Source organism: Macaca fascicularis, chromosome 6 (genome assembly GCF_037993035.2).
Source record: "Macaca fascicularis isolate 582-1 chromosome 6, T2T-MFA8v1.1".
Lineage (NCBI taxonomy): Eukaryota > Metazoa > Chordata > Mammalia > Primates > Cercopithecidae > Macaca > Macaca fascicularis.
The window spans coordinates 105,137,752-105,209,840 of record NC_088380.1 but is presented as its reverse complement, the minus strand read 5'-3'; the positions used below and the strand labels follow the sequence as shown (position 1 = coordinate 105,209,840).

General features: G+C 39.7%; 1 protein-coding gene across 6 annotated transcripts; it reads right to left on the bottom strand.

The window, feature by feature from the left end:
- Positions 1 to 27,283: 27,283 nt before the first annotated feature.
- On the bottom strand, positions 27,284 to 55,112 carry RGMB (repulsive guidance molecule BMP co-receptor b). Of its 6 annotated transcripts, none has more exons than XM_065546583.1 (6): positions 54,923 to 55,112; positions 54,267 to 54,664; positions 53,880 to 53,955; positions 50,333 to 51,616; positions 44,107 to 44,615; positions 27,284 to 30,704 (listed from the first exon to the last, which is right to left on the bottom strand). In XM_065546583.1, exons 4-6 carry the CDS (start codon positions 50,466 to 50,468, stop codon positions 30,036 to 30,038), a joined length of 1,314 nt encoding a protein of 437 aa, XP_065402655.1. In that variant the 5' UTR covers positions 50,469 to 51,616; positions 53,880 to 53,955; positions 54,267 to 54,664; positions 54,923 to 55,112; the 3' UTR covers positions 27,284 to 30,035. The 6 variants fall into 6 exon arrangements, with proteins under 6 accessions (XP_065402655.1, XP_005557493.2, XP_045249974.1 ...); XM_005557436.4 differs by having other exon boundaries at positions 50,333 to 50,586; XM_045394039.2 differs by lacking the exon at positions 54,267 to 54,664 and adding an exon at positions 54,098 to 54,200 and having other exon boundaries at positions 50,333 to 50,586.
- Positions 55,113 to 72,089: the final 16,977 nt, after the last annotated feature.

Below are 72,089 nucleotides of genomic sequence, written 5' to 3'. Positions count from 1 at the left end.
TGGGAGCAACTATTTGATAACCATCAGTTTTCCATGTTTGTGTTGAAAATGAACCTAAAGTTAAAGAGTGATTGCTCACTGATAATGACTTTAGTTACTTTCTTGGACACGGTGTGGATGAGTTATCACATTAAAATAACAAGAGCCACCAAAGCAACCTATAAGGTTGGATTGGGCACAGTGGCTCATGCCTATAATCCCAGCACTTTGGGAGACCAAGACGAGAGGATTGCTTGAGCCCAAGAATTCGAGAACAGCCTGGGCACCGTGGCAAGACAGAAATACTCTTTATAAAACACTCTCTAAACAAAATTTTAAAATTAGATTGGCCTGGTGGTGCATGCCTGTAGTCCCAGCTACTCGGGACACTGAGGCAGGAGGATTGCTTGAGTCCAGGAGTTCAAGGCTGCAGAAGGTATGATTGTGCTACTGCATTCCAGCCTGGGTGACAGAGCGAGACCCCTACTAAAAACAAAAAGGAATCTATAAGGTTGATTGCTTTGACATATGAGGTTAAACTTGTAGGTTTCGTGTAGTTCTGGATAATTTCTTCATGTTCTGTTTCAGCATTTGTGGGGTTGGGTACTTAAAGTCTGTACAATAATATATCATTGATTTAATTCTCTGAAAAATGAAAAAATATTAAGTGCTTAAAAAGAGTAACACTCAGCAATGGAATAATTTGAGCCACAATTTTGTCTTCTGATGAAAATTTATATCTTATTTTCAACTTATAAACTTGTGAGATTTTGGTCTTGAAGTATTAGATTCTGGCTATTCACTAGAGTAACAAAACATAAAACTAAAAATATAATCTTTCCTGGCATTTTCAGCATCATGATGAAGTGTTTTAATTTCATCTCTCCTTTCCAAAAGTCATGTGAGCAACTTTCCTTTCAAAATCTCAGTAACTGTAGTATGAAAAAGCACAGTCATTTACTTACTCATTATTCCTTCATATAACATGAAGGAGTTATAGTAATTACCACAATTTAATTATCTTAATAATTTTTACAATTTCACCTAGTGCTGAATCATTCATGGTAAGGTGTCATATTTTTCTTCATAACTCTTTTCTGTGAATAAAGTAGTATATACATTGGCATTAATGTATAAACTATTTCATTTACAATTTACCTCTTTTCTTTCCTGCATATTCAATTGGAGCATATAAGTTGCCCATTTGTATCCTATGTCAGGGGCTGGTAAACGTTTTTGGCAAAAAGCCAGGGAGTTAATATTTGAGGCTTTGTAGGCCCTATGGCCTCAGTTGAAACTACTTGGCCATTGTACCATAAAAGCAGCCATAAACAATACATAAACAAACAAATGTGCCTGTGTTTAAAAAAATAGCATTGTATTTATGGATAATGAAATATTAATTTCACAAAATTTTCATATATAAGGGAATATTGCTTTTTACTTTTAAAACCCTTTAAAAATATAAGTCTGTTCTTAGCTGGAGGGCTAATAGGTGGTGGGCCAGATTTGATCTGTGGGCCATAGTTTGTCAACTCCTGGCCTATATCTGTTCTCATGTAGTCTGGGTTTTCAGTGATAAACAAAACAAATAAAAATAATCAAATACGTTATATGTATTACATATATGCCTAAATCTAAATCATACATTTACCATTGGTAGTAATTTAACAGTAAAGTGAATGATCTGCTAACACGAAGAAAATTATTGCTGTTACACTTTTATACCGCTTATATTATATCTAACAGTGTCATTTGAAAAATGAATTTTACCAGTAACTTAATTTTTTTTTTATTTGTTCACTGGCAGGCGGATATGATTTTTTTTTGTTGTTGTTATGGTAGCCTGAACAGACTAAGACATTGATATATTTTAATATTTCTATGTTTCTATTTATTTTTTTACAGTTCATGTAAGGCATTCAGAAAGAAAAGCCAGCATAAACATGAGAAGGAACCCACTCTTGTCAGAAAAATCCTTGGTGGGAGCAAAACTGGAATTTTGAAACTTGGGAAGATAAAATACCTAGAAGTTTTAAAAAACAAGGCCCTCAGTGACACAGGTGACCTTGTACACAACTCAGTGCAAGATTTCTAAGATGCAAAATGAGGCTGGAAAGAAGGCAAGTGACATCAGGGAGAAACTAATATGTCAGGCTATGGAGTTTAGTGCATAATATATTTTTTCTTTTTTTAATTATTTCAATAGTTTTTTGGGGGAGCAGGTGGGGTCCAGTTGCATAGATAAGTTTTTTAGTGGTGATTTTTGAGATTCTGGTGCACCCATCATCCAAGCAATGTACACCACTGTACCTAATGTTTAGTCTTATCCCTCATCCCCCTGTCCCACCCTTTCCCCTGAGTCCCCAGAGTCCATTACATCATTCTTATGCCTTTGCATCCTCATAACTTAGCTCCCACTTGTAAGTGAAAACATAACAACGTTTGGTTTTCCATTCCTGAGTTACTTCACTTAGAATGATGGTCTCCAACTCCATCCAAGTTGCTGTGAAAGCCACTATTTAATTCCTTTTTATGGCTGAGTAGTATTCCATGGTATATATGTATGTATATATACCATATTTTCTTTATCCACTCATTGGTTGATGGGTGTTTAGGTTGGTTCCATATATTTGCAATTGCAAATTGTGCTGCTATAAACATGCATGTGCTAGTTAGTGTCTTTTTCATATAATGACTTCTTTTTCTCTGGATAAATACCAAGTAGTGGGATTGCTGGATGGAATGTAGTTCTATTTTCAGTTCTTTAAGGATTCTCCATACTGTTTTCTATAGTGGTTGTACAAGTTTACATTTCCATCAGCAGTATAAAAGTGTTCCCTTTTCACTACCTCCATGCCAACATCTATTATTTTTTGAATTTTAAATTATAGTCATTCTTGCAGGAGTAAGGTGGTATCATATTGTGGTTTTGATTTGCATTTCCCTGATAATTAGTGATGTTGAGCATTTTTTATGTTTGTCGGCCATTTGTATATCCTCTTTTGAGAATTGTCTATTCATGTCCTTAGGTCACTTTTTAATGAGATTTTTTTTTCTTGCTGATTTGTTTGAGATCCTTGTAGATTCTGGATATTAGGCATTTGTTGGATGCACAGTTTGCAAATATTTTCTCCCACTCTGTGAGTTGTCTGTTTACTCTGCTGATTATTTCTTTTGCTGTGCAGAAGATTTTTAGTTTAATTAAGTCCTATCTATTTATCTTTATTTTTATTTCATTTGCTTTTGGGTTCTTGGTTGTGAACTCTCTGCCTAAGCCAATGTCTAAAAGAGTATTTCCGATGTTATCTTCCAGATTTTTTATAGTTTCAGGACTTAGATTTAAGTCTTTGATCCATCTTGAATTGATTCTTGTATAAGGTGAGACATGAGGATCCAATTTCATTCTTCTACATGTGGCTTGCCAACTATTCCAGCACCATTTGTTGAATAGGGTGTCCTTTCTTCACTTTATGTTTTTGTATGTTTTGTTGAAGATCAGTTTGCTGTAAGTATTTGACTTTATTTCTGGGTTCTCTATTCTGTTCCATTGGTCTATCTGTCTGTTTTTATACCAGTACCATGCTGTTTTGGTAACTATAACCTTGTAATATAGTTTTAAGTCAGATAATGTGATGCCTCCAGATTTGTTCTTTTTGCTTAGTATTGCTTTGGCTATACGGGCACTTTTTTGGTTCCATATGAATTTTAGGATTTTTTTTTCTAGTTCTATGAAGAATGATGATGGTATTTTAATGGGAATTGCATTGAATTTATAGATTACTTTTGGCAATATGGTCATTTTTACAATATTATTCTACCCATCCATGAGTAGGGGATGTGTTTCCATTTGTTTGTGTCAATTATGATTTCTTTCAGCAGTGTTTTGTAACTTTCCTTATAGAAATCTTTCACCTTCTTGGTTGGGTATATTCCAAATATTTTTATTTTACTTTTTACAACTGATGTAAAAGGAGTTGAGTTCTTGATTTGATTCTCAGCTTGGTCAGTGTTGGTGAATTGCAGGGCTACTGATGTGTGTACATTGATTTTACATCCTGAAACTTTACTGAATTCATTTAGTAAAGACCTAGGAGTTTTTTGGATGAGTGTTTAGGGTTTTCTAGGTATACTATCATATCACTGGTGAAGAGTGACAGTTTGACTTCATCTTTACCAATTTGGATGCTCTTTATTTCTTTCTCTTGTCTGGTTGCTTTGGTTAGGACTTCCAGTACTATGTTAAATAGAAGTGGTGTAAGTGGGAATCTTTGTCTTGTTCCAGTTCTCAGGGGGAATGCTTTCAACTTTTCCTTGTTCAGTATAATGTTGGCTGTGGGTTTGTCATAGATGGATTTTATTATCTTAAGGTATGTCCCTTCTATGCTGATTTTCCTGAGGGTTTTAATCATAAAGCAATGCTGGATTTTGTCAAATGCTTTTTCTGTGTCTATTGAGATGATCATGTGATTTTTGTTTTTAATTATCTTTATGTGGTGTATCACATTTATTGACTTGCAGATGTTAAGCCATCATTGTGTCCCTGGTATGAAACCAACTTGATCATGGTGGATTATCTTTTTGATATGCTGTTGGATTTGGTTAGCTAGAATTTTGCTGAGGATTTTTGCATATATGTTCATCAAGGATATTGTTCTGTAGTTTTGTTTTTGTTTGTTTGTTCTTGTTATGTCCTTTCCTGGTTTTGGTATTTTGGTGATCCTGGCTTTATAGAATGATTTAGGGAGGATTCCCTTTACCTTTTGGAATAGTTTCAGTAAGATTGACACTATTCTTCTTTGAATGTCTGATTGAATTCAGCTGTAAATCCATCTGGTCCTGGACTTATTTTTTGTTGGTAATTTTTAAATTACTGTTTCTATATTGCTACTTATTATTGGTCTGTTCAGGGTTTCTATTTTTTCCTTAATCTAGGAGAGTTGCATATTTCCAGGAATTTAACCATCTCCTCTAGGTTTTCTAGTTTGTGCATGTGAAGGTGTTCATAGTAGCCTTGAATGATCTTTTGTATTAATATTTCTGTGGTATTTTTTGTAATATCTCTTGTTTTGTTTCTAATTGAGCTTATTTGGATCTTTTCTTGGTTAATCTCACTAATGATCTATTGATTTTGTTTGTCTTTTCAAAGAACCAGCTTTTTGTTTAATTTATCCTTTGTATTTTGTTGTTGTTGTTGTTTCAATTTCATTTAGTTCTGCTCTGATCTTTTCTATTTATTTTCTTCTGTTGGGTTTGGGTTTGGTTTGTTCTTGTTTCTCTAGTTCCTTGAGGGGTGACCTTAGATTGTCTATTTGTGCTATTTCAGACTTTTTATGTAGGCATGTAATGCTATAAGCTTTTCTCTTAGCACCACCTTTGCTGTATCTCAGACGTGTTGATAGTTGTGTCACAACTATTCTTCAGTTCAAATAATTTTTTACAAATTTCCATCTTGATTTCATTGTTAACCCAACAATCATTTAGATGCAGATTATTTAATTTCCATGTATTTGTATAGTTTTGAGAATTCCTTTTGTAGTTAATTTCCTATTTTATTTCACTGTGGTCTGAGAGAGTACTTGATAAAATCTTGGTTTTCTTAAATTTATTGAGACTTGTTTTGTGGCCTGTCATGTGGCCTATCTTGGAGAATGTCCCATGTGCTGATGAAAAGAATGTATGCTCTGCAGCTGATGAGTAGAATGTTCTGCAAATATATGTTAAGTCCATTTTTTCTAGAATGCAGTTTAAGTCAATTTTTTATTGTTGACATTCTGTCTTGATGACCTGTCTAGTGCTGTCAGTGGAGTATTGAAGTCCCCTACTATTACTGTGTTGCTATCTATCTCATTTCTTAGGTCTAGTAGTAATTATTTTATAAATTTGGGAGCTCCAGTGTTAGGTACATATATATTTAGTATTGTAATCTTTTCCTGTTGGACTAATCCCTCTTTGTCTTTTTAAATTGCTGTTGCGTTAAAGTCTGTTTTGTCTGATATAAGAATAGCTATTCCTGCTCAATTTTGGTTTTCATTTGCATGCAATATCTTTTTCCACCCATTTACCTTAAGTTTATGTGAGTCCTTTTGTGTTAGGTCAGTAGCTTAAAGACAGTAGATTCTTGGTTGGTGGATTTTTATCAATTCTGCCACTCTGTATCTTTTAAGTGGAGCATTTAGGCCATTTACCTTCAATATAAGTATTGAGATGTGAGGTACCGTTCTGTTATTAGTCATGCTAGTTGTTGCCTGAATACCTTGTGTTTTTTAAATTGTATTATTGTTTTATAGGCCCCATGAGATTTATACTTTAAGGACGTTCTATTTTGGCGTATTTTGAGGTTTTTCAAGATTTAGAAATCTCAGCATTTCTCGTAGTGCTGGCCTGGTAGTGATGAGTTCTCTCAGCATTTGTTTGTCTGAAAAAGACTTTCTCTCTCCTTCATTTATGAAGCTTAGTTTCACTGGATACAAAATTCTTGGCTGATATTTACTTTGTTTAAGGAAGCTAAAGATGGGCTCCAGTCTCTTCTGGCTTGTAGGGTTTCTGCTTAGAAGTTTGCTGATCTGGCCGGGCGCGGTGGCTCAAGCCTGTAATCCCAGCACTTTGGGAGGCCGAGGCGGGCGGATCACAAGGTCAGGAGATCGAGACCACAGTGAAACCCCGTCTCTACTAAAAATACAAAAAATTAGCCGGGCGCGGTGGCGGGCGCCTGTAGTCCTAGCTAGTCAGGAGGCTGAGGCAGGAGAATGGCGTGAACCCAGGAGGCGGAGCTTGCAGTGAGCCGAGATCGCACCACTGCACTCCAGCCTGGGCAACAGCGTGAGACTCCGTCTCAAAAAAAAAAAAAAAAAAAAAAAAAAAAGAAGTTTGCTGATCTGACAGATTTTCCTTTATAGGTTACCTGATGCTTTTGCCTCATAGCTCTTAAGATTCTTTCCTTCATCTTGACTTTAGTTAATCTGATGACTGTGTGCCTAGGTGATGATATTTTTGTAATGAATTTCCTGGGTGTTCTTTGAGCTTCTTGTATTTAAATGTCTAGATCTCTAGCAAGGCCAGGGAAGTTTTCCTCCATTATTCCTTCAAATAAGTTTTCCAAACTTTTAGATTTCTCTTCTTCCTCAGGAATACCAATTATTTGGTCATTGAACATATATTAAACAATTATATTTTGTCACTGAACATATATTGAACAATTATATTTGGTCATCGAACATAATCCCACATTTCTTGGAGGCTTTATTTATTTTTAAAAAATTCTTTTTTTCTTTGTTTTTGTTGGATTAAGTTAATTTGAAAGCCTTGTCTTTGAGCCCTGAATTTCTTTCTTCTACTTGTTATAGTCTATAGTTGAAGCTTTCTGGTGTATTTTGTATTAGGTTGGTGCAAAAGTAATTGTGTTTTTGCCACAATACTACAGTAATATTTCTCTAAGTGTGTCTTTTATTTCCAGAAGTTATAATTGTTTTTTCTTTATGATATCTATTTATCTGGTGACTTTTTCATCTATATCCTGTATTGTTGTTTTAATTTCTTTAGGTTGGTTTTCACCTTTCTCTGGTACTTCCTTGAGTGATTAATAATAAACTTTCTGAATTCTTTATTTGGCAATTTAGAGATTTCTTCTTGGTTTGGATCCATGGCTGGAGAGCTAGTATGATCTTTTGGGGGTTCTATAGAACCTTGTTTTGTCATAATACTAGAATTACTTTTCTGCTTCCTTTTTATTTGGGTAGACTATTTCAGTGGAAAAATCTGGAACTCAAGGGCTGCTATTCAGATTCTTTTGTCTCATGGAGTGATCTCAGGTGGCTATTGATCTAGCCACCCAGCAGGGATACCAGATGTTGGGCTGGTGCTAGGGAATGTCTGCAAATGTTCTGTGATGTGGTCAATCTTCCGGTCTCCCAGCTGCGGCTACCAGCACCTACTCTGGTGAAGGTGGCAGGGCAGTGAATTGGACTCTGTGAGAGTCCGTGGTTGTAGTTTTGTTTAGTGTGGTGGTTGTCTCAAATGCTGCTTATGCTAGCAGTGAAGTCACCATGTGGAAAGACTCAGGACCTCTCGTTAGCCAGGATGTGGCAGGCACTGGAATTAGCTGTTGTTCTCTCCTTCTTTGGAGCAGAGTTGTTCTCTTATGGAGTTACTGTAATGGACTGAGTTGGTTGGCCTGCAGTCAAAAGGCAACACTTTCAAGAGAGCACCAACTGTGGTAGTAGAAGGGATACATAAGCTTGCCCTAAGTTGGTCAGAGTAATTATTCAGCTTTCTCAGGTAACAGTCTGGGCCATCTAGGTAAGAATATTTAATTGTGATATTCTAATTTTATAATAAATTTGTTCCATCCCAGTTCAGATACTTTTATACTTTTGGCACAAATTGTAGCAAAAAGATCCCAGATCGAGCACAACTGATCTTTGAGAAAAATATGTATTTATGAGAGGGTGTAAGGGGATGTGTTTTTTAAACTTGATTGATGTCTTTTGTGAATTTTGGAAAATATTCAGCCACTATCTCTTGGAATATACTAAAGTATATTAGTCCATTCTCATGCTGCTAATAAAGACATACCTGAGACTGGGTAATTTATACAGGAAAGAGGTTTAATTGACTCACAGTTCCACGTAGCTGAGGAGGCCTCACAATATTACATGGCGGCAGGAAAGAGAACATGTGCATGGGAACTCCCCTTTATAGAACAGCATGGGAGAGACCCACACCCATGATTCAATGACATCTTACCAGGTACCTCCCATGACACGTGGGAATTATGGGAGCTACAGTTCAAGATGAGATTTGGGTGGGGACACAGCCAAACCATATCACTAAGCTTCCATTTTCCCTAATATTTCCTTCTGGAGCTCTTATTACTATGTGATGGACCTGAAATTCTATTTTCCATGTCTCTTAAATATTCTTGATTTTTTTTACTACAATCTATTTCAAGCATAAAATAGATAAAGTATAGAAAACAATACAACCCACACCAGTAAGACATCTTTGTCAAACTATAGCATTTTGCCATAAATGCTTATTATACATATTTTTGAGAAATATAGATACAATTATATATAGATAAGCATATATGGATATAAAGATGTTTTTGAGAAATTATACATATAATTAAAATCTCCTGGATACTTTCTCTGGATCTATTGTTTTTCCTGCTTCTCTCAAATTAACAATGATTCATGATTTTATATTTTTAGTACATAAATATATCTTAAAATTTTATATTCAAGCTAAGCATTTTGATATAATCAGATATATCAACTGTCATGTCGTTTGCTTCTTGTGTTTTTGGTATATTGTTTAAGAAATTCTTACTCAATTTAAGGTTCATTTATAAACAAATATATCTATATTTTCTTCTAACATCTAAAAATGTTTTAATTTGGACATTTATGTCTTTAAAACATCTGGAGTTTATATTCATGTAGGGTGAGGTAAAGATACTTTTTTTTGAAAATGAATAAACAATAGTTCAAGTGCAATTTATTAAATACGTTACTCTTTTTTTTTTTTTTTGAGACGGAGTCTCGCTCTGTTGCCCAGGCTGGAGTGCAGTGGCCGGATCTCAGCTCACTGCAAGCTCCGCCTCCCGGGTTCACGCCATTCTCCTGCCTCAGCCTCCCGAGTAGCTGGGACTACAGGCGCCCGCCACCTCGCCCGGCTAGTTTTTTGTATTTCTTAATAGAGACGGGTTTCACCGTGTTAGCCAGGATGGTTTCGATCTCCTGACCTCGTGATCCGCCCGTCTCGGCCTCCCAAAGTTCTGGGATTACAGGCTTGAGCCACCGCGCCCGGCCTAAATACGTTACTCTTTTCCCATTGATTTGAATTGTCAATTCCATTATATGTCATTTCTATTTATATGCTGGGGTCAACTGCTGGTTTCTGTTTCACTAGATTGTATTTCTAATTCTGAGGCAGTATAACGTTGCTTTAATTGTTATGTGTTATGTAAGTTATTCATTCCTAGTAAGACATGTTGTTTGGACATTATTCTTCAAAAGTATTCTGCGTTCTCCCTGGTATAACAAAAGGCATTTACATTTTTATGATTTTAAAAACCTTCACAGCAATAAAGTGTAATAGGTATATAAATTTGTTTAAATATCAGTTGGTAGTTTGGTCATTTATATGTCATCAGAAAAAGAAATCATTTATTGAATACCATAATTCTGCACAGTTTCGTAAAAACTGATTGATTTTACAAGAACAGTCATTATGCCTGAAGTCCTCTAGAGCTGTATGTTGCTATAGACAAGTATTCTAACAGATAATGTACTGGGACTGGTGGCAGTGGATCAATTTTCCAATAAAGTTTGTTTATTATATATTCATCATGGGACTTAATCACCCTTTTCTTTTTTGGCTGCTTGTGCAAAATCATTACATGTTTAGATTTATTTGCTTTTGCACATACAGATCTGCATTTTACATTCACACTAGAGCACTTCTCCCTATTCATACTTCCAACTTTATTTTGGGTCACAGTATTTATATTACCATTTTTATCAGTTCTTTTAATGTTTAATGAGCTGCTTTTGATAGATGGGTATATTCTTTGAATTGGAATGACAGCAATGAAACATGCTTAATGTAACAAATTTAAGTGATAATATTTAATTAACTTGAAAACACTGAGGTCAAGAGACAATATTTCAGTTTACTTGAATGTTAAGCAAGAGTTTCTTATTAATACAGTACAAACTCTTAAAGTCTATAAATTGTTAGAACAGAATAAGATTTTAGCAAAACTTATAGTTAATCTTACATCTTAAATTTACAAAATATATATAAATAATTATTGTAAGTTCAAAAAAATATTTAATTGCTAAACAGACAGATGATCCTTCATGGACCATGAGAGACAGAGTCTGAGGCCAGCACTGTGAAAAGCCCTGTTCTCAGGTATTTGCTTCAAAAGTGCCATAGCTTTGTACTGTGTTTCAGAGAAGTAGAACCTTAGTAATCTGAAGACATGTACCTTGACAGAAGAGCTATACCAACCTCAAATGTAGTCAGATCTAGAGTCTAACATATTTTTCAATTTCACTCTGTTGCTCAAGAAATTCCCTATGATATCACATGATTCATATCCTTCCAGTGAACCACACACAGCGAGTGATCAAAGGATAGTCACTTTTATGATTGAGAAGTTTGTGTGCATGTTTTCATAATATTTTAGAAATTTCAAAGAAATCACATTATCACATTCCTGGTTTAAAAAGGATTAAAGTGTTAAAGGCTTACACACACACACACACACACACACACACACAGCAGTTCCCATGATCCTTAACACCTGAATCATATTCCCCAAAAGCAATCACTTAAACCTTTAGCTTTTGTTCCCCTAGTATTTTACCTCTATATTTCTACCTATTGCTTTTTACTAACATCGATTTTAAGCATTAAATTTTTTTTTCAATCAGCCTTTCCAGCTTGAATAAGCTTGCTTTATTTATTTATTTATTTACTTATTTATTTATTGTTTTGAGACATGGTCTCCCCCTGTTGCCCTGGCTGGAGTGCAGTGGCACAATCTCAGCACTGCTACAACTTCTGCCTCCTGGGCTCAAGCAATCTTCCCACCTAAACCTCCCAAGTAGCTGGGACTACAGGCTGCAGCCACCATGCCCGGCTAATTTTTATTTTTTTTGTAGAGATGGGATTTTGCCACATTGCCCTGGCTGGTCTCGAACTCTTGGCCTCAAGTGATCCACCTGCCTCAGCCTCCCAAAGTGCTGGGATTACAGGCATGAGGCACTGCACCCAGCCATATATTTTCTTATATTCCAAAAAGATTTTATGTAGATTTAATTATATACAACTAATCGATAAGTGCCTCCATTTTTAACTATCCATAAATGGATATGATAACATAGGGTAACTATGAGAACTAAATGAATTAATATTTGCAAAGTGCTTAGAACAGTGTCTAGCATATGGTAAATTCCATATGAGTTTTTAAAAATAAAACAAACAATATGGCAAAAAGATGTAAATTCAAAATAAGAAAAATGATGCCAATAAAAAATAAAACAAAATGCAAAACACAAAATTATTCCCATGAAATCCTTTACACTAATGAGAAATGGATCACAATCTTGGCTTTGAGCTTTCTGATACCAAGGCAGAATATGAATGACAATCACTTACATTGTTCACAGAGTTTACAATTTAAAAAGAAGAGCCAGTATGGTTCCTTACATTAAGAAGAGAAAGAAATGAATCCTCAGATCCAAATATTTTCACTAAGTTTCTCATAGTGAACATAGTGTTGTTGGGCTGCGTCTCATTATCCCATTCAGTCACATCATAAACAGTTCATTGAGCACATTCTAAGGCTGCTGAGGACCTGTGTAAGACCAGGCACCGTGTTTCAGTTCTGCACCATCTTTATGGCCTGGGTTAGCCTAGGAGTAACTTTCCGAATGTCATTAGTGGCTGGACACAGTGGCTCATGCTTATAATCCCAACACTTTGTGGGCCTGAGGCAGGTATAACACAGTGAGATCTGTTTCTTTAAAAAACATAAAAAATTAGCCAGGAGTAGTGGAGCCTGCCTGTAGTTCCCACTACTCACTACTCTGGAGGTATAGGTGGGAGGATGGCTTGAGCCCGGAAGGCCGAGGCTGCAGTGAACTGTGGTCGTACCACTGAATTCCAGCCTGGGCGACACAGTGACACCCTATCTCTAAAAAAGATTGCATAGAATTGGGTGAATAACAAGTTGATTTATTAAGCATGTAAGAATTGTATCTAAAATAGAAGTAAATAAGTCCTGAGTAATGGCCAGAGAGATTCTTCTTTGAGTAATATTCTGTAAGAGTATTACTTGGTTTTTCAGATAATTTTTTCATCTTCCTATTGATTCTTGGCTGTGTTCTGAATAATTCACTTTGCAAGATAACTAATCATGGAACAAATGCAATATTAATCTACACATGATACAATATTATGCTGAATAGGGTGTCAAAAGGAGAGCTTTCTTGCAAAATATTTCATGAGAAAGAGATTGCAAAATTGCTGCCGGGTGAGCCATCCTGTTACACATAATAGATCAGTTAAGGCAGAGCTCCAGGTAAATGCAGACCATATAATCCAAAATGTAGAACTGAGTCATCCAAGGGTAGGAGACAGAGGTGTTGCAGGTCTGGGGCTTGGAGCTTCAATGTCTTAGATATCCATCTGAAACACCATTTGCCTGCCTTGAAGCAAGAGTTTGGAGGTTAGTCACTACTTCTCTTTATCATTTTCATATTCCATGGGAGGAGTGAAGAGAAAGAACATTTTCTTCTTTCTTCTCTGAAATTTGGGCATATTGTCTCCAGTTTTCATTTTGTGATTTCATTATTACTATCGACATTTTACACCTGGAGATACTTGGGAATGGGACAACAAAAGGAATGAACAACTTAATGCAATGTGACCTTAAGAAGTTCATTTTCAACAGCATAAACAAGGATAACTGAGGTCAATTTCATTTTTCAAGTGGGTTGGCATAGTTCAGTGAACTGGAAAAGTGGAATGACATTCTCAAGAGAACAAGGAATGTATAGTTTGTAAAGTAAAAGCAAATCTTTGAGATTTTTTTTCTGGCAAAAAAAAGTTACCCAATGTCCTACTAACACAGTCAGAAAATAATACATTAAGAATATTTTTAGTGGTGGCTCACTCCTGTAATTTTAGCACTGTGGGAGGCCAAAGTGAGAGGATCACTTGAGGCGAGGAGTTCAAGACCAGCCTGGGCAACAAATGAGACAGTATCTCTTAAAAAAAAAAAAAAAAAAAAAGAAAGAAAGAAAGAAGGAAAGTACTTTTAGGCCAGGCATGGTGGCTCATGCCTGTAATCCCTACACTTTGGAAAGCTAAGGCAGGAAATTAATGGGGCATGGTGGTATATGTTTTTAATCCTGGTGACTCAGGAGGCTGAGGCAGGAGGATCACTTGAGTCCAGAAGTTTGAGGCTGCAGTGAGCTATGATTGCACCACTGCAGTCCAGCCTGGGTGACAGGGTGAGACCCCATCTAAAAAAATAATAATAATTTAATCTTAGGAATTTTAGTTCATAATCTCTACCTGTTTGGATATATTCTTCCCACTTTAATCAGATCACCATTTGCTAGCAATTGAGCTTATTGATACTGCTGCCAACTTCATGAATGAAATGCAGTATTTGAAACACTGGCCCATTAATTTCTCTAAAAAACAAACCATTTCTCTTTGCTTCTGAAATTTCTTCCCACACTTCCATCACCTTAGTCTCTATGAAATTCTTACCAAATATCTAAATGCATCTCTTTCCTGTAAAAAAAAAAAAAAAAAAGGAGCTTCAAAGTGGGTGATCATTACATTGTCTATTGGCTTGTTCAATTTACTTTAAGGTCATGCAAAAACTACTTTATCCCAACTATAAATAATTTGCTTAAATTGAGGTCAGAAGTAGCCTAAGGAAGTAGCCTTCTTCATTGAGCCACCTGAGCCTACCCCCAGAATTCATTGACCTACACACCCAACACATGTTCACAATCGATTCAAAATGCCCTCCAGTGAACCAGCCTCCTGAGACTTTCTTTGTAATCTCATCATCCGGAGATTCCCAGAGAGCTCGGGAATCAACATGCGTGTCTATACTGATAAATGGCAGCAGGGCTTACAATGAAAATGGGAGCTAGGAAATGGGACTGAATCTTTGTTTATGGAGAACAGGAGGTACAGGAAGCACTGTGCGACTACACAAAGAGTGAGGCTGGAGGAAGTTCTTATCGGAAAAAATTGCAACTGAGACCTCTTAATGTACTTTTTTCTCTTCCTTCTATGCTAGAATCTGTTATTTACTATCTGGACATTTCTCGTTTTCTCTTTGTTTTTACTCAGTTCAACTAAATTATTATTTTTTTAATTTAATTTAATTTTTTTTTTTTGGTTCATACCTGGTTCATACCTGTAATCCTAGTACTTTGGGAGGGCAAGGTGGGAGGATCACGTGAAGCCAGTTCAAGATCAGCATGGGCAACATAGCAAGATCAAATCTCTACAAAAAATTACAAATATTAGACAGGTATGGTGGCAGTGCCTGTAGTCCTAGCTACTCAGGAGGCTTGAAGCAGGGGGAATGCTTGAGCCCGGGAGTTCAAGCCTGCAGTGAGCTATGACTGCGCCACTGCACTCCAGCCTGGGTGACAGAGTCAGACTCTGTGTCTATACATACATACATACATACATACATGTATACAGACACACACACACATATATTTACTGAATAACATTAAAAAATTAACACATAGTAATTATAATTAGCATATTCATAATCTCATTTGCATTTATCATTTCTTTCTACTGGGGACATTCAGTTTTCTCTTTCTGTTTTGTTTTGTTTTGTTTTTAAACAGAGTCTCCCTCTGTCACCCAAGCTAAAGTGCAATGGTACTGTCACAACTCACTGCAGCCTGGACCTCTTGGGCTCAAGCGATCTTCCTGCCACAGCTGTCAAGTGGTAGCTGGGACTACAGATGTGGACTACCATGACCAACTAATTAATAAAAAAGATTAGTAGAGATGAGGTCTTTGTATGTTGCTCAGGCTGGTTTTGAACTCATAGGCTCAAGGAATCCTCCCACCTCAGCCTCCCAAAATGTCAGGATTATAGGTGTGAGCCACTGCACATGGCCAATATCCTCTTTCTAGCTATTTGAAACTATATAACATATTATTGTTAACTCTGGTATTCCTCCTGTCATCCTCCAGTAGTATAAAACACTAGAACTTACTCCTCCTATGTAGCTGTAATTTTGTATTGGTTAACAAATCTTTCCTTATTTCCCTCTTAGCTCTCCTCCTTTCTAGCCTCTAGTATACTCTGTTTGTTTGTTTTTTTTATTTCTGTGATACCCACTTTTTTTAGATTCCACATAAGAATGAGAACATGTGGAGTTTAACTTTCTGTTCTTGGTTCATTTCACTTAACACAATATCCTCCAGTTCTATTCATGTTGCTGTGAATGACAGCATTTCATTATTTTTTATGGCTGAATGGTATTCCACTGTGTCTGTATACCATATTTTCTTTAACCAAGCATCTGGTGTTGTACAACTAGGTTGATTTCATAGGTTGACTCCATATCTTGGCTATTATGAATAGTGCGGATAAATTCCCATAATGGTATTGCTGAATTATGTGGTAGCTCTATTTGTAGTTGTTGTTTTTTTTTTTTTTTGAACATTCACACTGTTCTCCATAGTGGCTGCACTAGTTTACTTTCTCAAAACAGTGTATAAGAGTTCCTTTTGTTCCACATCCTTGCCACCATGTTATTTTTTGTCTTTTTGATCATAGCCATGCTAACTCTGGTGAGATAATACACTATTACAGTTTGATTTGCATTCTCCTGATGATTAGTGATGTCAAGCCCTTCTTCATATGTTTAGTGACTGTATGCCTTCTTTTGAGAAATGTCTGTTCAGATCATTTGCCAAGTTTTTAATCAGATTTTTTTTTTTTTTTTTTTTGTTTTGGCTATTGAGATGTTTGAGTTCCTTGTATACTCTGGATGTTAATTCCCTTTCTCATTTGTTTATTTTTGCTTATGTTGCTTATGCTGTTGAGGTCTTATACATAAAATATTTTTCCAGACCAATGTCCTGAAGGATTTCCCCTGTTTTCTTCTAGTAGTTTTGCAGTTTTGGATCTTACATTTAGGTCTTAAATCCACTTGAGTTGATTTTTTAAACAGATGACAGGTAGTTTCATTCTTCTGCACATGGATATCTAGTTTTCCCAGTACCATTTATTGAAGAGATTGTCCTTTACCCTATGAGTATTCTGGGTGACTTTGTCAAAAATCATTTGGCTGTATATGTGCAGATTAATTTCTGAGTTCACTATTCTGTTCCATTGGTCTATGTATCTGTTTTTATGACAGCACCATGCTGGTTTTGTTACTACAGCTTTGTAGTATGTTTTGAAATCTGGTAGTGTGATGTCTGCAGCTTTGTTCTTTTTGCTTAGGATTTTTTTTTTTTTTTGTGGTACCCTACAAATTTTAAGTTTTTTCCTATTTCTGTGAAGAATATCATTGGTAGTTTTGATAATAATTGCATTGAATCTGTAGATTGCTTTTGGTAGTATGGTCATTTTTACAATAGTAATTCTTTCAATCCATGAGCATGGATGCAAATGTCTTTTCATTTTTTTTGACATTCACATTTTTATGACACTTCACATTTTTATGACACTTCACATTTTTATGAAGTGATTACTAATGATGAAGCTTACATAAGGTTTTATCAACATATGCATATGTGTTTATACAGATGTTTACACACAAAACAGGCTAAAGATTCAATTTCCTTCATCAGTGTTGTATGTTTTCCTTGTAGAGATCTTTCACCTCCTGGGTTAAACTCATTCCTTTGTGTTGTGTTTTTGTATATTGTGTTGTGTTTTTGTTTTTATTGTTGTTAAATTTATTCTTAATCATCGTATTTTCTTTGTAGCATTTGTAAATAGGATTGCCTTCTTGACTTTTTTTTTAGTTAGTTCACTATTTGTGTATAGATATGTTACTGATTTTTTTTTTTTTTTGAGATGGAGTTTCATTCTTGTTGCCCAGGCTGGAGTGCAGTGGCATGATCTTGGCTCACTACAACCTCTGCCTCCTGGGTTCAAGCGATTCTCCTGCCTCAGCCTCTTGAGTAGCTGGAATTATAGGCATGTGCCACCACACCCGGCTAATTTTGTATTTTTAGTAGGGATGGGGTTTCTCCATGTTGGTCAGGCTGGTCTTGCACTCCCAACCTCAGGGGATCCGCCTGCCTTGGCCTCCCAAAGTGCTGGGATTAGAGGTGTGAGCCACCATGCCTGGCCATTCAGGAGCATGTTGTTGAATTTTGATGTATTTGTATAGTATTTTTTGTTTAGTTTTCTTTTTGTGTTTTTATTTGAGAGACAAAGTCTTACTCTTGCCCAGGCTGAAGTGTAGTAGTGTGATCATAGCTGAAGCAATCCTCTTGCCTCAGCCTCCTGAGTAAATGGGAGTACAGGCATGTGCCACCATGCCTAGCTAATTTTTGAAATTGTTTGTAGAGATGGGATCTTGCTATATTTGCCCAGGCTGGCCTCGAACTCCTGGCCTCAACTGATCCTCTGGCCTTGGGTTCCCCAAATGCTGGGATTATAGGCATGAACCACTACATCTGGCCCATTTGTATAGTTTTAAATGTTTCTCTTGCTACTAGTTTCTAGTTTTATTCCACTGTGGTTAGGTAAGATACTTGTTATGATTTATGTTTTTTGAATTTTGTTTAGACTTGTTTTGTATCTTAACATATGGTCTATCTTGGAGAATGTTCCATGTGCTGATGAGAAAAATGTGTATTATCTCCAGCTGTTGATTGCAATGTTCTATAAATCTCTGTTAGGTACATTTGGTCCATGCTACAGTTTAAATTTGATGTTTCTTTGTTGGTTTTAGATCTAGATAAATCTGTCCAGTGCCAAGAGTGGGGTGTTGAAAGCCCCATCTATTATTGATTGGAGTCTATATTTCTCTTTAGACCTAATGTTTGCTTTATAGATCTGGGTGCTCTCATGTTGCCATCTGGAATTTTTTATTTCCTTACTTATCTTTTTGAGAATACTAAACCACATGGTGAGTTACAAATTTTTAAGTATAGGGAGAGTCTTTGGGGGTTTTCCGAGCCTACCTATTCAAATATGAAGAATTGATAACAATTTCCCAAAGTTAATTTATGTTAGTTATTGTGAAAATTATTATAGTTCTTTTTTATATGAAGCACTAGGGAAAAATTTGAGACTTTAAAAGTGATCTTCTTTCTAATGATGGGCAAATAAGATGCTTGAACCTGTTTCTAAATGAATGCAAATTACAAGTTTCAGTAGACTGAAAGTCTACTGAAACCATTTGAGTGGGCTACCTTGGATGTCCAGCCCAACTGAAACTTTAGATCACTGCTTCCCTCAGGTGACCTCTAACCACCACTTCATGAGAGATCCCAAGGAAGAACCACCCAGCTGAGCCCAGTCAGTGCACACATCATGAGAGAAATTACTATACTTTATTGAAATTATGGATAGGCATTATAGAAATAAATTATAGTTGGTATATTAAAACCATACTAGTCCATTTTAAAACATTTTATTTCAAAGTTGAGCACCGAAGGTTGAACATAATATTCCTTTTTGCTAGACCACAAGTTCTTCCAGGTAAGAAAATGAGCCTATTTAGTGTGGAATTTCCAGTTTTTAACAGAGTGGCTTGTACTTAGTAGGTGTTCAATAAACATTTGTTAAATGAATGACTCTTCCCTTCTATGCTACATTCAGTCCAATTTTTCTCCTCACTAAAATCTCTATTCTATTGCAGAGAGTTATTTTATAAACTGAATTCATCATACTATCCTCTGATTGCCAAAGAATGTGGTTCTGATGAGTGGACAAGTTTTAGCACATTTTTATGAAGTGATTAGTAATGCTGAAGCTTACATAAGGTTTTATCAACATTATACATATGCATATGTGTTTATACAGATGTTTACACACAAAACAGGCTAAAGATTCTTTAGCCTGATTTATTGACCCCACTGATTTAAACAACAATAATACAATTCATTTTTGCATTTGCTATGGACTAGGGGAAAAATTCATTTTTATAATAATTAAACAAGTGTTTGATAAGTAAGATTACAGGAGAAACATTTACATTTTAATGACAGTATTCTCAAATATTTTTGATGCCCTGTTAGCAAACAATTAAAATGGCCATTTTTAGTGTTTATTTATTCATAAAAGGGGGTTACCTTAATAGGGCTATTTGTTCAGACTTTGTTAGTATTTTCTTTCAAGTAGGTACTATATAATTCAATGTAAACCTTATAGCAACAGTAAGACATTATTGGGCAGGATCATGGCTTCATATGGGGAGCATGAGTTTTAGATCCCAAGGAGTCTAAATTCTAATGTAAGCTCCACCCCTCACTGATTGGTGATCACCGTCTAATAACTCAACCACTTTCCTCAGTTTCCTCAAATCTCATAGAGTTTGCAAGGTGCCTGCATTGTGTCTGGACATAGGAGGTGATCAACAGAAATTAGATCCCTTTGCTTCCCCTGCACTGGATACAGGATCAGTCTAGTTCTAGAACCAACTCCCTCCCTTCCATACAGCCTCCATTACTGATATCGCTAATAGGCAAGTATCAGAAAAAGGGGTTACCATAAGCTTAAAGCCTTTCTGATTATAAAATCACATCTGTCAGCTCACTTTTGACTCCTTCATTTTTTGTTTCTTCTAGTTTCAGTTTTACTTCTACTCTTGAAGCATTACCAAGTTGAATCCCTCCCTCCCTCCCTTCCTTCCTTCCTCCCTTCCTATATTTATTAATAGGGGCAAAACTGTCTTCTCTGGGCACAAAACAATAAATACGAAAAATTATCTGCCTTATGGACTTTACATCCTAACGTGGGAGACAAACAGTGAACACATAAACAAGGACTGTAGTAAGATAGTGAAGGAAAACAAAGGAGGGTGCAGGAGTAGAGAGGGAGGGGGTATCATTAGATAGAATGGTCATGATGGGCCTCTCAGAGCCTGAATAAAGAGAAGGGCTTTATGCCTGCAAATATCTAAGGCAGAGAGTGGATGAGAAGCCCTGAGGCAGAAGCATACCTGTCCTAGAAGAAGCAAAGATGGATGTGGTTAAAGTGAGAAGAAGGGGGTGGGCTGAAAATATAGACCATGTCAGCCAGCATGGGCTAAGGATTGTTTTTAACTTTTTTGGAAAAAAAAAATTGAACTTGCAGAAAACTTGTAAAAATAGTACAATTAACTTTTGTGTATGCGTCACCTAAATTAACTAATTATTAAATTTCTGCCACATTCAGACTATTTATCTAGCTATGTATATTATATACACATATACACTACCATTATCTGCTGAATTATTTGAGAGTAATTTGCAGACCTTTTACTTCAAAATATTTCAGTGTATGCCTCTAAGAACAAGGATATTCACTTTCATAATTCATAAAAATTTAACATTGTATAACACTATAATCGAAGACAGAGTTCATATTCAAATTTTATCCGTTGTCCCAATAATGTCCTTTAAGAACCATTTTTCCCCCTCATCGGGGTCCAGTCCAGAATCCTACACAGACTGCATCTAACCGCCATGTCTCTTTAGTCTCCTTTAGTCTGAAACAGATCCTCAGCTTTACTTTGTTTTTTATGACACTGCTCTTTTTGAAGAGTACAAGTCAATAGTTTGTAGAAAGTCCATCTGTTTGTGTTTGTCTATGGGTTTTGAATTTTATTCTAAATGTGATGAAATCCAGGGCGGAGTTCTGAGCAGGGAGTGATTCTACTTATGTTTTGCAGGTTCTATCTGGTTGCCACATGGCGAGTTGGAGCCCACAGAGGAGCAAGTGTGGAGGCAGGAAGGCTCGTGAAGAGTGTCTTGCTATCGTCCAGGTTAGAGTCCATGGAGGCATGGGCAGGAGAAAGAGTCAGCAGGGAGACCTTTCGAATGGTCAGATTTGGAATATGTGTAACAGAGTTTTCTGGTGAATTTAATGTATGGTGTGAGATGAAAAGACACATGGCCGATTCTCTGAGCTACTATTTAAGCCTGAGCCCTGGTGAAGGGTGGTGCCATCGCTAGAGACAGGAGGAGGCTGTGGGTTGAGCAGACAGTGTTTGTGTGTAGGTGACAGGAGTCAAGTGTTTGGCTTTAGATTTGTTACATTTGAGATCTTTATGAGACATTAGTGTGGAAGTGATATGCAGGCAGTTGGAAATACATGTCTGGAATTCAGGTGAGAGACTGGGATTAGAAAACCAAACTACCTAAATCTCAGTACTGATAACAAGAATACCTGCCTTTATTAAGCATCGTTGATGTGCTAGGTAATTTGGCAGGAGCTTTATATCTACGTAACACCCTCAAACGTAAAGAAATACAGTGATATTAGCATTAACAGCACAACTTTCCAAGATTCTTGCCACATCTGCCTCCTATAGATTCCACTCAGATACCTAGGTGTGAGTGCTGCAGGGCTGAATTGTATGGGCTTTTGGGTAAGTCTTGCTAACTGGGTGGTGCCTCTGCCCTGTACCTCTTCCTCTGAGTGTGCCTGTGTTTCTCCTGCTGTGCCCAGCTGGGCTGCTGCTTTTCCTAAGGAGCTTAGACTATTTGTCCTGGATGTTGCTGCCCAGCACTGCTGGGCGCTGGTGCTTTGCCTTCTCCTGCTGGGCCACACCACCAATGCCTTAGAGCCCCAGAGTGCCAAAAATTCACGGAGGCCTGTGGTGAAATGAGGGAGATGCCCGCTGCTCTTTTTGTATTATGCTATCTTACCTGACCTAAGCTGAGCCAAAGGGATTCTCCGCTGAGGCTGTGAACTCTCTGTAGGTGGATAAAACTATAACTCTGTGAGGTGGCCACGTTCCACCATGAGTACCTGCGAGGCAGAGAAGTCAGCTTGCTGAGAGGGAGAGGAGAAAGTGACTTTAGAGTCAGAAGATGAGATCCTAACAGCTTCCCAGGCTCCATTCCTGCCCTTGGGTTCCACAAGGTACCTCTGTGACCATAAAATAAATCCCTCCTTTCTCCTTTCATGCTGGAGATAGTCCAAATTCGATTTTGTTGACAAAACCAGTCTTGGCCAGTTATGCTCTCTAATGCTTGAGGGATCTATAATAAATTTTAAAGTGGGCGTGGTGGTTCATGCCTATAATCCCAGCACTTTGGGAGGCTGAGGGGGGCGGATTATGAGGTCAGGAGATTGAGACCATCCTGGCCAACATGATGAAACCCAGTCTGTACTAAAAATACAAAATGAGCCAGGTGTGGTGGCGGGCGCCTGTAATCCCAGCTACTCAGGAGGCTGCCACAGAAGAATCACTTGAACTTGGGAGGTGGAGAGTGCAGTGAACCGAGATGGAGCCACTGCACTCCAGCCTGGCAACAGAGACTCTTGTCTCAAAAAAAAGAAATAAAATAAATACATAATAAAATAAATTTTAAAAGTCATGATATGAAAGAATACATGGTTGCTCCCTGTCACTGCTCTTCTCCATAAACACCTCAAGCATTGCCTGTAATCAGTGTTTCTATTAACTGTATACAACTTTCTTAATCATCTCTCTTCCACCCTTCTCTGTCACTTGCTCCACGTTCTCTTTCCCATTTCTGTCATTTTTATAGTTTTTTTTTGGACATCTTTTCATTATTTTTTCCCATGTTGCCTTTTTATTGAGCACCTGTGTAAAATTTCTCACAGCTCCTCTCACCTCTCACATTTGAAAACCATTTTAAGATCAGAGAGGAGAAAGGCATTGCTCAATTGGGCCAATTTAAATCTGTCAGCCTTCATGGCAGACAGCCTATTCTCTTTCTTTTCTTCATTGTCTATTTCAAGCAATTCTGAGAAGGTAAGAATGCTATCATTGGCCTAGGCTGAACGACGAGAAGGGATCTGTGGATAAGAGTTATGGTGATGATGTGAGCCCTGGAAGCCCAGTTTCCACACCACTTATATACAACCCCATCTATCAAAACATTTCAGAGTGTCCTTTCCCAAAGTTAGGTGCTCTCTACACTGGGACTGCGATTTGCCAAGCTGTATAATACATGACCAGCAATCACTAGCAATAATTTCTCCATTAGCAGCTTTTCCTCAGAGTTCTTTCTGTCCCCAGTTTATCCCTAATTCCTGAAGTTATGTCCAGGGCAAATGGTTACTCACAAGTCAGGGTTATTTTTTTAGTAGGTGCTTTAAAGAATGTTTGCTGGATTTCCGGGGTGGCTGCAGTGAGGGATCCAGTAGGAAGCACCTGATATGCACAGGTTTTGCATTTGGTCTCATGCACTCTTCCAAGGAACCATGCGCACAGCACATCTCCCTCATAGATGTGAATAAACTATGCAGAACTGTGGCCGCGTCCTAAATTCTTGGATGTTCACAGGGGCATACATGCAAATTTCATTCTAGGAATAGCTCATAGGTTTGCCAGTTCCCAAAGGTGAAAATACAACTAACTATCCATCTTAGGTCCATTTCTGAGTAAGGTAGGTTGAGCACTAGGTTTGTATCAGGTCCTATGCTAAAAACTTTAAAATGCAACAAATTGAACCTCATAATGAATGTTGGAGGTATGAATTTCTTTTAGAATTCTTATTGTAAACATGAGGAAACTGAAGCTTAAGTAGAGCTTGGCACATCTAAGGCCACATAACTAGTAAAGTAGGTGGATTTAAACTCAAAACTGTCTACTCTACAGCCCATAATATTGACCACTATGGTATGCTGCCTCAAGGCAGAATATATAAAATAAATGACCATGCACAAATGAACCCTTCATAATGGCCTGCGGCTCAAAATGTAACCAGAATGCATTCCACATTTGTCATTTTGCTTTGTGAACGCTTCCTGTCCTATTGCCACCCTTCCTCCCAGCTCCCCAGGTATACTTTCCTAACCTCCAGATGTCATCCAGGTTTCCAATGTGACGGGATGCTAAGGATCGTGTATTGCAGGCTGCCCCAAATTGTTTCACTCCTTTTTCCTTTTCCTTTCCAAGAAGGAAGATGGACATTCATGAGCTGACTCAGGCCGAGAATCTTTCCCTTGCACTTAGGGTGAGCCAATCAATAGCTCTACTCACAGTCCTCACTGTGCTGATGACCAACCCTGCATTAATGGCATCGCTATTTAGCAGCACAAAAGAAGGGCTCACTAGAAAATAAATTTATTGTCCCTCTCCATCTCCCCCTTCAGTGAATCCCACCTTACTGCTTCCTGTTAGAAGGCTTTGGAAACCCTCTGGGTTATCAAATAGCACCATTTCCCTTGGTAGTGTTACATTATTGATTGAGATAATGTTCTGAAAATGTCATCTATGGCAGGTGCAATTCCTACTTGGTTAATTCATCTGTGGCTAGGTCTCGTATACTCAATCTGGTAGCAGAATGCTTTTTTTTTTTTTTTTTCTTTCTGGAGTTGGAGTTTTCATTACTGAAATAAAAAATGGGTCAGAGAAATATTACCCATGAAGAACTCAGTTAGAAAATATTGCCCTGTTGCTTTCTTCCTGCTGAAGTTTGATAGACCTACTTTATTACATTGCAGTTGGCAGGACCAGTTTACTCAGTTGCTTTAACATCATTCCAAGGAGGCTGAGGGCAGCCATTCTGGCTTTGTAGAATGTTAGCGTATCCTGCTGGGTGCTGGACGCCCCAGTCTTCTTGTAAATCTGTAGCATGATCTTAAGGGAGGTGAGACACAAACACATCACCACCCCAAGCACATATTTCACTGGCAGGGAGCCATGACATAACCTTTTGGGTACAAAGGACAGCATATTATATTATTTAGTTGATAGTATCAAATGGCATGCTTATTAGAGGTACTTGGGGGAAGAAGAGCAGAATTTTTTTTTTTTTTTTTTAAGTCTCGCTCTGTCACCCAGGCTAGAGTGCAGTAGCATGATCTCAGCTCACCGCAACCTCTGCCTCCTGGGTTCAAGCGATTCTACCTCAGCCTCCCGTGTAGCTGGGATTACACGTGTGCGCCGCCACACCTAGCTAATTTTTGTATTTTTAGTAGAGATGGTAGTTTCACCATGTTGGCCAGGCTGGTCTCAAACTCCTGACCTCAAGGGATCTACCCGCCTCAACCTTCCAAAGTGCTGGGTTTATAGGCGTGAGCCACTGTGCCCAGCCAAAGAGCAGTAAATTTAAAGGAAAATACCATCTAAATAATTGTTTGCATGTAACTTGTCCATTTGGAAGACATACAGAAAAGGGATAGAAGCAGAAAGAAACAATATGATGAGTTAGGTAGTGAAATAATAAAGAACTTTGAACTGCTCCTTGAACATCCCGATTACTTTCTCTGTGGAGGAAACATTGGTTCACATACAAATAGAACAGGGAGAAAATCTGCAGCAAGGTATCTTTGCTCAGAAAGGACAGCAGCAATCCAATACTGTGTTATTCCGGCTAACCCCAGACAATAGAATGCTGCCAATGCTACAAAATTAAAAATAAGACAAAAAATAAATCAGATAACAGGACTCTTAGGGTTGTGTCACTGTTGGGATTTTGGAGTTGAAGTTTCATTCCCAAAGAGCTGGAGTTCTGGGAATGAAGAGAGAATGATAAAGAATTATTTTTGACTTTTAAGCATAAAAGTCAAATAGTCTATAGCACATGTCATTGTGCTATAGATTATTTGCATTCACTCAGCACAGAAACATCACTGGGTACTCAGTGACTATGTCACTTCATTCCTATTTTATGTTGTTCAGCTGACAGGATTTTTTTTTTTTTTTTTTGCTCTGAACTACTGCATGTAAATAACCAACTGCAATGATTAAGCTTATTTCTTTAAGGAATGATTATGGCCAGGTGTGGTGGCTCATGCCTGTAATCCCAGCACTTTGGGAGGCTGAAGCGGGCAGATTGCTTGAGTCCAGGAGTTTAAGACCAGCCTGGGCAACATGGTGAAACCCTGTCTTCAGTCTCTACAAAAAACACACAAATTAGCTGGGCACCTGTAGTCCCAGCTACTTGGGGGCATCACTTGAACCCAGGAAGTCGAGACTGCAGTGAGCTGAGATTGCACCACTGCACTCCGGCCTGGGTGACATGAGACCCCGTCTCCAAAAACAAAAAGAAGAAAAAAAAGAAAAGAAAGAAAGAAGAAGAAATGATGTATGTTTACCCCAGTCAGAATTTGATCCATTTAGTATTCTACCTAATACAAGTAACACTGCTTTCCTGTGCCTTTCGTTTATTTTCCTAACTTTTCTACTCTTTAGTATGTTTCTTGAACAAAGACCAACTTATGATCTCTTGATGTCTCTTTTTAAAGCCCAAGAAGTGAGACTTTATGTTTTCAAAGCCAGAAAATACTGCCCTCCCAAATCCTCCCCACCAGGAGGAAGTTGTTACAGTTCATATTGCCTTAAAAAGAACTAGAGTGCAGGCTGCACGTCTTCAAGGGACCAAAGTTGTTACTAAAGACAGAACTTTGGGACAATACTAGTGGACAAGTCTTACAGATACTGATTTGTAACTGCTTAAAATTTTAAAAGAAAAAAATGACAGTAGTGCTATAGTTTTGAAAATCAGTGAATTTGTGGGCAGGTGGTATGACTTATCAGCAACCTTTAGGGATTTTATACAATCCCACCCTCCCCCGACTCCCTTTCTTCTGCAGTTCTCAGTTCTTCCAGCAGGTGTCCCTATAATCACAGAACAGACATTCCACAGCATGGTATGTAACTTTATTTTTCTAGCGTAATAATTTAAAGTATTTACACACTGCACACTCACTGTTTTACACAGATACGTATTCATATATCTATGAACCACATCTAAAGGTTTCTTTGCAAAGACTCGACACACTGTGGGGGGGGGGGGTTTCCAAGCATAACAAAGAGGACAAGAAGTTTTGAGTCTTAAAGACAGCCATGTGAAGCATCTGTGAAAACCAGTGTTTCCCCCGGTTTAAGCTCCCCCGGGAGACCTCTGAACAGCTACAGCCTATCCACATGTTGGCATGACCTGAAACTCTTCTAGCTAAGGTTTCAAGAACCAACATGTGCAAGCAGCATTTTTTTTTTTTCTAGAAATCTCAGGAGAAAATAAAACTGGCCCTTATGTAGAGAAGTACATCTATTTGTAATCTGTGGGGACTGTTTTACAGGGACACCGATTATAAGGGGAGAATAGCAAAATACACTATTACTAGTGATGCAGGGTGCTTTGAAGTGTCACTTCCAGCTACATATGGCAAAATAACCCAATCTTCATTTCCCAGCTATCAGTAAGGGTGGTTTTGTAATTTTCCCTGTAAAGAGCAAAGGTATATTTATTAATCATATACACTCTAAACCCAGATCCTATAGAAATTTCTTCTATTGCTTTTACTTCACTTTCGTATTTGCACAAAAATGGTGGTTAAAGTATCCTCTGTATTTTTCTTCACTTGTACTACTCAATTATAAAACAAATTATCAACAATAGCTTCTGAATTTGGTACATGGCTCCACAGGTGAACAAAAAAAGCCACAGTTCAGAGCTGATGGTCAGTCAGTCCCTAGTCCAGCTTCTGTAAAAGGAAGGTGGGTTTAGGTTTCAACTCTCTACAGTTGAATCTCTATAAGAAACGGATGCCTTCCTTATTTTCCCAAACTGCCCAAGATTATTCCTATAAACACAAGGCAGAGGTTTGCCATCTCTACATGAATTCACAACTCCACTCTGTGACTGGATGGCACATCAGTTCACTAAGAAATAAAACTTTACAAAACGACGTCCTCTTTTTCCTGCCAGTCTGGGCCTCTGGCAGTGTCACTGATCAATAGGACATGGCAAAAGTAACTACCTGGAGACCTAAAACTAAGCATAATCTTGGCATAAACTACTACCGTATTTAAAGTTCATACCCTTTATTTCTGTTTATGTAAACTTATCAATAAATTATTAAAGCACAAACTGTATCACTTCTTGTTGGAACCAAAGATTTCCATCTAGATATAACAATAGAAATCTACCTATCCTGGAGTTAACTTTCTCAGATTACTGTTCCTGCCTTTTGCTGTTCTTTTCCTTTTCCAAGGGGGTGCCAACAATGGAATGGAAAAGGCAAGGAGAGATCATACTTTATAGAAATTTCTCCAAGTTACAATGAGCAACTGACTAAATCATATTCAATTACAGGTGTGAAGAGGGAGAGTACCTGACTTCAGAGACCACCTGGGAAGCAGCACAATGCTTAGTTAACAAGAATATCTGGATTAAGCAGTGCCGAAGTGGCCACACACTGAGTCAGGCCAAGGAAGCTTTTCTGTCATTGCTGCCCCACTCTGTTCCACTTTGCATGCAGACACATCAAAGACTGTGATGAAGATCATGGTGGACAAGGAAGAATGAAAAACTTTGTGATGGGATCTGGGCCTCTACATTAGAGAAAGAACCTAACCCCAGTTCTCTGGATTCGTAAGGTGAGGTTGAGGAGGGCTTACTGGAGGTGGAGACAGGGAGAGCTGTGTGTTTCTGGGTTTGACAGCCAAGAAAAGGTTAAGATCAGGGGCTTGCGCCAGTCATACAGATTAAAAAAAGAGCAAGGCATGATAATTACTAAATGTATAGTTTCATGTTTTAACACAGAAGAGTCAGAGGAAAAACTGACCATTTAAAAAGGGGCATGGGATGAGAAAAAGTCTGGGAGTTTCTGAGGTCTAGCAAGATGCCTGGTACTTATCTACAAAAACTGCCATCACTACACCCTTTTGACCTACAAGAACAACAGTTTCTGTGGTTCAACCTAATACACTGTATGGGCTCAAATATATAACAATTAGAATTGAGAGTTATCAGAATAACCAGTAATACCCTCCGTTCTGAAAAAGTAACAGCTGTTAGACCGGAAGAGAGCTTCTGAAGATCAGTGTTTAAGAGTCAAAGCACCTGTAAGGGAGAGTTAACGATCCTTTCAAATCAAGTGAGGGCAGAAGGGTGAGGGCATAGTTCAAAGGAACAAGGCAGCTCCACCGGAAGGTGGCGAGTAAAAGCTGCACACCGTGGCAAATCAGTAGCAATGGGAAAGGGCAGGAGGGTACAGCCAAGAATAGCTACAAACAACTGGTCACTTCAAAGGAAACGCTGCGTATGGGTGTCTGTGTATATGTACTACACATATTAACCAAGCACACACATAAATATTTAATATATAAAAAATAAAGTGCTTTCTAACAGGTCCCTGGGCAGGGACATTATAAAACATTTCACAAAACTGCAAAACAAAATTGATACAATCAAAGAACACTACATCCAACATATGTGAAAACAGCCAAACACAATATGTACAATCTGGTGGGTGTCCCAGGACAAACGTCCTGTCATATACATGGTATATACATATATACTCTTTTACTCAATATATTATGACAATACATATTTTAAAATTTTGTTATAGACAAAAAATAAAAAACCAAAACAAAAGAAAACCCCTACAAAAACACGGTAAGGATCAAGCATGTGAGTCCTAGACTGACAGACAATTCACTGCCTCCACGGGGAGTCCCATTGCCACTGCTGGGGAAAATGTGCCAGCGTTCCTTCCTCGGGTGCAGGGCCTCCACGTCCTCCAAGGCACTGTGGGCTGCGGCGGTAAAGTTGGCATCACCAGTGGTGAGCAGGTCGAAGACACAGGACTGGAAATAGATGTCCTTCACTGGCATCTTCTCATGGCATTGAGTGTTGGCAGTCTCCAGTGTGTAGCCAGGCCAGGCCTGCACCAAGGAGGTGCGAGGCAGGCTGTGTCCCAGGATGGCAGACACCTGGCCCTGCCCATCATCGATGCGTTCACTCACGGGGCAGCCATTCATGCACAGCTGCAGGTCCTGGCTCTCCTCGTAAGACATGGCCAGGTCTTCAGGCATACGGATGGCAAGGGTCAGGTAGCGACCCACTTGCCGTACAAACACTGTGGTCCCTATATAGAGGGCGTGCATCTCCACATAGTGGCCACTCTCCCTCTCCACGATACGCAGGCTCTTGGCATCGCCGTCCCCACCACTGGTGGTGCCATCCACAAAGGCGGCTGGTAGGTCATCTGTCACAGCTTGGTAGACTTTCTGATCTGTACACTCATGGTGGGCTTTGAAGATAATAGTGATCTGTGGGAAGGAGCATGTACAAGGTTTAACAGAATGGGAGGGAAGCAGAATGGGGTAACTCTCTGTAGCAAGAGCTCCCATCCATTTTGAAGTTGAATGGCTTAAGGCAGTATCTCCAAAATGGACCCAACTGCTTGTACCTCAAAAATGGGTATCACTTTCAGAAAACATTTTTTAAAGTCCCATATATTTAGAATTAAAATTTAACATAAATCCAGGCAACGTACATCAAGATAAAACTTTTTTACTTTCCTAAGAGAAAGAGCGTGAGCGAGCGGTGTTGCTATCAGAATATAGGCTTCCTTTCTTTCTTTTTGTTTTTGTTTTAAGTGATGGGGTCCACTCTCTTGCCCAGGCTACAGTGCGGTGGCATATTCATAGCTCACTGCAACATTCAACTCCTGGGCTCAAAGGGCATTCCCACCTCAGCCTCCTGAGTCCACAGGACTAAGGGCATATGGCACCATGCCTGGCTGATTTAAAAAACTTCGAAGTGATGGGGTTGGTGGGGGGCTGGACGGGGGGAGGGAGGCGGCAGAGGTCGGGGGTTCCTCGCTATGTTGCCCAGGCTGATCTTGAACTCCTGGCCTCAAGTGATCCTCCCACCATCATCTCCCAGAGTGCTGGGATTACAGGCATGAGCCACTGTGCCAGGCCAGATTATGGGCAATTTTTATTGATGATTTATATCTTGTCTCCTTCCACAGTGGATGAGTCATGGCATAGTTCTGAGAAAAGAACAAGGTTCGTTTCTAAGTTGTGATGCAGAAACTTTAAGGGGCTTAATTAACAATATACCATGGCCGGGCGCGGTGGCTCAAGCCTGTAATCCCAGCACTTTGGGAGGCCGAGACGGGCGGATCACGAGGTCAGGAGATCGAGACCATCCTGGCTAACACGGTGAAACCCCGTCTCTACTAAAAAATACAAAAATCTAGCCGGGCGAGGTGGCGAGCGCCTGTAGTCCCAGCTACTCGGGAGGCTGAGGCAGGAGAATGGTGTAAACCCGGGAGGCGGAGGTTGCAGTGAGCTGAGATCCGGCCACTGCAGTCCAGCCTGGGTAACAGAGCGAGACTCCGTCTCAAACAAACAAACAAACAAACAAACAAAAAAAAAACACAATATACCTAACAGAACTTTGCTTCCTACAAAGATTCTTCATAGAACTAAAAAACCATATCCCATGACTCACCACTACAAACTTACTCATTAGAAATACAAAGAGAAAGAGCTGAGGAGGGGGCACCCCAGTAACAGCCACGACTCATGTACCCCAGGAAAGATTTCTATTAGTCCCTTCATCAAATGTTTCACATCACTGGCTAATCCCTGTGACAGGGAAATCACCTGGCAAATATAGCTCCTAAGCACTGGCAGAGACTGAATACCCTAAACCTAGTTACAGCAAATGTTTTCCCAAACAGCACCAGAGTCCCTTAACTCCTCAGAAATCTTTTCCCAGCCAACTCTCAATTCTCCAAACTAAGCACATAAATTCATCAAATAAAAAAAATTACTAATAATACAAAAGCCTCTCTTTTGTAAACCCATGTTCTTTCCTGCAGAATCCTTTAATTAGAACGGTTATTTAAAAACCTTGCACACCTTCACCTCCAACATATCCAACATCTCTGGTACAGGTGGTGGAGGGAAGGTAACTATGAAGAGACAGGGGCTGCTGTGTCACACAACAAGGAGAACCTATTTCAAAGAAAAAAGACCACATTTTGAGATTTGTATCATTGCTAGTAACTGAGGCAACAGGGTTCTCTCTTCCTTCTTGAAAAAACAAAAACTATCAGGTGATTTCAGTCAGGAGGAAGGTAGACAGGCCAAACACCCTATGAATTACCCTGGATGGAGGAAACCTACCCCCTGCAAGGAAACTAATCAAAACAATAGACCCTTGTGAAAAAGACCAGAAAATGGCCCCCCTGAAGTCCTCACCACCACCCTCAAGTTTATGTCTGAAGTTTTTCTCTAACTCGGCCAGCATTTGCTCACACTATTTAATTCCACATGTTCCCACTGGTGTTACTTGACTGGAATTTTCCAGCCATTTCATTTTACTTCAGCCAGTTATAAAGCCAGATCTGAACCAGCTGCACTGTAGCAACTGGTTAAATTCATATCCGTTGTTTGCAGCTGCAACTAAAAGCCAGACAATGTACTATGAAAATGCTGGGTTTTCTCCCTTCCTAATTACCCTGAGCCACAACTTGATTTCACTACCAGCCTTCTCACATTTCAACACCTTCTTAACAACCCAAAGGAGGTGCATCAGAGATGATTTCAGGAAATTTGTTGTGCATCCATCCATAGGTCTTTTCAGAGTGAGTGGGGGTTTGCAGCTAGATATCTAATGGGGCCATAAAATAGCTTTATTTGGTGGCTCTAAAATCAGTTGACAAGTGTTTTTTTTTAAGGCATGCCGGGATCCCTTGGAGATGAAAAGATTGATTCAAGAAAATCTTACACCTGAAAAAACTGAACGTTAACAATACAGATGGCTAAAAGAAGAGTTAGTAATAGACTTTTTATATAATCACTCTGATCATTTTCACCTGTAACATCCACTCAACGATTAACCTCTTCAACAACGGCTAATTGGTCTCTCTAGTCTAACCTAAAATTTAAACCAACTTGATATTATGTGCAAGAACTACTTTTTTGTTCACCTTAGGAAAAACAAAGAGGATTTACTTGTGTTGGGCCAACAAAGCAAAGGTAACTGATTCCAAACAAGTTTCCAAAAAGCAAGCAAGGGTCCATATTGAGATGAATGGAATGGTTCCATTCATCTCACCATGACTGTTTTTTTCATTAAGCACAACAATTCCAACTCAGGAACTCAGGATTCGTTTCAAACACCTCCCACATTATTGTCCTCTGCTATGCCAGTGACATTAACCATAACTCCTACCTATCTAGCAGCTCAAAACTTGTCTTCTGCTCTAGTATCTACACCTACAAAATATTCTAGTTAACCTAACAGATTTGTCTTTCCAATTTACTAGTAGTGATTTGCTCGGAGACAAGTGGATATTTCTCGTTTCCCTACTGAGCAAGGTAATTTGTACACAGAACATATGTGTAGAATTATTCCTCGAATCAAAATGCTGAGGGTGATGAATTGATTGTAAAGCATGAGTGGGTTTCCTGAGTAGTCCCTTATAGTTTAAATATGCACTGAACAGGTACCTAGAGATACAATCAATGTAAATTTAGAAAACACTGGGTAATAGTTTCACATGACTTAAGTTTTATAATGCAATTTCATTCCTCATAACAATTACAACATGAGCTTTCAAAAGGCAAGCACTCAGCCAATGAAGGGCAAGAAATTCCTTTTCAGACTGTCTTCCTCTTCAGAAAAGCAAAATTTATTCATTCTTAACTCTTACTTTAGAAACATGCACAAAAAATTTAATTGGAATTTTAAAAAACACCAAACTTTTAATATTTCCAGCTAGCAGCCACTAGAAAATAAAAATTGAATATTCAAAATTGTATTTCAAAAGCTCACACAAAGATAATTTAAAAACGCTATCTATGCTACTTACTTTTCCCCTCTATGAACTAATCTATATGCCGTCATAACTCAATTTGGCACATCTGTTCTATGCCACACCATTTATTATTGATAGATGGCATTTCTGTGCATTTAAAACATCAATGCCTTTTGTTAAACCTCCTCCACCCGGCCCCTCTCAACCCCCACCTTAGACCAACTACTCCAGTTCTCTTCATTCATTTTTAATGTTTCACTCTCCTAGATCTTCACCGCCCACAAGGTTTATTAGGAAGAGAAAGACAGCAGCTACAAATCAACCTTTCTACGTGAAACAGGCAACAAGAACTTACGGAGGTTTGCTGTGAAATAATTCTAAGAGGCACCTGCCTCTCCTTTCCACCAGGAGAAAAAAATATATATATAAAATGAAAATGAGGTAGCCAACAAGGAGGGAAATACACAGGTACTGCCTCGCCAAGAGATAGAGAGATATCTATCCAAGGCACAGCAGCCTTGCAAAATGCCACAAACAGGTTTTAAAATAGCAGACTTCTCAAATGGCTGTGCACCTTGACTATTTGTGCATAACGTATTTTGGAAGAAACATTTATCTGTGTTTAATCAGGCCATTTGGCACTGTGAGTGTAGGACTTTTCTGGAATCCTCAAATATGAGAACCAGACTTTAGGAGCTCTCATCTCTGGGCTCTAGCTTGGTCAGTAAACTAAACTGAAGTAGTCACAGAAACTAGCTTGAAACACATGGAAACATAATTTTGATATGCACCTGGTTAAAATTCTGCTGTGTCAAAGAAGTCAATAAATTGTATTTCATATAATTAGCTGATGTGTCTACTTTGCCATATCCTCTGGGTGCAATGATAGGTTGAAAAATAGAAGACTCTAAGGGAGAATAAGAACATGGTGCTCACAGCCCCTTTTACTCTTAACACATGGTAACAGCATGCAGCCTCTACAATCAGTCTTCCCCAGTGAACAAAAAAGAAACCATTCCAACAAAAGCACATACTTCAAAGGAAAAAAAAAAATACACATACTCTCTCCATTCCTAAGAAACCCAAATTTTACTTCCAAGGGTCGATTTTTCTATATGTTAAGAAGTCAGAGACTAGGATGCTCTGAAGCACCTAAAGGAAGTAGAGGCCTTTGAAAGCACCTTCGAGTGTCTTCCCTGGTCCCATTCTTCCCTACCCGCCAGGGTAATTTTGAAGTGTGGATCTTGGCCAGAGCAGAGGAACTCTGTCCAGGAAGGGTGGCAATTGTCCCCTGGTTACATAACAACTGGGGAGAACTCTGTCTCTCCCTCGAGGGGGGAAAAGAGGTGTATTGATTTAGAATAACTCTGAACAATTTCTTGCAAAATTCAGGAGAGTTTTTATATATGCCATGTTTAATTAAAAAACACTGGACTAGAAAATATTTGATGTCATTGATAATTTCCTTTAAAAATTATGAAAAAAACTGTTAGGAAGCTATGAACTCAATGAACTGGGATGTAATTTTACTATCACCACTCAGCCAATGTATCAAATATCTTATAAAACAAGTATCTACCGGAAGCTGAACTTAAGATCCACAAAAATACATTTTGTTAAACAATTTTATTGGACTAGGACAAGATACTAACCGTAAGACAGTACCTGTGTTTACGAGGTGAGTAGCAGATTAAAACTCATACTGTGGACTCCTTTTAGGGCTTGAATGAGACTAAGAAATGGGCTACCTTCAAAAGAGGTATCAGTTTCTCTATCCTCACGTCTCTTTCCACAGAGCTTGGAGCACTTACAGGATCCAGAGAAATGGAATGGACCAAACTTATTCTTCAGTGTTGCCCTAGGTAATAAATACATGCAGAAACAGGGGCTGCCTTGGCTTCAGAAGGGGTACTTGGCAGCAGATAGAGAACGAAGAAACCAAACCAGAGGGGAAGGACACCCAGAGCTGAAGGCAGCTAGGGTGGTCTAGAGAAGCAGCATCAAGCTCAGTGGCTAAAAAGAGAATGAAAGGGAAGCTGGCCCCGGAAAACACATAAAAGGAACAGGCACAAAAATGCTGGCTTCCCAAGAGTAACTTCTGTACAATTAAGACAATGAAGGCTGGAAGCATAAATAGGTGCAGAGATAGGCAAATTGGCCAACTTCCTTGTACAGACCAGAGCAATGCTAGGGTGAGCATGAGGAAAGGCCTTTGTCCTGGAAATCTTGGCCATTCCAAAAACTCCAAATGGAGCCTCTCCCTTAGCTTGTCTGTTGTGTTCGGACTCTGCATGGTGAGGAGGCCAGCAAGTGTAGGAACTCACTATGCGCCCAGATATGAAGTCAGGCCTGTATGGAGAGTATTACAGGCCCAGGATGCCACCTTGCTTAAGACTAGAGGCTAAAAATATTTTGAACGGTGAGAGCCAGGGTTGGTGGCAGTAACTCTCAGCCGAATCTGTCCTAGCAGGTCTTGCCTTCAGGCATTCCCCCTCCTGGTGGAGAGAAGCTGCAGAACTACAGACCCGAGGCCCTACTCTGGGCCTAGGTTCAGCACAGCTGCTCTCCAAACCGATGGGATTAGAAAACCACAGCCTCTTTGATCATTTTTCAGCTTTGGGAGGTGAGCAAAAAAAGCAAAAGGGCTTGAAGGTCTTCACAATACACTCACTTTCTGTCACTTGTAGGTTCAATTTTAAGTCACGAGGGCTTAAAAAAAAAAAAAAGGGCCCACGAGAACTCAGGAATGAGGTGGTTAGAAGTGGTCCCCATGCATTTCAAGAAGTCAGTTAACTGAAATCCTACAAAACAGTATCTTTATGTCTGCATTTTCCTTGGGTAGGGAGAGTGGAAGACCTCAATACCACGTAAAAGCACATGCACGTACATCTATGCATGCACACACACGTCTTAAATGGAAACTGACCCCCATTTCAGGAGCACACGCACAGCAGATGAGAAGTGAGTTTTAGAAGGTGTCATATCATCCTATCCACAGTATACGTGCTATGTCCCAAAAGGAAAGAACCCATGTTCTTCTGGCTCCAACTCTTAAAACAACCAGTTAACTGGGGCATAAAAAACCTCCTCTTTCCATAGAACCAGTTTCACCTAAACTTCTTTCTAGACCCAGTAGCACTGTGATTTCACTGCAAGGCTGTCCAGTTCAAGTCTGTAACTTAGATGTATGTTAGCTTTTCTTTTAAGTTATCACTTACTGACAAGTTGGCCAGCTTCCTTGTCAGTATGAAAAGTCCTTAAGTTACCCCACCCACAAGAACACAAAATTCAAAACAGTGGAAGAGCAAGTTCTACTGCAGTCAAAACAAAAACAAAATGGGTAAGGTAGCAGTTTTCATTGTTCAACACTGTAGGTAACTTTTCACATGCCACATTCCACACGAGCAGAAACTGGTTAGCATTAATTGAAGCCAACAAAAAAAGGACCAATCGCCCAATGTTTCCTTCTCACCCTCTCCCCTCAAAATGTTGACTCAAAGAAAATTTAACCAGGCAAAGAGACATTTGGAAATGTGACAGAAAAACAAGTTCTAACTCTCAGCTGTGTATCAGACTTGGCCTCATGCCTCTGGTTGAAACTATGGAAGAGTGTGGATTTGTTTTAAAGCAGTAGAGCCCCATAGCACCCTCATGGAATCTTGACTGGCTCACACAGGGGTAGGCGCTGGGTTAATTTCACTTACAAACGGGGGGGTTCTGAAGGTTTCTTTTTCCTTCCAAACCACATCTGGGACAGAGGGAGTGGCACAGTCAGGGAGATTAGAAAGATGGTAAAAGACTCATTACCCAGAATTTTTAATGTGTATGAATGAAATAAAGGCATAGCTTGTTTGAAAAGTATAGCATAAACAATAAACAGGTAGCTCATTTATCTTACAAAATGATTTTTCAGACTTATAGGTTCATTACACAACTAGTAATTTCCCCATTTTTCTCTGCTTCCTTTCCCCACATCCACTTGGAAACCTTTTCACCTCCAGGCAACTTCCTGAAATGATATAAAGCAAAGTTGAGTACTTCCTGGGCCTAAGACCTTATAATCCAGTATGCACAAGAGCTGCGTGGTAAACAGAAAAGGACAAATAAGAAGACTGCCACGTGGAACTACAGCTGATTTCTGCTCTTCTGAAAACCTGCCTTTTCATGTTTCAATATTGTTTCTACAATAAAAAAAAATTCACGGAGAGTAAAAATAGCGAATATATGCTTTTATGAGAATTTTAAAGATGAGATGAGGCTCTGGAAAATGAATTTAATTAAGAACTGGCGACTGTGATGGTCAAATTCTAGAAAGCTTTTGGTATAACATCAAAGATCAGCAGCCTTTCAAAAGTGGGAGCCAGGGTTCTAGGCCGTGCTAGCTTGTATGCAGACGAGGAAATACAGATGCAGGTGGGCATTCTTACCGTGGGAGGTGGAAAGAGACTGTGCCAAATCCCGGGAGTAAAGACAATGATTTGGCAAGGAGAGGTGTTAGCATGGGACGGGCCTTTGTAGCAGCCCACTCTTCTGGCCCTTCTTGACACCCCTGCCAACTCGCTAAATGAATAACATCAATTGGAACCAGCTTGTCAATGTGGTTCACCAGTGTTCCACAAAGAAACCCTGAAAACGCTAGGTTTATACACAAACCCCACGCTTTCCCACCGACTGCTGTAAATTTTAGTTATGTGCTTAGATTGAGGCAAAGGCTACATTCACCTCTACATCGCCCACAGTGGACCCTTTAGTACCTTCTCTTTCAAATGCAGCACCAAATTAACCATACATTTATCAGAGAATGATTATCAGGGAAAGAATTACATTAAGCAGGGAGCTGTAACTGCAAAACCCTTTCCCATCTGTTCCCAATATGCCTCAACCAGTCAGAACTTCTTAGCATCTTCATAAAGCAAGGTGGGTCACAATAAGGAGCAAATCTCCAAAAGATGGCAAGAATGACCAATGCAGCAATATAATCACAACCAAAATAAAGAGCAATCTTAGACTATAAGGATTAGTTACAACGTATCACCAAGAGAGTTGTAGTTTCCTTGTGGAGGGAAAATGGTCTATTTTTCCCCCAAAAATACTATGTGTCCCCCTCTTTATAACACTGCGTGCAAGAATAGTGTCTTGCATTCAAACACAGACCTATCAATGGAAGAACCATATCCCTTAGTCTAGAAAAATAATGATAAACACTATGTAGCTCACATGGTTTCCATAAAGATGCTAAAAACATAATGGGCTGCAAAAACTTAGCTACAATAAATGTACTAGGTCTGGGGTCAACAGAGGACAGATTTCCAAACCTTATGCAGAGATATACTTAAAATGACAGCTGAAAGCTGTTGCAATGCAGGCATGTCTGGTTCTGATTTTGTAACCAACAAAGAATGACCCAGAACACTGGTTTACATGCCCACATGCTGTTGCCGAACAATAACTACATGCTAAGGGGCACCAGAAAGCAGTAGACCTACCTCATGCTCTAGCAGCCTACAAGGCAATGGTGTTTCTTACAATGGAAAACTGCAGGTTATAGTTTGAAGAAGACATTAACCAACAGCAAACCAAACTAAGTCTTTCTACATCTCTAGTATCTTCAACCAGTGGAAATTTTCAAGAACTCCCAAGAAAGTAGCTGCAGAATTTGAAATTCAGGGTAAGTATGGAATTTAGACTATATCCATAATACATGATGGGCAGGGTATGCTACCATGCTTTGGACAGGTGGTGAGTGCTGCCCATAGGATTGCCAGGAGCTGGTGGCCCTTGGCAGCTCCAAAAACATACAAGACAGGCACCTCAGAGCATCTGCCCATCTGGCCAATGGTCATCTGGCTTGGTCAAGTATAATGAGCACAGTCCTTTCCCAAATTCAAATGCCTTAAGGTAAACCACCTTCTCTACTCAAGAGTGAGGCACAGTAAAATGTGTAGTAGAAGATCTGCAATAGGACCTGTTGTCATCCCCAGTCTCACTCCTGCTCTTCATTTTGTGTTACTGAGGTAGAAGGATAGCGTAAGAAAGCAAGAGTGGTGAAAAAGGATACAATCACATTAAAACAAAAGGAAAAATCAAGTGAAGGAATTCAAACTACTTGCACAAAAATAATTACTAAAAACATTTCCATTATTTGTTTAGGTATGCAACTTAATAATAAATGATTTCTGAATTGTTTTTGAAAAAGGAGTAATTTTGAATTCCCTGGACACTGCCAATTTTAATATATGCTATTGGGAATACATTTGCAAAAGCAGAATCTTTCATAAAAAAATGTATTCCCCAATCACCTTCTGTGATCATGGCATATACAGATTCTTATTGAACCCACTTAAACAGAAATACAAAGATCCATAGAATGAATGAAACGAGTTGAGACTGAGAGGCTGGCAAAAATAACATGGAAAAAGTCAAGCATCCTCACAAACAGATGATCTGGTTTCTCTTGTGTGTGTGAGGTGCAAGACAACTGCTGACACGTGCCCTCTCTGGAGCCTGTGAAGGGTGGGCTACTTCCTCCTACAAAACAAAACCTGCCTTTCTTCTCAGTGTAGCTAATTCTGCCAGTTCAAAGCCTGTCCCTCTCACCTCTTTCTGAGTGCCTGCATGCCTGTAGCCGCCTCTCACAGCCAAAGGTGGGGAAGATGGCCCAGAGCTGATGTGGATGTCAGCCGAGGTATGTGTGTGTGCCAGACACCCCTGCAGCCCCCGGGGTGGAGAGATGAAAAACCAGCCCTGGCTTCCCCTTCAGAAACACATCTACCTGGCAAGGTAGCCAACTGGCACAGGCTCCTCCAAAGACAGGGAGGCAGGCAGAGGGCAAAACTAAAAACACAGAGGCCTTGAGAAGGCATACCTGTGCACACCACGACCGACGGGAAAACAAGCCTACCTCTCCCAAGGAAGGGGAGGAGAGGGCCATGGTGGGGAAGAAAACAGTAGACCAGGGGAGATGAGGCAACATCATTAAGCACCGCAAGCCTGTCTGCCTTGAACTCATTGCTTGCCATGTAGAAAAAAAGAAAAGGTTTAGCTAATATATGACCCCGGATGACTTCATTTTATTTTATGGTGTTTAGATTTTCCCCCCACTTTGTCTTTTTTGTGATAAGGAAAAGGGGGGTACTTAGGAATAGACAGAGCTCACAAAGTTGGGCTTGAAGATGGCTTGCTTAAGAGGCCAGGTACCCAGGACTGAGGAGCTGTCTTAATAGCCTCACTGAGCAAAATATCCTAGGGTCTAGTGCTTCAGTGCAGTGCTAAAGGGAGCGAAATGAATGGATGTTTACAAAAATTTCAGTATCACAGCTGGCTAGCTAGTCAACGACATCATCAGTCTTTCAATCTAGTGGCACTGCGCGTGTGGGTTATTAAAAACGCTTGACCACACAAGGATGATCTGGTATCTACAAGGCACAGTACTAGGTTACCCAACAACTGGTCTATGCACTTGCTTAAATTCTCAGTAAAGCTGAGATTCCCATGAAATAATTTTTCAAAAGATTTTTCAAAGAAAGTATTGTGGTAGACATTAAGAGAAAATTTCAGATCTTGTTTAGAACTTATTTTATAAGCACTTTGTGCCTCCTATTGTTTTTATTTTTATTACCACCACTTTTTTGTGCTTAAGGTTTTATTTTGGTCCTATGTGGGTAAAAGGAAATCATACTGCAAGATTCTAGGACTTTCTTTGGTTTCACCAGCACATGTCATACTAGTATTGAGACAGGTCTTCAAGAGCAACCTTCCAGATGCTTATGGTGCTTTGGAGAGAGTTACAAAGAGAAGGGGGGTGGGGAACCAAACCCAACAACTCCTAGAGGTCGTGAAATGAAGCTACAGAATAGCTTGCTGCTAAACAGCATGGTCACCAGATGTGGGAAAATACTTTCCAATAGTGCAATTAAAGACCAAGCATTCCCATCATCTACTTGAATTTATGTCAGAGGACCACTTTCTCCAACTTTTTTTGAATGGGTAAAACCTTTGATCCTTATTCCAAACTGAGGGAGAAAACAAGATTGTCCTTTTTATTTATTTGCTAAAAATTACAACTAATTCAACTGAAATAAAATGATCTTAAATACTTCAGTGTAAACTGTTCCATTTATATAATAGCAATTTTCATAAGGCTATCCCCCACATATTTTCACCATAATCAGTAACAACAGAATTCTGAAAGACTGAATAACAAACAGAAGTGACATGAGTGGATGGAAGACATGGAGAATAAAATTTGAATACTGGTTCTTGTGACGAGAACCAGTATTTCCCCATGTACAAGCTCTGATTAATCTCTATAGTTTTGTTTGAAGGTTACTCTGCCAAGTCCTCAATTATTTGCACAATTGATGACTTTTTCCATTCTCAATGGACTGCCTTCTTTCAGTTACCCAAAGACTATTCCTAGCTTTCATGTGCCATATGACTCTGCAGTAATGATGGATTTGGGGCCACGGTTTCTCTTATAACTTCGTAATTCTATAACTCTATATAAAACATAGCAAATACATATTCTGAGATATTTACAGAAAAAATGATTTGCATACATACAAAACCAGAGGGAGAAAACTTTGAGATATGGAATTTGGTAAGGCAAAATAGAAACTTGAGCTTTTACTGAGAGTTGAAGTATAAACATTTTGGAGCTCCCCTAAGATTTCTAGACCAGTGTAACAGTCGTCTTTGTTTAGGGAAATGACTTCTAGTCTTAAATTTGTGACACCCCAGGGTGTCTGCAGATATCTCCCGAGGTGTTGTAAAATTCCCTCCACAAAATGCCAAGTAAAATAACTCTAATTCATTTAAAAAGTATGCCACACATGTTTAGACGCAGGGGAGGGTGTCCTGGAATCAAGAGAACAGTCTTAAGTATTTCAAAAGCCTGTGTCTTGTCAATTACATTAAAAAAATCTAAATCAATGTTTTTGAATAGATACAATAAATGCAGGAAATAAAGCAAGATGAGATGATCTATGCGTGTGGTTTTGTGGTTGGAAAAGACAGGGAAGGAGGTGGTTAGTTGGGACACTATTTTAGCGGAAAACTCTTTTCACTTTACTTACTAATGGTTGGATTAACACTGACTGTCAATTAGAAACCCAGTTCATAGGTCCTCTCTACCTGGTTGCACTAAACACTGGTGCCTTGAAGTCGGTTTCAAAGATCTCTGTACAGTAGTAGTTTCTTTAAAACAAATGAACACAGACTACAGAAACCGGCAGCTAGTCATGGTAAGCTAAATTTTGTCAGTGTTTCTCTTAGCTTCTGACTGAAACTGTTAACCTGAGGCCCTGAGATTACACAGAGGTTACACATTGCTGCTCTGCAATATCCACTTATTAACCTTCTTGGTCATCAAGAAGTTAGTAACTAAAACACCACATTGGGTTTACCACTGAGAGGTTGGCTTACTGCCATTATGTTTTACTATACCTTCCAAATCTCCAATAAAATATGTTTTCTGATAGGTCACTGCCTCAGGCCTCACAGCTTTCTTTATTCAGAACACCCACGTCAATCATCTGATAAATCTGAACTTGGATTTCTTCAAGAGTCATACATATATGCACTCAAAAAAAGACATCACTGAAAAAAGCATCCTTTTTTTATTAAACAGGCCTGTCTTTTCCCTGGAGAACTCGATTTCACTGTTTACTTTTTATTCTTCATATCACTGTCTATTTAAAATTAGAACCACGTTTACATTCCAATGAGAAATTCCTTACTAAGTAATTTTTATTTAACCCTTTATCAACTGTTAATTGCTTTCCAAAAAGAAGTTCCTTTCAAACTAGGCCCTTTTTGGCACATTTCAAAAGTTATCTGAAGAATCAAACATCTGAAAGTTGAGTAGGGAGAGGGAAAAAAGAAAGTATACTTGCCTTATTTGTAGCAGTAGCACTGGATCCAGGGACCACAGGCACGTTTGTCACTTGAACTGAAAGATAATTATTATCTATGAGTGGCCAGGCCCCTTCCACTTTGCATGTTTGGAAGTGATCCTTGAAAGTTCTGAGGTGAGGATCTCCAAACAAGCCACAAAAAAGGTAATTGGGAGGGTTCTGGTCCCCTCTCCTGTGTTCCCTGGCTCCAGCGTGGCTGTGATAGTTGCAAGGATCATGGGTCACTTCGGGGTTGGTAGAGGATGTGGGTCCATCCTTGGAACAATTCCTCTGGCTCATGAGGTCACTGATACCCAACACAGCAGAATGGTATACCAGGTTGCCACGGCAGGCTTTTGAAGTTCGCTGGGTGCAGCCAGCATAGGCACGCAAGGCCTTGCAAAACTCAGAGTCAAAGCCGTCAATGGCAGAGTTCAGGTGAGAAGTCAGGGACACAAAGTCCGTGGTACATTTCTGGATTCGACATTGGGCTGGCTGTTGGCAGTCACCTATGGGAAAGAAGATAAGACCAAACATTTGTAAACTCTTCTTAACTTCCTGGGCTACATGAGAAAATGGCATTGTTACTTGGGAACTGTTTGTTCTATTTTATATACTGTACTCCTGTTTTAAGAAACCTTCAGAAATAGGGTTTCATTGTGTTCCTGTGTCTTCCTCAAATTAAGCCACTGGAAGAAAAACTGCATGCAATGAGTTAACTTAAAACTTTAATGCATGAGCCACTGTGAACGAACATGAGTCTAGTCCAGTGATCACAGGTTGAGATTACAAGGGAATAGTAAATAAAATATTTTATCAATGTTGCTATTTGTTTATAGGTTTTGAAAAGGATTCCTCTACTCTAAGGTTACGCCAAAAACATGAACATTGTTTTGGTTTTCCAAAATTGCATAACATCCTTCAGAAAGCATTGGAAAAGCAGCACTAGGCACAAAAATGGTTAAAACCTTCCCACCTCAGGAAGGTGTAAAATCCTAAATGGTAGTATGATTAGTTAAAACACCTTTACTTCATTTACCTGTATGGCTACAGAATAAGAAAACAAAACAAAACAAACAAAAATCCAGGTACTGTCAGTCTACTTCTCCTGAGGCACATTTACCAAGGAACTTAAATAAACTGACACAATTTTCTAATTTCTACAAAATGTAAATGCTCTAAGAAAAAAAAAAAAACCACAAGATTAACTTGACCAAGCTATATATTTGCTTTTTCCTTACCATCTATCTCCACTATCCTAGGATTCTAGCTCCCAAGCAGATCACAAGTAAAAGCACACTAAATAAAAACAATTCATATAAACATTATGAAAAACCAAAGTATTACTGCCCTATTAGTTTAAAAAAAATCAATTCCCAAATGATGCTTTTTACCACTAGTTTCTCGAACAAAAATTTATAAAATCTCCTAAAGCACAAAAAGCAGAAGAACTACCAATACTAGGTCAGTTTTGTGCCCCCCAAAAATTTAATATTCTGTTCCATAAAATGGAAACAACAGACTTAATGAAAAGAGACACTATTCTTTCTCATCAACTGCAAATTTTATATAAATGAACTGTAACACACATTTGTGTTACATAAAATCTTTATAGGTCTTTAAACTATGGAGACGTCTGTTAATCTCTTTAAGTGTGAGGGTCCTCCATCTGAGAAACGAGGAAGCTATTCTAAGACGAAATTTGTCATCTTTTCCAGACAGTAAATATCTTCTAATTTATACTCTGGATGTGGGAAAAAATTCAGGGCCAGTAGATTATTATTAAATATATAATTATTTCAAGATGTGGATGCAATAAACTTTAGGATGATATCAAGATTTAGGGAACTCCATCTGATAAAGACTTAAAATTAAGTCTAATATTGTCTTAGAAAGCTATTTTAACATTTTCACTAGTAAACTGCTCTTAAATCTGAATTTAGTAGCTTGTAATCTGTTTCTGGCTTTAGCTGGGAGAAATAGGTGGGAGGAGACAACTTCTGAAGACAACTCTGTCACCATTTTTAAATTTGAAAAATTCTAAATTTTAAATTTTAAATTTCAAATCTTGGGTTATTTTGCTTTGGCTAAGGCTTCCAACAGCCTTTTGCTACAGAGAGGATGGGACGGAAAAGGGCTAGAGAGAAAGTGCATTTGGGTCAAAAGGGGAAAATACTATGTAGTTAAGGCTTGGTATTCACTTTAACCTGAGTCAAAGATTAAAACATTTTAATATGTTGGAGCTATGGATTTACAGCAATCACCAAATCATACTTTAAAAAAAAAATTTACAAAAACATCTTTGTGTGGAATCTATGTTTGCTCATTCCAAAGCTGACAAAAGTAGCTCCCGGTATTTACAGAATTTCTTTTTCCAAAGCAGATCAAATAATTTTTGGCTATTTTTCACTAGAACCCAAATCAAACTGAAACAGAAATTAACTAATTAATCCCAAAAGGGTTAAAGCCATTTTGCATATGGAAAAACCAAGGCAAAGCGATATTAAAAGGCTTGTTCTAGCAGATTCATAAAACAGCTAGCATTATTAAGCCAGGAGGTGGTGCTTTCCCTCAAAACTTGTTCTTCCATCACAGATCATGTCTCCTCTTATTTCCTAACTCTAATGACAGTACTTGATGGCTAAAAAAAAAAGACTTAACACTGTATTTTTTTTTTTCTTTTAAAATCAGATACACAGAAAGCAAGAAAATAAACACGGGGCCAACATCTCAGTGATGAGGAGCTCTTAAGACTACAGATAAATGACAGCACAAGAACTTACCGCTAAACTTGCAGTGCCTATTTGTTCTTTTTATGGTCTATAAAATCTATCCGAGCATGCGTTTCTTTATAATTATTTTAAACAGTCATAAAATATCAAAAGTAAGAACAGTATGGAAATGCAGATGGAATCATTCAGAAGGAAGAAAAGTACAATTTAGTTTCCCAGCTCCCTTTTCTTTCTTTTTTTTTTTTTTTTTTTTTGAGACGGAGTCTGGCTCTGTCGCCCAGGCTGGAGTGCAGTGGCGCGATCTCGGCTCACTGAAAGCTCCGCCTCCCGAGTTTACGCCATTCTCCTGCCTCAGCCTCCAGAGTAGCTGGGACCACAGACGCCCGCCACCTCGCCCGGCTAGTTTTTTGTATTTTTTAGTAGAGACGGGGTTTCACCGTGTTAGCCAGGATGGTCTCGATCTCCTGACCTCGTGATCCGCCCATCTCGGCCTCCCAAAGTGCTGGAATTACAGGCTCGAGCCACCGCGCCTGGCCTCCCAGCTCCCTTTTCATACCTTCCTTGCAACCCTCCGAACCTTTCCCTTTTTCTTTTCTTTTTCTTTTTTTTTTTTTTTTTGAGACGGAGTCTTGCTCTTGTTGCCCAGGCTGGAGAGCAGTGGCGCGATCTCGGCTCACTGCAACCTCCACCTCCCAGTTTCAAGTGATTCTCCTGCCTCAGCCTCCCAAGTAGCTGGGATTACAGGCATGCACCCCCACGCCCAGCTAATTTTGTATTTTTAGTAAAGACAGGGTTTCTCCACGTTGGTCAGGCTGGTCTTGAACTTCCGACCACAGGTGATCCGCTCGCCTCAGCCTCCCAAAGTGCTGGGATTACAGGCGTGAGCCACCGCGCCGGCCTACACCTTTTCCTTTTTCATAGCAGGTAGGTGTTGACTGCTTAAACAAATCTCAAATCAAACAGATCTCCTGGGGTTCTTTTGCTTTGGCTAAGGCTTCCAACAGCCTTTTGCTACAGAGATGATGGGAGGGAAGACGGCTAGAGAGAAAGTGCATTTGGGTCAGCATTTTCAGCTTCGCTGTGGGCTCCTATATAATGACTAATTTGTAGCATACACCCAGAAATATCCAGGCTTCATGAATTTATAACGACAATGCACACTTTGCCTGTTACAGGCGGTAAAGTAAGCCTCCTGCCAAAATGCCAAGACAATGCGGAACAGAAACAATCTCAAGGATGTAGCCAAGAAGGCCATGAAGCGTATGAGTAAGCAAGTAACTCCCATATTGGATCTCCATTCACGAATAGCAGAGATTTGCTTAAAAAAAAAATGAAACTAAAGGTACTCCTTTCATACTCTTTTCATTCCCCAAGGGCAGAATGAAAACTCTGCAGTTACAAATTTCTCTACTTTTGGGTCAGATCATCTGTGATCAGTGTGACAGTATTTTCATACTAGTTACTGAATATGCTAAAGCCTTTGTGGGTCTAGAGCTTTCATTTAATCATTTTTTAATGAGTCAGACATAAAGACCTCACCATTCAAGACAGTTTCCTTAACACCAGGACTACACGTGTGAATCTGCAGCACAATCACCAGTTTATACTAAAAGAAATGAGATATTCTGAAGCTGAACCAAGTGAAATGTGGAGCCATATGGGGTGCTGAGGCAGATGATAAGGATTCAGGCATAAAATATATAGTATAGTCCATCTGCAAAGAGCACTGGCACTCTTGCTAGGCTCCCTTCTCTGAGAAACAACCCGGGCATTTAAATAGCACCACTCTTCAAAGAAATCTCTCAAAAGCAGCGTTCTTTTCTTTAACAGGATTAATCGCTTCACTCCAATAAGTTGTCCATAGAAATCACTCACCACATTATGTTGGGTTGAATCTAATGGTGACTTAAATGAGGACACATGAAGCTACTGAGAGCTTCACATTCCAAATTCTTGAACTAAGACACCCTACTTTTCTAAACCTTTAAGCCAACTTACTATGCCTTTCACAGGCCAGCAAAGAAATCTTCAGGGACCACATTCCAATTCTGTCACAGGATCCTATGGCAACTATGGGAAACAATATCCAAGCAGCCAAGGGGGACAGAGTCCCACCTAGCACAATTTCCATTTCATGAAACGTACCTTTTTGTATTATGGACACATATTTTTCGCACAAAACACTCCTGAATATATCTTTTAACATATCAAGAAAAATGTTCCACGTAACTACATGCAGATTGACACTATTTCCTAAGGTTCTTAAGTTACTAATTGAAAGCCGTAATCATTCTAAAACTTTCTATTACACTTTTTTATTAAGTCGTCAGTCTTTTCCCTAATTGTCGGTGTTAAAAGGCAGCTATTACATCACAATGCAAAGCTACGCAAAGTAAATTAAGTCTTCTCAGATGCCACACTTTCCCCCCAATACTTAAAAGACCTCCCTGATTTTTAGCATGGCGGGTATGGTTTAATAAATAAGTAAAAATTACTCTGCACAGTTGCGTAGCATCGAAGTTCAGGATTCTCCAGACCAGAACGTTGTGAAGTGTCTCATATACACAGGACAAAAAGGTCTCGAAGGAAAAGAAACTTATCCAATGCTCTGTTTGTTCTCAAGACTAAAAGATAATGCCTCTTTCAACCTTAGCATTAAAAAAAGTTGTCTAGGCAAATTCCTAAAATAAAATAGTGTGAAGAGCGTCCTGGATTTTCATGAAACTATTTTTTTAAAAGAAAAATAGGTATCACATGGTAGAAGGCTCATTTGCAGGCTTACTTCCCTAGGAACATATTCCTCGACGCGGGGGAAGCGCCGACCTCCAGAAGACAGCACGGTTATCTGTCAACCCCTCACGGAGCCCGAAGACACCCGGCTAGCCACAGAGCACGAGCTTTTCCCGGGAGACTGATAGCTGAATTAAAAGCAGCTTTTGCCAAAACGAAAGAAATCCCTAGTCAAAAAAGTTGACGTTACTTCGAGATTAACTTCCAGGTTTGCAAAATCTGGTGAAAATCTTTCCATCTGATGCGCTTCCTTCGCCTCGCCGCCACCCCCAACTCAAGAAAAAAGGCACAAGGCTCCCGGTCTCCCTCCGAGGAGGCTGCGGCGGCGGAAACCTGATCCGAGCCTCACTTTCAGTAAACACCAGCGCAGAGCAATAAAGCATCCGGAACATTTGTCTCCGGCGCGCGGCCCCCGCCCGCTAAGTGTTTGATAAGCGGCTGTCGGAGGGGAGATTTGTCAGCGGTCCGAGCCGAGGGCAGGGAGGGTGGGGAAAGGGCTCGTCTCTGCGCCTGGCGGCCGCCCGGTGGGTGGCTGCGTTCCTGTCGCCGGGAGCCCGGCAGAGGTGCGTGTCAGGGGCTCGGGAGGCCTTTCTCGTTGCGCCACGCCACCCTTCCGCCCGGGCGAGCGCCTTCGAGACCCAGGGCTGTTTGGGAACAAAGCTCTCGGCCCCAGGGCTGGCTCCCCTCACGCGCTCCCGTCCTACCTGCGTGGAGCAGCTCGAGGCTGAGCAGCAGCAGCAGTAGCAGCTCCAGCGGCGGCAGGCAGAGCCTGGGGCGGCGGCGCTGCTCAACCTCGGCGGCAGCAGCGGCGGCGCTGGAAGGTGCTGGTCTCAAGCCCATGCCCGTCCATGCAGGTCTCGTGGGCTCCGGCGAGGGCGGCGGGGCGGGCGCCGTGGCGGGTCTGGGCCCGTGGCTGCGGCATGGGCCGGGGGGCGCGCCTCGCTTCCTCTTCTTCCTCCTTCAGGCCCGTGTAGCAGATGGGGCGCCACCACCGCCGCAGCAAGCAGCACGCCGCGGGCGCAGCCAGTCGGCGGCGGCAACAACGGGGCGCAAGGGCATCGTGGCGGCCGGAGGCGGCGGGCAGGGAAAGAGGGGCGGAAGAGAAGACACAAAGACCGTGAGCGACTGCTGAGACGAGTCCCGAGCGCGCCGGCACCCCGGCCCCAGCCAGCGTGGGCTCGGCGGGCGTGGACCTCCAAGCGGCTCGCCCAGCCCTAGTTAGTGGCAGCCGCCGGCGGCCCGGATATCTCTGCGCGGCAGCTCCAGCGGTCAATCAATCTCAGTCCCGCACTGCCGTCCCGCCCCGCCCTGTGCCCGCCAATCTGCGACGCCATCATCCCCCGCCGCGTCCCTCCCTTCCTCCCCATTGGTTGTGACCGCACGTCCGCCCGACTCAGCCTGCCAATCGCAGGACTCAGAGGGCCCTCTCCCCCGCCTGCTCAGTGTAATTCGAGTTCCGTGTCCATCGAGACTGCAAGTCCTCTCCTGTGCCGCAACCTTCCTCGCACTCCCTTTCCTCTCCCCTCTACCACCTTCCGCGATTTACTGTTTCCTTGCGCCCAATAGAAATGGGCGACCGCAGCTCTCACTCCCGCCGGCGTTACAAAGGTACCGGCCTTTGACCTCTGCTTGAATTAATGTGATCCGATTCATCTTCCCTCCAAGATTTTTTTTTTTTTTTTTTTAATTTAATTACCCTTCCCCGCCCTGGCCCGGCCAACTTCAGCTCCACCTCCTTGGAGGAAGCTGGCGCTTTTACAGAGCGCCGCGCGGCAGGTCCCCTTTTAGCCAATCACATCTGCGGAACAGCGTTCCGAACCGTTTGCGGGTGTCTGGTAAAGCAAGCTCGGGGCAGTGTTGGAAATCTGAATGTCACCCGCGGTCCGGAGCAGATAGGATGGGCTGGGAAGGTACCCGTGAACTCCCGGCGGAATTCGCTGGCAGCTGTGCGAGGCTCAGGTGTTCTAGTTTCTTTGACATTTCCCTTCCTGAAAGCGGCAAGGAGAGGTCTAAGAGTGGGCAAACTTCAACGTTCGGTTATAGTGTAATTAATGAGAGTGGTGGGTTTTTATGCAGTGTAATTATGCCACGATTTGTTGTTGCTCAGTGACTTTTTCACAGATTTCTACAGATTATTTCAATTTTCCGCAAATTTCTATAGATTAATTCAATGGCAGCTTACTTCCTCCTTTTATGATTGGATAGGTCCGAAAGTGAGGAAAAAGCCAATTGTCTGCAAAGAAAGAGGCTGCCAAGTGGAGACAGAAAAGCAGTTATGAGACTGGTGATAGATTCCAATTTGTTATCAGTAGGTGTGAAGTGGTATCTAATCTCAAGAATGACCTCAAGGCTGAGAGACACTTGATACTGCCCTTGCCTTTGCCTTTCCCCAAACAGCACAGGACCGCCATTTAAAATCCACTAACATCCAAATCGTAGTTGGCAACTCTACACGCTACATTACTCAGAATCTCTAATTAGGAATTTCGTATCAACCACGGACATGCTGATATTCCACACATGTTTAAATGTGCTAATCAATGGACTAAGATAATTGAGGGGCAAACCTTCGGTCTCACCAGCTCACTCATTATAGACACATTGTGAATTGCCCAAACCACTATGTCCCTAACGAAGGATGCCTATCTGTTTTTACTGTAACTTTTCATTAGTTACTTATTACATACTATGATGACTTACGGGGTAAACACACCTTTCACTACCCACGATATAATCCAAGCCTGTGTATATCCATAATATGCTTAATAATAGCTTCACAGTTGCCTGGAGAAATGACTTTTGGGGAGGAAGGTATATGACATTTTTAGATAATGCTGTGGATTAAATATTATTAGAGCAAAAATTTACTATCTTGCAATTACTTCATATAACTAATGAGGTACAGTTCATGACATACTAAGAAGCATCTTAAGTAATCAAATACTGATTTTCAAAGTATTTGGCTAACAAGGACTAAAATTTTTTTTCTCTTAATCCAAGATTTAATTCGACCCCTATACAAGAAACACTTCACTTTATTGATCATACTTCAAAACATATACTCAATAGTTAAGGATCAATAATTTCTGTTTGGTTTGGGTCTTTCCACTCGTGACTTTCTCATGTTTTTACTCCCCTCCCCCCATATCCTGTTCCTTAAGTACACGGGTGCTCCAGATTTTCCTATCAATAGAGGGCGTCCTCGAGTCATTGTATACCCTGGTGTCGTTAAACCGAACTGTTCTTCAGAGGAAAAACTTCATCTCTAAGGCGCTTTATTGCTCCTCTGTTGTAAAATTTGACAAGCTCGAGATTTATAAGCCTAACAATTCACTTTCTATTGCTGCATAAGTGTTCACCCGCTAAAGGAAAATGCTAATTTTCACAATTAAACCGCAAGGTGGTTCCTATTTTCAAGACATAGGTCAGTTGACACACTCGCGGGTAAATTCGTACTGTTCGCAAGAGCAGGAATCAGCTTGGCAAGCAAGAGTGTAGTGAATAGTCACTTATAGCGCAGCCACTCCTCGACCCCGTGAGCTGCAAGTTACAAAGGATTTTAGATTCTACAAAGAAAAATCGGGGAGGGAGGTAGAAAACAAACATAAAATCGGTGACTTATAAAAGTTTTATGTTTTAATCAGAAAAAAATCATGAAGTGACTGATGAGTGGTGCAACTCACACATCCACCCTGTTTCTTGCCACTGGTACTCTTTCTCCCTTCCTCTTTGTTTTCAGGAAGGAAGGAGGAGACCTGAACAGTACATCCAGAGAATCCAGCAAAGCATACCACGGTATGAACGTGCAAGTGCACAGAATTAAAACACATGTCAGAAACACTAATGGATTCTAAACAAGATGCGGTTTCATTTCCTGAACCTATACGTGATGTTTTTAACTGTTCTCCAGTTAATATGTCTCCATTTCCAGAAATCTAACAGGAGAATCTCTGACTGCTTAACAGATCATCTAGGTTTGCGATTTGTGCAATCCATCCTAGAGTAAGGGCTCCCCGGCTGCTCCCCGGCCACTGTGTACCCAAAGCAGCGGCTGAAATGGCTCAGAGTCCGACAGCTCAGCGTCAAGCAGCCTGTGGTTTGTACTTACATCATTTTTTTTTTTCATAGCAGGAGTAAAAGTTTATTAAAAAGCGTTAGAACAGCAAGGAAAGGAAAGGAGAGAAAATAAGGAAAGTACAACTTGGAAGAGGGCCAAGCGGGCGACTTGAGAAACCAAGTCCCTGTACTTACATCATTCTTAACCCTTCCGCTCCTGGAGGGGGCTCAGCGGGATCAGGGGGCCCCCGAACTTCGGAACACGCAGGACCTGAGTGTGAGAGAAGAGTCCCAGAGCTTGGTGTGAGCAATGCACTCCCGGAGGGAGACAGCCCGGGGCTTGCGAAGGGCTCATCACCCGCTCGTAGACAACGGGCCCCCGCAATCCCTGCGGGCTCCGCCGCTGCTCTCACCGCTCAAAACGGCAGGTGCAAAAAGCATTTGGGAGCCGCTTGCCAGGGCGCGGAGGTAATGCGCTTCCTGTCCATTTATCTCAGGAAACCAGTGCAGCCTTCCCTTCGAAACAAAATTAACCTCTCATTAGCCAGCCACTCGTTCCCAAGAAGGCCTTAAAAGCTTTACCGGCTCGCTAATGTATTTAGGCTTTTCTTCCAGGCAAACGCAGCCGCCGGTCTTGACTGCCATCAGCTCAAGGGGTTCCTCTGGGCTCTCCCGCGAGCCAACAGCCGACCTCTCTCCAGCCTAGTCTGGGAGACTCCAGCCAACCCAGGATCCCATTTTGTAGTCCCGGGCAGACCCGACACCCCTGAAAGAACTCCACTCCAGAAGACGCCAGAACAAGTTCCCACGAATTTCATGGGCGCCCTTCACATCAAAACCTCAGCTCCCCTGTCCTCAAGGAACGGGGAAGAGAGCCGGGGAGGGATTTCGGTGGCCAGCTGTCCCTGGGTCGCGGGCGCTGTTTGCTCTGCGGAGCGCCAGCCCTGCACACAGCGGGTGCGGGAAGCGTTGATGGGAGGCTGGAGGGCGGGGTGAGAGTAAATTAGGATCTAGCCGGTTCCAGGCGTGGAGAATCAAATGTGGTCCTATATCTGTAAGTGGCGAAAAGGGGCTTTTGGGAGCGCTTTCTCACTCCGGTCCCCCGCCGCCTTGAGGCTGGCAGATTTATACCACACAGGTGGATGGAGACCTAAACAAAACAGTCCCGGCCGCTGCCTGCCGCTCGCCCCCCACGTCCCCTGGGCCCACCGCAAACTTCAACAAAATAAACAACTCACCACAGGCATTCCCTTGTCTGCAGCGCGACGCTTGCCAGCTGGGAAAATAAGCCGCAAGCCACGCGGCCGAGGCGCGGAGGGAAGGCAGCGCGGCGCCCGCCCCTCTCCCCCAGGTTGGGGGTAGCGGGACTCCGGGCGGGAGGGAGGCTCCGCCTCGGGGGCCGCTTTCCCAGCTCTCCGATTCCGGAATGAGCTCTCGGAGAGGAGCTGCGCCCTTCCAGCTAGCCCGATTTCTCCGCCACCTAGGGGAGAGGGCGGGGAGCCAAATCGCTCAGTCCCCCGCACCCCAGCAGCTTCCTCCAGGCAGCTTTTCCCCCAGTCCAGCCTCAAATAGAGGTGAACAGAGAACCCCCTCCTCCCGGCAACTCCTCTGTCGCCACACTGCCCCCTTCCGGCGCTACCCGGCTCATTCCGGCACAGCGGACGGCTAGGGGCATAGGGGCGCCCTAGACCCCCGCGTCCAGGTCCGGGCTCAGTTCTCTCTTCGCCTTCCCCCCACCACACTCAGTCTTGCACAAAGACGCCTTTCACGCCGCCAGCGCCACCCTCCGCGCTGCCCTCCGGGCCGGCGGCCGTGCCTTCGCCCACCCGCGGCACCAGCCGATTCCTGGTGGGCGATTTTGCCACTCGTCGCCAGGCAGGGCGGCAGCGGACGCGTGCGGGCTGTTCCCACCCTGCGCCTCGGCCAAGGCGCCAGATGCGCTGCCCCCCGCCACGTTCTCTAGCTGCCCGCCGGCAGCAGCAGAATGCTCCCCTTTCTCTCCGTAAATGATCCTTAAGGGTCTTCCAAGTGTTTCTAAAATGGGGACAGTGGCGGGAATGGTCCTCTGGACTTTCGCCGAAATAAGGAATCCAGCGATCTTCCCTGACCACCTAAGGTGCCAGTGTGTCTTTACAGCTTAAGAAAGTCAATGATAAAGATTTGGAAATAAAGAGGGGAGAGAGGGTTTAAAGAGACACCTAAGGCCCAGAGCAAGTGTTACAAAGAATGAGCCCACGAAACGTTCGAGGCAGGACGGTCGCTTCGGTCAGCGTGGAAGGCGTGGAGGGCGAGAAGAAAGCGATTAACTTTATACCTTACATTGATCTTCCAAAGTAGAAAAACAAACAAGCAAACAAAAAAATTATAGATACTCAGCGGCAGCTAATCGGCGCGTTCAACTCCTGGAACTAGCGAGCTGCTTCTCTTAGTCAAGTCAAATGCTCAAGTACCTTGACTCAGGGAGGTCACTTCTTGCCTCCTTAGGCAAGAATCTACGACCCTCTCCAGCTTTTCTTTGCCTTCTCCTCCCCCAACCCCTCCTTATAGTTTCTCCGGCTAACGCTAGAGGCAGCATAGGGCAGTGTAAAGAGGGCGAGTGGGAATCCACAGAGGAAGGTCTAGTTCTGACTTTCTGGGTCTGAGTCTTAGGCAACAGATTTAACGTCTTTGGACCTTGGGGTCACTATCAAGAAAGGATGTGTAAGAGGCAATAATTAGTAAAATTTACATATTTTTCTCTTTCTTAAATGCGATGACAATGAACGCCCTTCCTCCAAACCTCTGCAGGTTCCTTCTTAGTATTTTTTCACCTTGCTTTATCTTTTCTAAGTGAGAGTCAAATTGAAAAAAAAAAATACTAAGATCGTTTAAAGGTAAATGTAAGACACATTGAAACACACTCTTTTGCATCTGAGAATTTAAAAAGAAGAAGAAAAAACACCCAACTCAGCTCCTGGTTCACAAAAGCAAGGAATTTTAATGTCCCCACTTGTTTTGCTTTTGAAAAGCCACTCCAGCAGTCAGCAAAGCACAGCTTTGATTTAGAAACTAAAGGCTAGTCTCTTGTGTTTTTCTTTTCCCTTCCACCAACACAAAGACAAGCTGCAGCATAAAATAATGATGAACAAGAGTTCAAAGCAAGCCCAGTGAGCCAGCCCAGAGGATGTTTTTTAATGCAGCCCCAGTCCTTCCTCCCTCTCCTGCTAAGCTGGACGGTACATAAATAGCAGGCAAAAGCTGCCAGAATTCCCTGTCTCCTCCAGTCTTTTCCCATAAATATTGGTCAGTAGAACCTGGATGCTAACTTGTCAATCATCACATAAATACATTCATCAAATCATACATTTAATTTTTCTTTAGTTTCATAACATTTTTCATGATTTCAATTCACTACCCACTCTGCAAGCTTGAACATTAGTTCTCCCTCTGGGCAAGCTTGTCTGATTTCTGGGAACTTTCTATGCAACCAAGGCAAAAAAGGGTAAAATCTCATAAAGAAGCATTAACTTTTAAATTACAAATATCATGCTTCAATTTCAACAACAGAATTTTACAATGGCTTAGCTTTCATACAATGCACACTTTTACAAGTTATTAAAGAGGATTCTTTAAGTATCTTTTTGGGATACTTTTTTTTGGGAAAAAAGTTTCCTTAAACAACATTGGTAGGAAAATATTGTGAGCTTGTCTAATTCTGTTGCTTTCATTTTTTTAAAAACATTATATTTTAGGCTCATCTGTAATCCCAGTGCTTTGGGAGGCCAAGGCTAGAGGATCACTTGAGTCCAGGAGTTAGAGATGAACCTGGGGAACATAGCAAGACCTCATTACTACAAAATTTTAAAAACTTAGGAGACATGGTGGCACATGCCTGTAGTCCTAGCTACTTGGGAGGCTGAAGTAGGAGGATGACTTGGGCCCAGAAATTTCAGGTTACAGAAAGCTGTGGTCTGGCCACTGCACTCCAGCCTGGGCAACAAAGTGAGACTCTGTCTCTAAAAACAGAAGTTGTATTTTAATTGACAAATAAAACTATATATAGTTATGGTATACAACATAGTGTTTTGAAATATGTGTACATTGTAGAATGGCTGGATCAAGCTAATTAACATATGCATTACTTCACATATCTTTTTTTATGGTGAGTGCAATTAACATCTACTCTCAGTGAATTTCAAGAATAGAATACTTTGTTAGTAACTATAGTCAAAATGTTATACAGTAGTCTGTTGCTTTCAGTTGTATCAATTTCAACACTCCCACTGCCTCATTCAAATATGCTAAAACATTTACATTTCTAAATAGATCTTGGATGTTTCATTGGTAAAAGGACATGACTTGTTTCTTCTCCCCATTTTTAAAAAATCTTGCTCAATCTTTCACAACATTCTCACCTGATTTCATTTTGATTTTTCTTTTCTTTTATCTTTTTGAGACAGAGTTTCTCTCTTGTTGCCTAGGCTAGAGTGCAATGGCGCAATCTCGGCTCATTCCAACCCCTGCCTCCCGGGTTCAAGCGCTTCTCCTGCCTTAGCCTCCCAAGTAGCTGGGACTACAGGCATGCACCACCACACCGGCTAACTTTTGTATTTAGTAGAGATGGGGCTTCACCATGCTGGTCAGGCTGGTCTCGAACTCCTGACCTCAGGTGATCCACCGGCCTAGGTCTCCCAACGAGCTGGGATTCAGGCGTGAGCCACCACGCCTGGCCTTGATCTTTCTTTTTTTGTCACATCAAGCAAAATAGAACAAAGATGGGAATAGAGAAGGGAAAAAAAGTCCCCTTTCAGTAAAGTTGACTTAACATTTTTCTACTGACTATAAAGAAACTTTTTGGTGATACAATGTGTATATGCACCATCTTCTGAATATTCACTAAAAGGTGATAGCACTTGAGCTTTTAGAACATTCAACTAATGTGTACATCTAACCCTTCAGTTGTCAAGATCATAGCTTGCTTACTCCTGATGTTCCTAAGTTTTTTTCATTTGCAATTGTGGAAGTCATCTTAATTATCAGGAAGCATATGAATCCATTTTCTTGTTTCTTGTTTTACTTTTCTTGCATGTTTTTTAAAAAATTATTCTCTAAATTAGTTTCAGATTGATGCCTAACTTAATAATTCCTTTGTTTACTTATAATGTTTGAGAATTATTATTGTTAATAAATTACACTATTTTAAATATTAGTAACACTAACAGTGTTATTGGCAAGGAACAGAATATCAAATGAGCTACATTTGACTACCTGAGCCTGCAGTTCCAGCTACTTGGGAGGCTGAGGCAGGAGGATCCCTTGAGGCCAGGAGTTTGAGGCCAGCCTGGTCAATACAGTGAGACTCTATCTCAAAAAACAAAAAAAAGGATATTTATAAAATAATGTTAGGAGAAAATGTTGCTTTCTAGATGTGATTTAATAAATGTTTATTTAATTAAACATTGAAGTTCATAAAATTCTGTTTTGTTTTATAGGATCAGTGTTTAAATAGAGTGAAACACAAGATCTAAGACCTACTTGTACTTTTAAAAGGGTGAGGATTTGCTTTGCTACCTCCCCACCCTCAAACAAAGATACAGGACAGTTGTCTTGAACCATCAGCTCATGTGATAGTTAAAGAAAGGAATTCTGGTAAATCGCAAATTTGAAAAATAAAACCTCTAACCACATGCCCAATGAACAAAGAAAAGTAAAAGAAAAGAAGGGATATCCTGTAGAAGATGAACACTATTATATTCTATCAGTAATTCAAGCCTGATTTTCAAGAGAAATCCTGCAGTTCTGAAGTATTCCTACATATGTGTACAAGAAAAAGGCACATGAATACACATTAACTTAGTAAAGTCGATATTTATAAAGAAGTACTAGAAAAAAAGCTTTTTTTTCTTTGTCTACTTAGTATTAGAAAAGCTCTTCTCATGAAGAACTTTCTCTCTTCATCCTTCCATCATTGGGTGGCATATAGAAGCTCTCCCTCCCTCTTCTCCTCTCCCTGTCTTCATTCCTTCACTCTTCAACAAATGTTTCCCGGCTGTTAATCACCATAATTAGGTACTGACTATACAACAGTGAATAAAACAGACCTGACCCCTATCCTCAATGTACCTTCAGTTTAGTGGTTCCTTTTCTGCCAGGCTGGCCAGGAAGAAATGGCTTCAGCATCTTTCCTTCTTTGTATTCATGGAATAAGGGCTGGAAGGGGCTCCTTCACCATGCTTTCCTTTTATACACACACACACCCCGTCTTTCCTTGGCCTTTCTCCCTTTCCAGTGCTTATTTTTTTTTTTTCTAATAAGTCTCATTTTTTAGGGGGAAAAAACCCAAAGTGAAAACATTGTAGCCATTCAGCACAGTTTAAAATAGTAGAACATAAAACAGCAAGGACTGGACTTTTTTTCATTGTATCTGCCAATTATTCCAGTTGCAATCATGATAGACACACCCAGATATACGAACAAACACATATACAGTCTTTTCTAACTCTCAAGTCTAAGTAGACAATTTATACATCCCAAAGATATCCATACTTCTCCATTACATTTGCTTTATAAAAATGAACTCCATGAAGTTGGAAAAGAACCATTTCAGTGAAGCAAATAACTGAAGGTGCCCATATGAGAACCGATTTGGACCTATTGCTATAATTCAAAGTTTCTTCCATAGGCAAAATCTCTATACCCACATTCACCTGTATATACGATGGCAAGAATATTATAAAAACATGACAGAATGGAATATGCAGCAATCCTTAAAGTACCATGAAATCTAAGACATATGGGAAATTGAATACTCTTGATTCTTACAGCCAATACTCCTAATTAAGAGTTTACTTTAAAAACACCCCTGCATATTTTAATATACAGATAATAGATTGTTTTTTTTTTTTTTTAGACGGAGTCTTGCTCTGTCGCCCGGGCTGGTTTTTTGTATTTTTTAGTGGAGACGGGGTTTCACTATGTTACCCAGGATGGTCTCGATCTCCTGACTTCGTGATCCGCCCGTCTTGGCCTCCCAAAGTGCTGGGATTACAGGCTTGAGCCACCGCGCCGGGCGATAATAGGTATTTATACCTTACCAATAGTAGCAAAATTTCCAAGGAGATATGTTTTAATACAACTTAACAAAATTGAAAAAATAATAGGACCAAGAAATCAGTGTTCAAATAATTGCAAGTACAAGCATATTAATATTCTTTTTTTTTTTTTCCTTATCTTCTTGTATTTCATTGTCCTATCATTTCAAATTGTCTGAGCCACATGAGGCGGCTCAGGTAGGGTTTGCTCCAGAAGCAAGATGAAACTCAAGGATGAGAATGAACTCAGGAATAAAAATAGCGCATGTTTGTCAGAAATTTATGTGAAAGAAATCTAGCTGAATTCAGGAGTGGGGCTGGTTTCAAAAGAAGAGGATAACTTGGGAGGAGGAAGGGATTCTCTGAGGTTTGGACTCTTGCTATTGAGTTGTTAATGTGCTCTTCAGCTGTCTCAGCTGGGACTGTCCATCAATGAAGAATGTGAGGAATGCATGACTGGTGCAGACTTCTATGTGAAATAGATGAAGTTTCCTTTTCCCTTGGCCCCTGGGGGGTGGGGGCTAGAAGAGAGGATGGGGATTCTTGCCCTTACATCCCCCGGGAAGCAGTCAGCATCCAGCATACTTTCTCCCTGTCAAAAAAGAATCTGATGCTCACTCATCCTCAAATAGAACTTTTTAAATTTCTTTCATTCAGTAATGTTTTTTGAGCACCTACTAATGGTCCTGGCAATCTAACTCCTGGGGATACTGCTGTAAACAATTCAACAAGGCTCCCGTGAATGTACATTCTGGTGGTGGAACTAAAAGCAGGCAGCCCAGCACGGTGGCTCACACCTGTAATCCCAGCACTTTGGGAGGCTGAGGTGAGTGGATCACTTGAGGTCAGGAGTTCAAAACCACTCTGTTCAACATGGTGAAACCCCGTCTCTATTAAAAATACAAAAATTAGCCAGGCGTTGTGGTGCATGCTTGTAATCCCAGCTACTGGGGAGGCTGAGGCAGGGGAATCCCTTGAACCCCGGAGGTGGAGGTTGCAGTGAGCCGAGATGGTGCTATTGCACTCCAGCCTGGGCAATAGTGAGACTGTCAAAAAAAAAAAAAAAAAGGAAATCTAAGCAGGCAAACAAGTCAATATTCAATAATGCTATAGGGCTTAAGAAACAGGGTGTTATGATAGAGAGTAAAAGGGGGAGAAAGAGCCACCATTAATGGAAATAAATTTCTGAGATCCCATGCTCAGACCTGAGTACAAGATAGTTATGTAGTAAAATGGGGAAAAGCATTCAAGGCAGAGGTCAATGTCTCAAAGTGAAAACAATTTTGGAGTGTTCAAGGAACAGGGAAAAACTATGGCAGAAAGTGCCATACCCAGAAGACTTTTTAGCAATCTAAGGCAGAGTCCTTTAATTCCAACTGGCATTTGAATGAGGGAGGGTTTTTTTTATTGTTTCCAAATCGCAGGGAAATACGGAACAGAAGAGGCATTTATTGAATTTAAATCTATTTAATTTAATTCCACTTGATGTCTGGTTCCTGGAGATCTAAGTGTATCTTCATAACCTCTCTCTGAAGCACAGATTATTGTTCTTACAGATGAAAAAATTTAGGTTGAAAGATTTAAAAACCTGCCCAATATATTACAGTATATAAATTTAGTATATATAATATATCATATAATACATAAATATAAAATACATTACAAAGAAACAATAATTAAAACAATATGGTACTGACATGAAAATAGACATATATACTAATGGATTAGAATGGAGAGCCTAGGAATAAATCAACAAATATTCAGTCAACTTATCTTTGACAAGGGTGCCAATAATACACAATGGAAAAAGAATAGTATCTTCAACAAATAGAATTGGGAAAAATGGATACCTACATGGAAAGAAAGAAATTGAACTATTATCTCACAACATACACAAAAATTATCTCAAAGTGAATTAAAGATGTAAACATAAGAAATGAAACTGTAAAACTACTAGAAGAAAAAATGGGGAAAAGCTCTATACTACGGATTGGTCTTGGCAATGATTTCACAGATCTGACGCCAAAAACATAGACAATGAAAGCAAAAACAGACAAGTGGAACTACATTAAACTAAAAAGCTTCTGCACAGCAAAGAAAACAGTCAACAAAGTGAAAAGGCAAACTGTGCTATTGAAGAAAATATTTGCAAGCTATATATCTGATAAGGAGTTAATCTTCAAAATATATAAGGAACTACGCTTAGATAGCAAAATTAGTCCTAATAACCTTATCAAAAAAATGGGCTGAAGACTTGAATAGATATTTTTGTAAAGAAGACATATAAATAACCAATAAGTATATGGAAAATACTCAACATTACTAATCATCAGAGAAATGAGATATCACCTCACACTTGTTAAAATCTCTGTTATTAAAAAAAGGCAACAGATATTGGCTAGGATTTGCAGCAATTGAAACCCTTGCACACTGTTGGTGGGAATGCAAAATGATGCAGCTGCTATCAAAAATGGTATGAAGATTACTCAAAACATGAAAATAGGACTGCATATGATTCAGCAAATCTCACTACTGGGTTTCCACCTAAAAGAACTGAAATCAGGATCTTGAAGAGCTATTATCACCTCCATGTTCATTGCTGTGCTATTCACAATAGCCAAGATGTGAAAACAGCTAAATGTTTATCGATGGATTAATGGATAAAGAAAATGTACTGTATAAGTAAAGTGAAATGTTACTGAGAATTAAAAAATTAGGAAATTCTACAATATGTGAGAGCATGGATGAACCTCTAGAAAATTATATAAGTGAAATAAACTTGTCATGGAAGGACATACACTGCATGATTCCACTTACATGAAATGTCTAAAATAGTCAAATACATAGAATCAAAGTGGCAAGTTGGATGCCAGGGGCAAGGGGAGGGAGAAATGGAGAGTTGCTAGTCAAATGGGCACAACGTTTCAGTTGAGCAAGACAAATAAGTTCTAGAAATCTGCTGTACAACATTGTACCTGTAATTAACAAACTGTACACTTACACATTTGTCAAGAGAGTAGATCTTATGTTAACTATTCCTACCACAATTAAAAATAACCTGCTAAAGATACACAATAAATGGTTAGTACTGGGTTTGAACTTTGTCTTTTTGATTCTAAAGTACAGTTGTTTTCATTAGACTTCTTTGCTCTATATTATTTACCAGAGAGTTCTGATGTTAAAATACACAGAGATTCGTCATAAAAGTTTTGAGGCAATGATAAATCAAGTCAGTGTAATTAATAGGGAAATTGAAAATGAACTAGTTAAAAGGAAGGCCTTAGGAATGATTGTTAGAAATTTTAAATTAATCCTGTGGTCCCCTCCTAGACCAATCAAGAATCTCTTTTCAATAAAAGAGAGGGCTAAAGAGTCTCTTATTTCCTCAATTTACATTCTGCCAGTTTATATGGTACTTGTCAAGAATGAATACTCTTGGCTTGATTAAATGCCTAGTAGCCTATGGCTTGATCTTGAGAATATAATTTTGATATACACTCCAACTGATTTGATCGGAGTCCTCTAGTTTTTAATGAATACACAATCAGAATTATCTGATGGACATACTCTTGTCTGCCTCACAACTTAGCTTATGCCATTTCCTCACTGTTTTCCTGTGTAGGGCTGTGTGATTATGGTAATGCATGTGTGGTGTCCATGGTACTAGAAACACAGCAATACTAATGGTTTCTTACCACATTCAGAGCCTGGAAAGAGAACTAGGGGTATTGATAAAAAGTTGAATAGAATCAGAATGGAAAATAATTCAGATTATCAGTGCATAGCTGCAGCACTTGTTATTACTCTAAACAGATAATATTATTATATTCATTTATCCATTCATTCAACCAATTAGTTATTTGGCAAATCAATCTTTCAGCAGATATTTATTGAACTACCTACTATGTGTCAGACACTCTTTTAGGCACTAGGAATATAGCAATGAAAGAGAAAAGAGGAACTAAGATATGCATTAATGATTAAAACATAAAAATCCTTCTCCCTCTTAGAGGAGAAGACAGGCATAAGTCATAGACATGAGGATATTCTATAATATATTAAAAGGTTAAAGTGCTTTGGGAAAAATAGGACATGATAATGGGGTGCAGAATGCCAATTTAGATGTGCAAGTTTTAAAAGGGTGATTAGAATGGCCTTCACTGAGAAAGTGACATCTGAGCAAACACTTGAAAGAGGTGATAGAGTGATCCATATAACTATCTGAAAAAAGGGAATTTAAGTCAGAGGAAACAGCCAGTGCAAAGATTCTGTGGTGGAAGCATGCCTGGCATATTCAAGACAGAGAAAAGAGGCTCGTTTTGTCAGATTCAAGTGAGACTGGTAGGTGACGAGTTCAGAGAGGTCATGGAGAAGCCATACCATAGAGAACTTCTAAACCACTGTAAGAACTCTGACTGAAGTTGGTAACCTTTGGAGAATTTTGAGCAGATAAATGACATGATCTGAATTTTAGTTCATTCATGTAATTTTGTTGAGAGTATACTATAGCCAGGCAATAGTGGAAGCTGAGAGGCCTGTGGGGTGGTTTTTAAAATAATCTAAGCAACAGATGGTAATGGCTCAAACCATAGGGGTACCAGTGGAATTGGTTAGAAGTGATAGGATTCTGGATGTATTTTGAGGTGAAAACCAAAAGGATTCCTTGGTAGATTGGATGGGGATGCTTGAGAAAAAGAGGAGTCAAGAATGACTTCCAGGGTTTTGGCTTGAGCTGCCATCAAGATGGAATTGCCACTGGGCTCATATCTGTAATCCTAGCACTTTGGGAAGCCAAGGTGGAGCCAGAAGTTCAAGGCCAGCCTGTGCAACATGGCAAAACCCCATCTCTACAAAAAAAAAAAAAAAAAAAAAAAAAAAAAAACCACACACACACACACAAAACAAAACAAAACCCACAAAAACCAAAAATTAGGTGGGCATAGTGGTGTGCACCTTTGGTCCTAACTACTTGGGCGGCTGAGGTGGGAGGATCACCTGAGCCCAGGGAGGTTAAGCCTGAAGTGAGCTGTGATTGCGCCACTGCACTCCAGCCTGAGAGACAGAATAAGACCCTGTTTCAAAAAAAAAAAAAAAAGGAATTGTCATCAACTAAGGTAACAGTTGAAATAGTTTTTACTAGACAAAATGCACCAGACAATTAAGGGGATGATTTCATAAAGTCTCTTGCAATATGGAGATAGTTCATTAACTAGGATGATCTCAAAGATAAGAAAAGAGGCCTTGCATGAAGGGCAGATAGGCAAGAATGTCATCAGGTTATCTTCTGAGAGTGGTAAGAAGGAGTTGAGAGGCCTCTTAACCTAGTCATTGAGGAAGGTAGAGATGGGTTGTCTTGGAATATTAAAGGGCAGGATGGTTCTGTGTGGTTCCCCATTTATTTGAACACAAAAGAGTGAGAGCAGAGTGCTCAGATAAAGTTGAACATTGTCAGGGGAAAAGCATGAGTATTATTTTGGACTTACTAAATTTAAGATTTGTTCGAATTCCTAGTGAGAATTTCTTCAATATTTCTTTGTGTTTGCTGCATCTATCCCTGAATTCTCACATTACATGTAATAATATGTCATTTGAATAACCAATTTTTATTTCATTTCAGCAGACAGATGTAGGCAATGAATTATTTTCTTTTTATTATATAAATAGTTTCATTTTTAACAGCCTTCACATTACTAAATGATCTATTTCAACAAAATTGGGGACTTCACCTGCCACCAGATATCCTGCATCTCAGTGATAGGCTTCATGAATCACGAAAGACTGCAAGGTGCTTACCATGATTGACTTCATATTCACACCTATCTACATATATGTGTTCTCTCCCTTTTAGGCACTTAGATGTACAGTAAATTAGGAAAATTATACCTTTCTTTAGTAAATTCTCTTAAAGTTACATGAAAATAGTTTTGATAACTACATACAATAAAATACATGGATTGGTGTGTTTAGTTATAACATTATGGGTTCTTGGTCTTTCTCCCAAAGTCCTCTCAACAACTCTCGTAGATTATCTCATATTTCATATGACATCCAGGACAGCCAAAGTTTGATCAAAGTGGTCAGAGAAGTGATAAGAAATGTGGACCTTAAGGGAAGAGACTGGAAAAAAAGTAGACTGCAGATTATATGTATCTTGGAAAGAGAAAAGATGATAATATATAGGGTTTAGGTAGGAAAGAACATGTTGAGAAGTTTAATTTAAGAAGATAGAAAGAATAAGAGTAATCCAGATTCCAAGGACAAAAGGCACTCCTGAAAGGTAAAATACCACAAACAAGCTTTGTTTGCAAAATTGGGAATCTGAGTTAGACCATTCCCTTTATTTTGAGGGAAAGGATAACTTGATCTTAAAATAATCTATATTTGTTGATCTCCTTCCTTTGTTTTTCTGGAAAGAAAATTAAAAACAAAAATAAACAACAAACAAAACATTCATATTTGGGATCTACTCTAGCATTGTCTCTCTTTGACTTTAGAAAAGCATCATTTTAACTAAATTTGATTAATTAATGAGGGAAATGAGAACCGGAAACCAATGCAAACTCTGCACTAAATGTATTATCACACTTAATTCTCACAACAATTGTCCAATCCTAGATACTTTTATTTTCTATATTCTACAGATGAGGAAATTTAGAGAAATGAGGAAACTTACTAAATCATGACTTTGTTTTTCTCTGCACAGTAAGAAGTTGAAGAGGTAGGATTTATATTAGTCAGTTTTCACACTGCTGATTAAAAACATACCCAAGACTGGGCAATTTACAAAAGAAAGAGGTTTATTGGACTTACAGTTCCACACGGTTGGGGAGGCCTCACAATCATGGCAGAAGGCAAGGAGGAGCAAGTCACATTTTACGTGGATAGTAACAGGCAAAGAGAGGGAGCTTGTGCAGAGAAACTCCTGTTTTTAAAACCATCAGATCTTGCGAGACCCATTCACTATCATAAGAACAGCACAAGAAAGACCCACCCCCATGATTGATTCAATCATCTCCCACCAGGTCCCTCCCACAACATGTGGGAATTACGGGAGCTACAAAATGAGATTTGGATGGGGTCACAGAGCCAAACCATATTAGATTCAAACCCATATGTATAGCTCTAAAAAGTCTTTTAACCTTTACACTTACTACTTCTTTCTACTTATATATTACTGAAGAGTTCTGTCATTTCCCCTTTGCTGCCTTTTCTTTTTCTGGGGTATTAACTTTCTATAACTTTTGCCATGAAGGTATTTCTTTCTTAACCTTTTATTAATTCTTCTATTCTCTTCTGAATAACGTAATTTGACTGTCTCTTATTATATAGTTCTGCCAGAGTGAACTTCAAATTTCACTTGTACTAAACCAAAGCAATGCAAATGAAATTCACTCAATGTATTAAATACTATTTTAAATGAAGAATAAAATATAGCATTTTTGTGTTAGTGACACATTATTGACATTTTTCATTTTTCTCATACTTTTCGGTGTTTTGTTCTTGTTAGTGTTTTGTAGTACTCACCATTTTCTGTGTAAACCACTTCACATTATTCCTTTATTGAACATAGCATTTAATTGTTTTTCACCCATTTCTCAAACTTTTCATGCTCATATTCGACTTTAATCTTAATTTTCTAAGACACTGTAATTCTAACCATTTATAAGTTTGATTAGTGTTAACATCTCCACTCAAAGCTTTTAATAAAAATGTTCAATGATACTGGGTTCTAAAGGACTTCTATGGAACTCTAAGTAGCATTTTCTCCCAATCAGGATAACTTACATTTACAATTACTTTTGGGGTTTGATTTTTGCGGGGGGGCAAATGTCATGTTCTTTTATAGCAATGTCATTCTAACCAAAATTTAATTTTAGTTTCTCCCATCTCTAGGATCTTAGTCATAGATGAAATTGTATATACTTAGTATTGGCTTTAATAAGAATTTCTATGTAAAGCTATTTTGGCTGCAGGGCCTGTTAGTCATTTTGCCTTCTCAGCTGCCAAAATTCTAATTGTCCCCAAGGGCTGCCTGCAAATACAAACTCATTTAAAAACAAACAAACAGATCACATGCACTTGCAATACTCATAACCTAGTGACTTTGGGAATGCATTTTCAGCTATGGCTCCTGCTGCTGGTCAATACTAGGTAATCCCAGTGAGTCAATAAAGAAATAATGAAGCCATGTATCATTGAACTCATTGCCCAAAATTTACCTTTCTAACATTTATCACATGGAATCTGAGTCTTGGAATGTTCCTTGGTTTTTCTGTACTTTTTTACAAGGCCCTCTCTGTTAACTCAATGATTTTCTTAAACTATCAAGACAGATATCAAGCAAGATGTCAATCAAATCCCATTTTCTAGTATCTGTTTGAGTTTCTGCCAGAATAGATTTACTCTAGGTAAGTCTTCAAGCCAAAACTTTGTTTTCTATTTTCTTAAAAATAACAATAAAATACAGCTCAAAGGGACTTTTTTTGGTTATCCTTCAGAGTACATTTCTAATTGAGAGGGTTTTAAAAAGTAATTTGACATTTTAAATTAAATCGGAGGAAAAAATCCTGTTATGTTGTCTCAGTGTACCTTCTATTATTGTCCCTTCTTTTCTGGGAATAATAAGTGATTGATAGAACACTTAGTTTTCTAATTATGCACTCTCTTATCTGATTTGACAAGTTTGCTGCTACTATTGTCATACCACAATTTAGAGCTGTAAGATTCTATGCTATTTTGAGGTGAATTGTGTCATAATTGTTTTAGGGTTTTTAAAAAAGGTTTTGATTATATCATAACCATATGAATTCTTAACTGATTCACAGAAGATTGCCAAGTGTGGTAGTTTTTAAAATATCTACTTTATAGACAGTTAATTACATATTATTTTCAACTCCTAGACATGAACAAAAACTTATTTATTGAATAAATAAACATTTATATAGGGAAAATAGAGATGCCCTGGTTCATTAAAACATATTTTATTAATAGAACAATTTAAATAATTGTCCTACAATAATACTAAGAAAAAAATAAGTGATGTCACCTTGGAAATATGTATAACAGATGAAGTATAACATATATGTCACTTTCCTGGTATGCAAATCAGCCTGAGGGAAAAATATTCTTCAGAAAAAAAAAATGCTTCCTGAGAAACACTTGGTGTTAGAAGAACAATTCACTTTATTTTCTATTTATGACACTCAACTCTCCACACTTTGGAGGCATATATTCTTATTAGTTTGCATTATGCAGCATGTTCATAAGAAAGAGACACAAAGATGCATTGGAACAAAGCAAACAAGAAATCAGAGAGGCAGACACACAATGAAAACAATGCAGAACCATAAAGTTTTTGTTAAATGGGATAACTGGTTGCACACTATAGCTAAAATCTATGAGAAAGAGACAATTCAAAATTTAGTCTAAGCTGCTTTTAGTGATAAGACATATATGGGGAAGCTTCAGTGTTTCAGATACATTTCCCTTTCCTCATCCAAAGCTCGTTTGCTGGCCTATTATTGTCATATTTCTCCTTCCCCAAATAAAATTCCTTTTAACTAGCATTTTCCTGAGGAGAATGTACAATAACAATGTGCCCAAATGGAATTCAGGGAAGAATGAAAATAGGTGAAAAGCATTCTGGGTAATGAAAGTTAAAATTATAAAGTCTGTGCTCCAAACTTGAGAGCCTACAGTTCACGTGGTTTTTGCTAATCGACTAATCCAGTGGATTTCAGTGTGGTCCCTGGTCCAATAGCATCAGCATCACCTGAGAATTTGTTACAGGTGCAAATTCTCAGGCCTCTTCCTAGATCTACAGGATCGGAATCTCTGAGGATGGGGCCCAGCACCCTGTGTTTTAACAACTGCCCCTTCCCCCCTCCCTGCCACCAGGTGATTCTGGTGCGTGTTGTGAGAACCTTTGGGCTAAGCCCTTTGCTACTCAAAGTTTAGTTCTTAAACCAGTAGCAAAGGTATCACCTGGAAGCTATTTAAAAATTCAGATTCTTAGGACCTACCCCAGACCGATATGTATTTAATAAGATCCTCGGATGATTTGTCTATACATTAAAGTTGGGGAGCACAGTGCTAGCCATTCTTTCATGGTGTTTGTCCTCTGAGTGCATAATAACATCATCTTGGGATCTGAAAAAGAATACCCTCAGAGGTTCTGATTTAATTGGTCTGGGATGTTGTTTGCACACTAGGGGTTTTTAAAAGGTCCCCAGATATTTCCAATGGGCAGACAAGACTGAGAATTGCTGCTTTTAAGCCCTCAAACAGAGTTTACTTACTTTGGTTTCTGATAACTTTCTTTATTTGGTTTCTATCCCTGGAATACCCCAAAGGAAATCTCAATCTTGAGTTGCATTAAGTAAATGAGGGAGAACATTAAAGGAATTGAGGTGATTATTTTCACCTAACTTTGAATGATCAGATCACATGGAAAGCTGTGCCTTCATTTACGGACTCCCTTCTGGAGGAGAATGTGGAAAACCTAGAGCAGGATTAGAGGAGCTATCATTCCTGTGAGAAATGGTTACAGGAATTTGTAAGGTTCAGGAAGCCAGAGTGATTTTCAGAAATGTACCTCAGATTTATTGCTCTCATGTTTGTCACTTGCCACTGCATTTGGAAAGGAATGGAAGGCTTCTACCAAGTCCCTACATGATCAGGTACTGCTCGCCTCTCCCCCTTATCTCAGGCCCTTTACCTCTCCCACTCTTACCTCTCCAGCCACAGCTGCCTCCATATTCCTTGATGATTTCGAGAGTTTTCTTCTCTTACAGTGAATTAATTTACTGTTCTTTCTGTCTAAAGGACTTTTCTCTTGACTTTTCTTCTGGGTGGAGTTTTAACTTTTAGGTCTCTGCTCGGATAGGGAGTCTTCCCTATGCACTCAGTATCTCCCACTACCTTTCCAGAACAGAAGCCTATTCAGTGTCTTCTTGATACTTACTGTGATCTGTAATGATCTTGTTTGCTTATTTATTTTCTTGTCTATTATCTTCTCCACCAGTAAGTTTGATGAGGGCAGAAACTTATTGGTCTTATTTAATACTATATATATTCCCAACATCTAGACTGGGTTCAGCACAAAGTAGACACTTGATAATGATTCATGAAGTGAATGAAAAATGAAGAAAAAGAGAAGACTTTGTGTACCATGATAATTATTTTCAGATATTTGAAGAACTGTAATTGGAAAAGGGTTTAAATTTGAATGGCCCTGAACGTTAGCACTAAAACCAAAAGGTAAACTGATTTTGATTTAATATATGTAAGAAATTCACAAAACTGAAAAAATCAATAGGCAGTCAAAGAAAGAAGT

Excerpts from the sequence above, each read along its gene's own strand:
- RGMB (XM_045394039.2), bottom strand. Across the intron at positions 53,956-54,097 it reads TGCACCTGCCGTTTTGAGCG|GTCCTGCGTGTTCCGAAGTT; the intron begins GTGAGAGCAGCG and ends TCTCACACTCAG. Across the intron at positions 50,587-53,879 it reads GCGGAAGGGTTAAGAATGAT|GAGGAAGAAGAGGAAGCGAG; the intron begins GTAAGTACAGGG and ends ACGGGCCTGAAG.